This window comes from Triplophysa rosa, unplaced genomic scaffold, assembly GCF_024868665.1.
Source record: "Triplophysa rosa unplaced genomic scaffold, Trosa_1v2 scaffold22_ERROPOS151950, whole genome shotgun sequence".
NCBI lineage: Eukaryota > Metazoa > Chordata > Actinopteri > Cypriniformes > Nemacheilidae > Triplophysa > Triplophysa rosa.
This window is the reverse complement of record NW_026634246.1, coordinates 1-72,089: the sequence shown is the minus strand read 5'-3', so window position 1 is coordinate 72,089 and position 72,089 is coordinate 1. Positions and strand designations below refer to the sequence as shown.

General features: G+C 36.5%; 4 protein-coding genes across 8 annotated transcripts in view; 1 reads left to right on the top strand and 3 right to left on the bottom strand.

Annotated features, from left to right (window-relative positions):
• The window catches only part of pkd1a (polycystic kidney disease 1a), a 59,673-nt gene extending 56,048 nt beyond the window's left edge, over positions 1 to 3,625 (bottom strand). Inside the window, exon 1 of the mRNA XM_057327412.1 lies at positions 3,112 to 3,625. Within this exon, the coding sequence (XP_057183395.1) occupies positions 3,112 to 3,380 (269 nt within the window). The 5' untranslated portion in view covers positions 3,381 to 3,625. The remainder of the gene's footprint in view (positions 1 to 3,111) is intronic.
• A 5,622-nt stretch (positions 3,626 to 9,247) lies between these two features.
• Positions 9,248 to 20,170, top strand: LOC130550071 (somatostatin receptor type 5). 3 transcript variants are annotated; one of them, XM_057327418.1, is made up of 4 exons: positions 9,248 to 9,266; positions 11,921 to 12,002; positions 13,362 to 14,481; positions 16,658 to 20,170. In XM_057327418.1, exons 3-4 carry the CDS (start codon positions 13,369 to 13,371, stop codon positions 16,778 to 16,780), a joined length of 1,236 nt encoding a protein of 411 aa, XP_057183401.1. In that variant the 5' UTR covers positions 9,248 to 9,266; positions 11,921 to 12,002; positions 13,362 to 13,368; the 3' UTR covers positions 16,781 to 20,170. The 3 variants fall into 3 exon arrangements, with proteins under 3 accessions (XP_057183401.1, XP_057183400.1, XP_057183402.1); XM_057327417.1 differs by lacking the exon at positions 9,248 to 9,266 and having other exon boundaries at positions 11,874 to 12,002; XM_057327419.1 differs by lacking the exon at positions 9,248 to 9,266 and having other exon boundaries at positions 11,874 to 12,002; positions 16,486 to 16,774.
• A 14,098-nt stretch (positions 20,171 to 34,268) lies between these two features.
• Positions 34,269 to 36,350, bottom strand: wu:fj19g03 (uncharacterized). The gene is made up of 5 exons (XM_057327420.1): positions 36,110 to 36,350; positions 35,045 to 35,539; positions 34,681 to 34,750; positions 34,557 to 34,595; positions 34,269 to 34,433 (listed from the first exon to the last, which is right to left on the bottom strand). Exons 1-5 carry the CDS (start codon positions 36,279 to 36,281, stop codon positions 34,364 to 34,366), a joined length of 846 nt encoding a protein of 281 aa, XP_057183403.1. The 5' UTR covers positions 36,282 to 36,350; the 3' UTR covers positions 34,269 to 34,363.
• Positions 36,351 to 46,817: 10,467 nt separating this feature from the next.
• Positions 46,818 to 66,995, bottom strand: LOC130550070 (NACHT, LRR and PYD domains-containing protein 3-like). 3 transcript variants are annotated; one of them, XM_057327415.1, is made up of 11 exons: positions 66,342 to 66,990; positions 66,092 to 66,146; positions 65,784 to 65,939; positions 62,880 to 62,927; positions 60,919 to 62,728; positions 59,988 to 60,161; positions 56,791 to 56,964; positions 53,117 to 53,290; positions 50,267 to 50,440; positions 49,448 to 49,621; positions 46,818 to 47,820 (listed from the first exon to the last, which is right to left on the bottom strand). In XM_057327415.1, the coding sequence occupies exons 2-11, from the start codon at positions 66,120 to 66,122 to the stop codon at positions 47,640 to 47,642; spliced, it is 3,096 nt and encodes a 1,031-aa protein (XP_057183398.1). In that variant the 5' UTR covers positions 66,123 to 66,146; positions 66,342 to 66,990; the 3' UTR covers positions 46,818 to 47,639. The 3 variants fall into 3 exon arrangements, with proteins under 3 accessions (XP_057183398.1, XP_057183397.1, XP_057183399.1); XM_057327414.1 differs by having other exon boundaries at positions 66,092 to 66,180; positions 66,342 to 66,989; XM_057327416.1 differs by lacking the exon at positions 50,267 to 50,440 and having other exon boundaries at positions 66,092 to 66,180; positions 66,342 to 66,995.
• Positions 66,996 to 72,089: the final 5,094 nt, after the last annotated feature.

The following is a 72,089-nucleotide window of genomic DNA, read 5'->3' as shown; positions in this document are numbered from 1 at the left end:
CAAGTATAGATCATTGAAGTACACTACAAACTAGTATGGATTATTAAAGTACAATATAGACGAGTATAAATCAATGAAGTACAACATACACCAGTATAGATTTTTGAAACACAACATAGACCAATGAAAGTACACTATAGACCAGTATATATTATTAAAGTAGAATTAGAATTTTAAAGTTTTACTTAACTTATTTATCATCATTACATATAGGAATTTATAGTCTTTAATATTTGACCTGTGTTTCGCTCTCCTTTATCTTAAATGTGTGCTTCTCTGTGATAACCACTGTGTGTGCTCGTGTGTGTGTTAGTATGTGTGGATTTTGTGTGTGTGGAGTTGTGAGTCCGTGTTTTGTATGTGGGTGTGTTTCAACCTGTGTGTGCATGTCTGTCTTCTGTGTTTTCACCGTTTTTTTGTTTTTAATTGTATAACTTTAAATGTTTTGCTTATAGTCAAAATGTTTCATGTACAGTTGCTTTGTAACAATGAAAATGTTAAAAAGCGCTATATAAATAAAGTTGAGTTGAGTTAAAGTACACTATAGACCAGTATATATTTTTAAAGTACACTATAGACCAGTTTGTATTATTAAACTACACTATAGACCAGTATAAATGATTAAAGTACACTATAGACCACTATAGATGTGACCATAAATCATTGAAGTACACTATAGAGCAGTAAACAGGGCAGAATCCCTCAGTCTGACAGTCTGAAGTCAGCGATGGGCTCCTGGTCCCTTTGCCAATGATTACAAAGAGCCAGAAGTGCTGGAAGAAGATCAAATGACTGAGACAGAAATGGCAGTTTCAATTTTAACACAACAAGCTCTGCCAACAGACTAATGAATGAAGTCATTGTCAAGTATCAAACTATCTGTCTGTCTTTCTACAAAGCCATAATTTAATTTTAAAAAAAAATTCCTGTTATGTTTTAGAGATAAACTGGAAATATACAATAACAATACAGAAATTTCTATAATATTTTAATTATTTTATTAAGGTTTAAAATTTCCTGATATTTTTCCAGAACTGTGGGAACCCTGTCACACATTATAAGTGGTTAAAATTTCTTACTAAAGTTCACACTCTTGTAGAGCTTTTAGTGCATTTGAGAGGAGAGAACTATTTGGAGACAGATAGTAAAGTAACAAAAGGTGTTGATATTAAAGTCTGAGCTTCTTTTTTTAGAGAGATGAAACTCTCAAAAGAGAGTTTGAAAGAAAAGCATGTGATCCTGCGTGCGGCAGCTGTGAACTTGAGAGGCGAGGCGTACTGCCAAATAACACTCCGTCTAAATATTCTGTGTTTGACTGAACTTCCTCAGGTGTGTGTCGCTGCTGCATGGTTGCCACGACGACAGGTTTTTAAATGTTACATTTTTTAGGACATTGTACATCAATTCACTTTAACAACAAAGAAAAGGTTGCATTTACTTTTTATCTTAAGAGATTTATTCATTTTGTGTGTTTATTGCTTATTTCTAAGACCTTATGCATATTGTCTCTATATATCTCCACCTGATCTCGCGCTCAAAAAAATCCCTCACATATTACATATTACTTCCCTTACGAAAATTAACCATGGTTTTTTTGAGGTACAAGTGTAGTAACCATGTTTTTTTGGTGCATTGATTACTTAGGGCAAAACCAATAACCATAGAACAGTAACCATCGTTTACTATGGTTTTTACAAAAAACATGGTTTTCAAAACCATGGTTATTTTGTGATAACCATTGTTTTACTACAGTAACCATGGATTTTCAATTTTAACTGTAGTAAAACCATGGTAAATTTTCGTAAGGGTTCTCACAGGGTCGGTTGTTTAGCCATTACCAATATGACGAAGTCATTTACATGTCTTCGGCCTATAATTGGTGAGGTTAGAACATACAGCAAAACAAATGATGTATTAGAGGCAAAACGTAAGGTCGTTGTTAGTGCATGATGTTATCAAAACCCCCCAAAAATTACATAAAGGAAGCAAAATAGATAAAAAGCAAGATTTTAATTTTTTTGTGGTTGAATGGAAAGAAAATGAAGAAAAATTGTACTAAAGGAAATAATTACCCAATTACTTAGATATATTATAAATATAATATATAAATATATATATTATAAACGAACAATAGAACAACCAAAAAGTTTTGCATAACGACTCCAATAAACTTTAATGCACAGTCAAAATCTGCGCAAAGTGTGTAATCTCTCATACTCGTGCAGTAGAGATCGCGCACATGAAGAAAAACAGGCTCGCGCTCGCCTGAGCTCGAGAGCAACATAGAACACAGTGTTCTCAGCGCGAGGATGCTGAAGGGCGACGCGACGCGACTCTACACGCGCGTTTTTACGCACAGAACAACATACATATTCTGACTATGTGCTGTCTGGATCTTTATAGTGGTAATCAACTTTATTTGTAGCCTATGTTTATTATTCATATCATAAAATCACCACTTACTAAAACAGGAAATAATATTCCCTCATGATATGGACGTTGCATTTCCACCAAAATATAGACTACAATGTTACCCCGATGAGAAAATCAATACAAACCATCACAGAAGTAAATTTAACGGTTATAGGAATCACGTTGGTCTGATTGGTCTCTGTTGGTTTCTACTGGTATTGTGTTGAGTTCTGGCATATGAGAACCAATACAAAAGCATTAAATCCTACTGGAATAAGGCCCAAAACAAACTATGTAAAGGACTTTTCTTTTGTAATGTTTTTAGCGGTGAAAACGGTAACAATAAATAAATAAACTGTGGTTCATAACGGTATTCGTATCGTTTTTGTCAGCAGAAACATTCAGCTGTAAAAACAAAAACAAATAAATTAATTCTTATATAAATAAGATATAAAATGACTATTTGGAAAATCAGTACCCTAAACAGATTTCCTATTTTTTCACCTACTTCAAATTGGTCTATAGATGGGACACTCTGCTCATCTCACAGGCAGATGTAGTAGCCCATGTAACGGTAGAGTTTCATGATAGACTTCACAAGAACCTTCCCCAATCCGTTTAATACATGCATGCATCAAACGGATCACAACAAACACCCGTATTGTAAAATCCGGGTGTTTCAATGCATTGGTAACTTACAGTGTGTGTGTGTCGCTCGGTAGATCGGACTCCGCTGGGGCCTGATCCAGTCCGATGTTGGAACAATTAACCACGCACAAGTTTTGCGGTCCCACCGCCGCGCACGTGCAGTTACCCGGACACGGGCTGCACTCTCGCCCGTCCGCCGCGACGCCCGAGAGCGCCGCGAGGCAGCAGAGCGCACAAAGCATACTGGAAAATAATCCAAATTTTGGCAGACAGACGCCATGTTTTCTCTTAAATACAGTCTGTCCATTTCCACAAGGCATAGCTCACTCGCATCTCATCGCCCCTTCTGTTGGTGAAGTTTTCCTCGGGACGCGGGGGAGGAAAGTTCACTCTTTTTCCAGCTTTTCCATAAGAGAAACGACGCAGAAAGCAGAGCAACTCGGGAATCGCGTTTTGCCCCAGGTTCGATGACGTCCCCCCTCAATTCCTCCGCTAACGGAACTGGATTCACTTCTTCTCCAGATGAGGAAAAAAACTTTCTGAAGTCCAAAAGTTCCTCAAGAACTTCCTCTTTTTCTCCCATCCTGCAGTGCCGCTGCTCACCACTAAGGCGAACACAGCTGTTTTATTATACTATAGGAAAAGCGTTGCAGTGTGGAAATGCTTATATTATAGCTCCAGTTTGTCAGATTGCTTGTTGTGTTCAACATTTATGAGATGCTTTGGAAAAAGTGTCTGGTCAATGACCAGTTTCATTATAAATGTCAATTTACACCATTATTCTAAAGTTAAGGATCACGTCACTGACAAGGAAATTCCTTAAAAACCTTTTGATCAGAAAGCATATGTGTACATGTTTAATATTAGTTATGCAGTTAAAAAAAGGTTGGGCCTACTTATTTATTTATTTTATTACAAAACAGTTTGTATTTAAACAAGTTTAAAAAAGAATAACTTGGTAATAGCACAGGTAGGCCTACATCTGTATGATGTCTGCTAAAGATTTGGAGATCTGGAAAACATCTGCGGTGTAGAAACATCCGGTGTAGTAAGGGTAGTTTACATACATTTTAAATGATAAACATCTTCCAGACGTCTTTTAGATGTCTATATGACATCTGATAGGAAACATCTCAGAGACTTATTGCAGAGTTGAGCAAACAATAAAAAAATGTCTTGCTGATGTAAACGCAGACATCAAATAGACGTCTCCCAGATGTATGTGTGCTATCAGGGGTGTGACCCTAAACTTCTGAACAGTAGTGTCCTCAATGTGCAGTAGGCCTACTTCATAACAGTAATAATAACCATAAAGTAGCTGCACTCTTATAATAGGAATAAATGATTGCCTTTGCCTAAGGACATCTCTCAAAATCTCAAATCAATTAATGCTTTGTTTTGTTTCACTCTTACTAGAACAACAATGATCTCTGATGGTATGTGTTTGAATAATTCATGGCATGAAGTGGTAAGTTGTGTTTTTAAACTCCAGGGGGAGCTCTGCATTTCCAGAAGTATGTCCGTTTAAACACTTCTGATGATTTTTCTGAAGTAATGCTTGTGGGAGCATTACTAGTTTTGTCAAGTTTGATTGTTTAGCTTTAAGGTATGAATGAAGTTAATAGGTTTCTGTACTGTGGCTGTGTCTCAGTCGGTAGAACATTGTGTTTGCGATGCAGAAGTCAGGGGGTTGATTCAGGGAACACAGATACTGAGAAATGTATAGATTGAATGAACTGCAGGTTGTTTAAAAGCATTGACTAAACAATTAAAATGTTGACTGTAACTTTGAAAATTAAATTTCAAAGTTAGTCCTCGAGAAACAAGAACACTACCAGCCAGACAACTTGTTGCCAAGATTTTGTACCCAAGCATGCTACGCGTTTCAGTCAGAGACCTGACAAACCTGTAGGGCTGTCACGATTATGAATTTTGGCTGACGATTAGTTGCCTTTGAAAAAATTGCGATTGTGGCGATTCATTGTCTGTTTTAAGGCTTTGACAATATAACGATTAAGCACAGTTCATTTATTTAATTAAGAAAAATATATACTTTAGAAATGTAAAGATTTTGTGAATAACTAATACTACTTACTGTAGAGTGACCTTAAAGTCCCCGTGATCCGGAAGTTGCGATCGTTTTTACTTCCGTATTCTGACACATTTCCGAGTGAAAAGGAATTTCAAAAGAGAAAATTAGTGGGCGTGGCTTGCGTTTTTTTGTAAAAACAGCTGTTGCATTGATTTTTAAATGAAACCGGCAGCAGACTGACAGTTGGAGGGGAGGAGTTAACTGATGCTCCGGCCAAGCCGTCTAGTTTATTTGAGATGGATAGTCATTTCAGGGCGGAAGTGCATTTTCAGATTGAGGGTACATGAATTTTAAAAAGAAAATTACCCACATTGATAAGCTACTTACTATAAACGCTGCAATATTTCATGAAAAAATAAGAATTGTCATTTTTTTATTTCACTGGGACTTTAACAGAGAAGACTTGAGTCTTGAGCACTAAAACTAGATATGAGGGTCTAGCTGTGTAGATGCAGCAAGTCTGGAAACAAAACAAATCAACAACAAAAAAATACAAAGCTAATACAACTCAAACGATGGAGAAATGACATTTGATTGTAACAGTGATCGCAGATCAAGGATGGTGGATGTAAAATTCAGCAGATACTGCAGATCACCCTTGTTTTCAAAGGATTCACAATAATTGCGGTTATCTGAAATAATTGCGATGGCCTCAAATAATTGCGATGATGAGACGATTATTTAATAATTGTGACAGCCCTACAAACCAGCGGTGAGTGAGTCGTGCCCACAGGATATCATTAAAACATCACAGATATCTGTGTTTCTGCCTCAAAATAAAAGAACAGAAGAGATAAACAAAGAGAGAGAACACTTGAAGCACAGATGCTCAGAACAGAGACGTTTGCCGAAAGGGAAACGGGAAACATGCGAGGTGATGCAAGGAGAGAGATTACAGAAGAGGCGAGTGCTCGTGGTAATTGACATTTTTCAGTCCGGACAGTCGGGATGAATAAAAATAATTAAATGCAAGCGTGGGCCAAGTTGACCCAGACCTCAGTAATGTCTTTTAAGAATCCATTACATTTTTTCTACAAGTTTTTAGGTAAATATGTGAAATTACATTTGTATGTTATGTAGAAAATGTGAGTGATGTTTGCCCTTGCACGATGCTGTGGTTGGTTGCAAGGGCATCGCCATGCGGTTACTAGGGTGGTTGCTAGGGCGTTGCCAACTCATTGGTGAACATTCTAATTCCTATCATTTAGATGTTCGCTCAAATCAATAACCCAGCATGAGCTAACACTGCAACTTACCTTTGAAACACCACAAACTGTATAACACGAACGTGTAGCAAACGTTTCCTAAATGGAAAGGTCACGTACAGTATGATGTAGAGGTCCAAATGTTTTGCTCAGATTTGATTACAGGTGGCCAACATGAAATCTGAAGGTGGATTTTATAGATGGAACCCATGATGTTTCCATTCAATTATCTGTCTCCTCACCCACCCATACTGTTTATTAAATTAACCTTTTATTCTTGAATTGATTCATTTATTTAGCATCTGTATGCTCTTTCCGTCTCCATGTCGACAGAAAGCATACGTGAATGTGTTTTTATGTTAACATGAGCCTGTTTTTTAATGATGTACTTGTTTAAGAAGACTGTGCCTAAAATCTAGTGATCTGCCGGTACTTTAAGTATAATGTAAAAAATACCTGCATGTAAAAAGTCTGTAAGTTCGTTTTGTTAAGCTGAGCTTGACTAAATGTGTTATTATTTGCGGGCTATCAGCATGCTTTTCTTTCTTCCGGTACAGTTGAATGGATCATCTGCATTAGTGCATATGCGAACAATACTCTGATTCACAATCAGCACCAATCACATCAGACCTGTCGCTCATCTCTAATAACCCATCATCACTATTCTCAGGTTAGCACAATTTACATGCATGTAAGGTGGACAATGAGGCAGGTGTTGAAAAGACGTGGTTCTCATGACGATAGGATGTGTGATGCATTGCAAGCGCGTTCTATCGAATTGATACAGTTAAAGTTATAGGTTGCCCAAAAATCATTTACTCACCCTCATGTCACTCCAAACCGTATGAATCATTTTTTTCCACAAAAGAAGATATTTTGAAGAACATTGTTAACCAAACAACATGCGACCCCATTGAGTTCCATTGTATGGACACAAAACCACTGAGACATTTCTCAAAATATCTAGAGTCATGTTTTGAACCCCATGAGGGGGAATAAATGACCAAATTTGAATTTTTGGTTGAACTGTCCCTTCAAATGATCACTACTGTGTGGCTGTCTCTAAAAATAAACATTCGTGTACTTTATGTAGTCATTAAATGTATGTATGTTTTTTATCATTTAGTTAAAAAGTTCTTCTCCGTGCAGGGCTTGTGTCGGTTCGTCTCAAGGTTTCTTCTTTATCTACTTAAATATCACTTCTGTCCGCTGCATTTGTAAGGCCCTATTCTTTTTGTGACTGCTTCGGAACAGCGTGTGTCGTAAAAAGCACTGTACAAATAAAATTGAATTCAACCGAATTAAAAATGCAGACGGCAAATCATGACAGATGGATGAAACCCCTCACAATCCCACTCTCTCTGTCCTAACATGTTAACCCTCTACAACTCTAATCACATCATGTAAATAAATCACCATAGTAACCGTAACCAAGCATAATGCACACATGGTTGAAATAATACATGACAACCGTGACTCCCAAAGCCTGAATGTTAATTGAATGACATCATATTAACACAGAGCATCTGCTATTGACCACCATGGGTATTATAAGCATATCTTATATTTAAGCAAGGCATTATTATTATTATTGGATGGTTTTATGAGGACTTAAGTGCCCATTTTAATGTATGAATGGGCTAAAGCTGCTAGCTTTATATTAGAATTTGTCAAACATTTGACAAAATGGTTTTATTTAAAAAAGTGATAAGATCAACATTAGAAGGAAACAAGCCACTTAAGATTTAAAGGTGTTTAAAGGAGAACTGTGTAAATAATGATATTATATTATATTAAAGCCTATTGTTTTCTGGCCCCTGGTGAACCTGTTATTTTTTCCTGTGTGCAGCTGGTGAAAGTTCCACGCTTGTAATTTAACCACATTACACTGCCAGAGACACAGAAAGAGATAGATACTAATCTTGTGGAAGATACCACCTGCCTCTTCTGTCACACTCTGTAGACAATATCATTTTCCTCGCAAAGGTCACTGTTTAACATGATTCAGGGCGCCATAACAAGGCTCGAAACATTGATCCTTCACGACGTTCATCATTGACAATTTCTATTCTCTTCACAGCGTAATGTCATTATGAACCACGCATTGAATGTTTTGCATTAATGACAATAAATATGTAATCGTCTTGAAGCGGAGAAAAGCTGTTTTCGGATCAAATGATAAAAATGACACAAAAGTGTCGTTTGTGTTTCGGCCAGTAGAGGGTGCGCTCGGCAGTTCAATTTGTGGTAGCGCTGACGGAAGTAATTCTTGAAAATGTCTCAATAATTAAGTTGTTTTAAACAAGGGAAAAAAAGTTAAAATGCTAATCAGATACAGTTTAAAATCCACAATTTTTTTTAAACATTCCAACAACAAGATTTTTGTGAATGGGTAAATAAAAACAGTTTGATTGATGTAATCGTGACATGACGTGGCATTTTTTTTTAAAGCAGAACGCTTCCGCTAAATCGGGTGTTTATTGATGTTAATCGATATCTGTGTCTAATCAATAATTATTCCACGGTGTCTCTGTCAATCTGCTTTATGTATGAATGAACTCCTGCGTGTGAATCTTTTGTCTCGTCTCTGCTAACATGTCTTAACATCGAGATTGCGCGTGAGTGTTCTTGTTTGTCTAACCACAAGAATTTTTATTCATTGTAAAAGGTTCATGTTTTGCTTCAGAGTTTTGGGGCATCACAGATCGGTTGAGACATCTCAAAAGACACCCAATAGCTATTTCGGTGATATCTATCAGGTGCATATCAAAAAAGCTTAAATTCACCTTCAATTCTCCTCGGTTTATAACGAAAGACGCCATCTGCTGCCGTGAGATTAATTGGTTACAGCAGGAGTCCTTTTGCTATATGTGTTTGTCACATAATCACGATTATCCAATCAGACACAGGTGAGATATGGGTACAGGAATTCTGCCTCCCACTGAGAACTGATTTATGTGACGTGGTGCTAGTCAAACCGATTTAAGTGAATATGTCAGGTGGATATGTAGAGACGTCTGACATTCTTAACACTAAAGGCTACTGAAATATAAAACTGACCACATTTATAAATGCCCCCATAACGCCCCTTGTGGTAATACTGAGTAGACATTGTTGTGTTGTACATTGAGCTCTGTCACACACCGTGCTTGTAATATGTTTCTTATAGATTATATAATTATGCTACAACGGAATTATATTGTAATATAACGAATATATTAATTATAACAAAAATATATAGTGTATTGCTATTTTGAAGGCAGAAATACACCCTGCATTATAGGGGTGGGTGAAAAAATCGATTCACATATGAATCGCGATTCAGTCCTCTAGCGATTCTTATCGATTCACAGATTTACAAAAATCGATTTTCTAGTTAAAATAACAACTGGTGATGTTGTCGGAACAAAAAAGGCGGAACTTTTTTGCGAGAGCGGTGCTGCACCCGGACAGTCGAGCGACCGCACACCTTAACTTAAGCAACGGCTCTCACTAAATCCTTGGTGTTTCGAGTCTGACATCATCACCCAAACGTGTTTTTTCGTCAATTTTAACAATAGTTTAGATGGTTAGAGTAAGGTTAGAGTTCAATAGGCCCTTTTCACAATGACGTCACTTAACTTCCGCCTTTTCGCAAAGCAGTGTATCACAACATCCGTCTTGCAACAAACAAGGCGCTATATAGCGGAAATAGCTTCTTCTTCTTGAGTTTTACTGGCGGTTGGCAAACCAGCTTATAGGTGCATTACCGCCACCTTATGAACTGGAGTGCTAGCGGAAGTAACGATACACTGCTTCGCGGCAGAACGGAAGATGCGTGACGTCATGGGAAAAGGGCGTATGGCGGTGCTAAAAGAAATACACCCCGTCCCATTTTTAGCGAGGACAAGTTTTTGGAAATACTTCGGATTTTATCAACTCTGTGGTAAGAAGGAGCTTGACAAGACGTATGCAATATGCAAGCTTTGTAAAGCGAAGGTGAAGTTATTTGAGAACACTAAACGTAAAGACTCACATCGAATGCCATCATTCCAGCAAAATGGAATAAAATCTAACCTCTTCACTGGCGCAGCCGTTTTTGAGCCCACACGTGAAAACCCACTGTTGAAACTAAAATGGCTGTAACTCGTGAATTCTTTTTTGAAAGAAGAAAATTAGCAGATTATTGCTAAAAAAAAAAGAAATCACAAAAACAATGTAAGTGATTTTGCTATGTTTATTGTAATAAAAAAAACTAGAAAAGCTTTGTTTTTCTTTGATAAAAAAAATACATTTAAAATAATTACGGATCAGCCCCAAAATTCCATAAGTCAAATCTCAAGGATCACCAATTGTTGTATCAAGTTTGGTCTTGATGCATCAAATTTTGGCGTGTCTGTGAGTTTTTTAGCTCCAATATTGCAAAAGTCCACTAGGGGGTCCATATGCTTTCCATTGGTTTTAACACTTGATCTGAAATTTGACCACAACTTTTATCGAGATGCTTTTTTACTTTTCCAATTAACAGACACAATGAAAAAATACACAAGCACAGAAACTAATAAAAACACTAAATTTGTATGAAACTATACTGTGAGAAGTGAAAGGACATAAACATTTTTAAGCACACTCTTTAAAAAAAACAATTACTCTTCCTACACACATTATTCTATAATACGGTCATGAAATATGTTTTCTAGAGACTTTCCAATGATATAATGTTTGTCACAATAGGATAAGAATTCAAATGCGAAATCTTTAAGTAAATCAGCCGAATACGGGACGGCGCCAGTTAAGCGGCTAAACATATATCACATCTAATTTTGAGAAAGAATCGTTGTTAAAAATCGTGAATCGGTTTTTAATCGAATTGTGACCCCAAGAATCGATATGAATCGAATCGTGAGGTACCAAAATATTTCCACCCTTGCGGACAGGGGCTCGTAAAACCGACTGAGCACGATGATGTTGTGCGTCTTGGTGACGTACCGTAGCAGTGCAATGCCTTTAAAACACTTTTGCTGTGTATTCACGGTTTTTGCTGTATTATAACGTACGTCCATGGTTTTGACAATTACAAACGCCTCATAAAGTTATGAAACAGAATTGCTCTTATCTTTTATGCTTATAGTTTCAGACTTAAGGTAGTTTCATTTCCACAAATATTTGGGAATGTTGCAATCTACAGCATTACCCCTATGGTCTTGTTCAAGCTGTTAAAATTGAATAACATGTTCCCAACTTAAATTAAAATGTATAGATAATGCTTTGGTTAGCAAATTATGTATTTTTTTCTGCGCATAAAAAGTTGGAAATCGTCAATATCAAACTGTTTTTTAAACTTACCAGACCACCACCCCTACAATTGCGCGCGTCCGATTTAGACGCTATAACATTCTTTGATTATATTATGGTTATCGTGTTATGGTTATATATGATCTGGATGATATGTTTAGTTCAAAGAATAATTGGTGCTATGGGGGAGGAACACTTTTACTGTATGGGCAAGGCTTGACTGCCTAAATCTCTCTCTCTCTCTCTCTCTCTCTCTCGGTTTAACGGGGCTGTGTATCGCGGGTATCAGACTGGAGCAGTGAGCAGATGCCATCACCTGTCGCGATGCTGAACACTGGTGCCATGTAGAGTGCGAGCGCGCGCGTAAAGAGGTTGGTGTAATTTAATAGATAATGTTGCATGGTTTTATAAAATGTCCACAGACAGTTAAGCTTTTTTATGATCATGTCTGTCAAGGGTTGCGCAATTTTGATACATTCAGGTAGCGAATGAGGACTTTTATGTGTTGCTTTATGGTTGAGGTTTTGACGTTCAGGGCGTTTAACGGGGACATTGTTTTATGACATTTGGGATTGCGTGGTCATACTTTTCATACGCCCTGTTTTTGACAGTATATTAAAGTTTAAATACATCGAACACCAACAACGACAGAATAGGCTATACATTGTTTGTTTCAATGCGGTTTGCAAAGTGTATTTAACCGTAAATAAAGTCTCTTAAAATTGGATTGGATCTGGGATTATTTGATACTTTAAAAGCTTGCATAGTTGAAAAAAAGTCTCAAAAGGTGAAGTTAACAAAATTCGAACGAATGATTTGACATGTTTCTCCAACATGTTTTTTTTCACAGCATTGCCATTTATAGAAACCTTTTTTTTTGGTTTCAAAAAAATCAATTTACTCAAAGAACCATTTCATTTATTTTTATGATCTGAAGAACCTTTTGTAAAACAGAAAGGTTCTTCGGATGTTCAAGGTTATTTTTTTAAGATGAAAGTGTATTATGAGTTTAAATAAAGATGAAATGGAAACCATCGGTAAAGTATCTTGAGAAAAAGACCTCAGTGGTCTCAATGTTTTCAACTGGTCAAAAGTCTCATGTAGGCTCAAACATATCTCATTAAAATCTCCCAAGACCACATGATCTAAATTGTGTTAACTTCATACATTTTATCGTAATCTTATTGCATGAATGATAGTATTGTATCGTGTGTCTTTTTATAACCTTAAGGAAAACATCAGAGAAAATTCTGATGTTGTAAATGCAAGATAACTTCACTCCCTACTGAGCAATGAAAGCGCAATACAATATCAATATAGTTTCCATATGGACATTTTTGTGTTTTAAGGGTCCTACAATGGTGAGAAAAGTTTGTGTTGTGCAATTCATAGAGATAGAAAGCAGATTTCTGCTAAGCAAGAGAGATGCACGTATGCATTATGTCTTGTCATGTTGCTTGGACAGGTTTACTGTTTTGGCTCTGTGTGTATGGTGGAGGTGTAGTCGTCTTCTGATCCGGTACAGATTCAGCCTCTTTGATCTGTCATTGTAAAACACATTGAAGGACATTCCGTGAACACAAGAAATATGTCTACCTCCACTGAGGACTAATACGGTCAAAGCTGCAGAATTATATTGTCTCTTTATTTCTTGTCTGTGTTTGCTTTCATACGAGCCACTCGTCCCACCTCAACACTAGATTTTGACCTTTTTTTAATCTCTGTTTTAGATCCAGAATGGAGTCACTCAACCGATCCGGGTGGACGGGGCCCATCCCAGGGGATTACAACTCCTCCACCGGATTTGGATTTTCAGGAATGTCTGCCCCAATCGGGAATTACAGTACCAATGTGTCAAATCAAAGCATCCCGTTTCAAGGAAGCAGCACCATGATGACCGCCATCATATCATTAACCGTGTTTATCGTTGGACTGACCGGCAACACATTAGCGATTTACGTGGTTTTACGTTATGCTAAAATGAAAACAGTTACTAACATCTATATTTTGAACTTGGCCGTCGCTGATGAACTCTATATTTTAGGTCTGCCGTTCCTTACGACTCAAAACGTACTCTCCTACTGGCCGTTCGGCTCCTTTCTGTGTCGCGCTGTCATGACGGCAGACTCGCTGAACCAGTTTACAAGCATCTTCTGCTTGACGGTCATGAGCATTGACCGTTATTTAGCGGTTGTACATCCTATTCGCTCCACTAGGTGGCGCCGGCCGCGAGTGGCTAAAGCCGTCAGCGCCGCGGTGTGGGCGTTTTCGTTCGTTGTCGTTCTTCCCGTGGTCATATACTCTGACGTCCAAGACAAATTTAACTCATGCAACCTAATTTGGCCGGAGCCGAGCGATGTGTGGTCCACCGCGTTCATCCTGTACACTGCCACCATCGGGTTCTTCGGCCCCCTGCTGGTCATCTGCTTGTGTTACCTCCTCATTGTAGTCAAGGTGAAGTCATCCGGCGCTCGGGCGGGATTTACGAAGCGCAGGCGTTCGGAACGTAAGGTGACGCGCATGGTGGTGGTGATCGTGGTGGTGTTTGTTCTCTGCTGGCTGCCGTTCTACATCATCAACATCGTGAACCTGGTCTTCATCCTTCCGGAGAACAGCGTGATGGCGGGGGTGTATTTTTTCGCCGTTCTCCTGTCGTACGCCAACAGCTGCGCCAACCCGCTTCTCTACGGGTTTTTGTCCGACAACTTCAAGCAGAGTTTCCGGAAGGTCCTGTGCGTCCGGAAGGCGAATGGCGTGGAGGACGGGGACCCCAGTGTTCCACGGACGGAGAAAACCACGACCCAGGACACCACGTTCCTTACACCGCGGAACAACGACTTTAATGGACATGTAGGTATATCCACACAGAAAACAGATGTTATATCACGCCGGCAGTCAAATGCCTTTTTATACTGTTAATGTTTTTGAATGCGTTTCATGAATGTGCTGAGTGTTTATTTTTCTCTCGCCTTCATGTCATTTCAAACCTGTATGATGACTTTCTTTCTTCTGCAGACGCAAAGAATGATACGCAAAAGATATTTTGAAGAATGTTGGTAAGCTAACAAAACATCGAAATGGCGCTACCCATTCACTTCTATTGTATGGACACAAAACCAATGCAAGTCAATGGGTACCGCTTTTTTTCGGTTACCAACATCCTTTAAAATATCTTCATTTGTGTTCTGCAGAAGAAAGAAAGTCATACAGGTTTGAAATGACAAGAGGGTGATTAAATGATGACGACATACTCATTTTTGGGTGAACTGTCCCTTTAATACAGTATGAGTTTGGAAATGAGTAAATGGTGAAATGTTCCTTTAAGATGCTTACTGATGTTTTGTAGTATTACACTGTAAACCCGGATAAATTGGCAATACTCAAAAAAATGAAGGCAACTCGTTGCCTCAATTTCTTTGAATTTTACAGGTTCTTGGTTTAAGTAAGCAGCACTTTCAAATTTGGATTACTGTTAAATTAAAGTTTACATTACTTAATCTGTTTGATTATTTTGAGCATTTGGTTTTACAGTGCAGTTAGTACACAAAAGAAAGAAAGAGCAGTTTACATCAGTTATTCTTTGGCCATTCACTTCTGTATCGAGTTAATTCTCTGGAGGTTACAAACATTTCGAGAATTTCACATTGGATACAGCTGGCAACATGCTAATCCGTTCTCACTCCCCAGAGAGACTCTAACTGCAACTGATTTACTGAGAAACAAAATAGACAGCGAGTGTGTGTGTTTGTCTTCCTGTCCATCAGTCAGAACCTCTTAAGTGCCCTCAGGGAGAAAACCACTCGTATGTTCCCAATAAACATTCCCAATGTCCCCATACATGAGCATCTGTGTCTGTGTGAGCGAGAGAGAGAGGTTGGGCAATAGTTACCACCAAAATCTTATATCGACATATGAGTAATATTATATCATTGTATTGGTATGACAATATAATTATGTATCGACAAGTTTATCAACCGTATACTTTTTACTATATAGTGTGTGTGTTTAGTGCGTGTGCGATTCTAAGCAAAGCAGGACTGTTGTTTTTGAAGTGAAATGTGGTAGTAATTCTAGGGCCCCCCTCAGATCCAGGCGCCATCCATCCTGAAACCGAGGTCACTTGCATGCTTTCCTCCTTCCGACAGAGACTGTGACACAAAACTTGATCAGTCTCATGACTGAATTGCTATACAATTCGTATTATTTGTTTATATGGATCATATAAACATCATGATCATGGACCAGCACCATTTCAGTGGAATCTGTCTTTTTCAGTTTTGTCAGAGTAACAGCGATAACACAATGCGAAACATGACGAGAGAAAAAAGGCTGTAAAGATGCGAGAAAGAATGTGTGGAAAACATAGGTGTGGAGAAGGAAGGATTGTGCGTGTGTTTGTTGCTTCTACTTTTGTTTATAATTTAAAAGAACCGTTCGCCTAGAAGTTATGAATATTGTGTCATTATTTACTCACCCTCATGTTGCTCCAAACCTGTAAAATTGTTTTTTACTCTGTGTAAACACAAAAGGAAGAAACAATTCTGCTTTTTATGTAATAATTTGGGATTTATGATTTTCGTATTTTGTCAATTTTGACAAAAATTGACGTCATATCATTTCAATGTTTTTCCATCGAGTGGTTTTTATGCACAGCTACTGATCATTTCATCTGCTAACCCACACACAAACCTTTTTGCATTTTTATTAATACATTATTCATTTGACTGAATGATTCCGTTTGAATGACAAAGACTAAATGTCAGGTTTTCCTACATTTTCTTTTGTGTCACAATACAAATCAAAGTACATTTTGTACAGATGTGCCACTGTCTGTCCTGTTTTGTGTTTCTGCAGGGATTGCAGTTAGAGCCTTGCATGAGCTCATCTGAGAAGCCACAGACCGCAAAACCACGGATCATTGCCCAGTCCACTCTTTAAGCTCTCTCTCTCTCTGTCTGCCCTTTCCCTCTTTATTTTAATTTCCTTCTATGTTCTTTTTTTTGTCATCATTGGCTTCCTGTGGAAGGTGTGGCCACAGCCTCAAGACACGCCTCTGAATGTGCCAGTGACCCCGCCCTCCCACACAGCAGAACTCAGCATCCACCCGGTGCCCTCAGTCACAACGCCTAATCCCAGCCATGACCTGTGACCCTGCCAGGCCGTGAGAGCCCATCTGAACAATGCCAGGATATTCTGCTGTCGGAGACAGTATGTGAAAACATAAAAGGAAAAAGAAGGGAAAACGGAGGAAAGAAGGAACTTTAATGAGAGCATTATAGGCACAAGGGGATTTAGAGATTTATATTGCTGTCACAACTCACACACAGTTGTGAACATCATGTGTCCAGGTCACATTTCACCTTAAAAAAATAAACAATAATAATTTGCATAAAGATTTTTTTTTCTTTTTGGACAATTTTGTCCTGAATAGTTTTTGCGGTAACGTCTCTAGACATTATCCCTATAGATTTGCATTTTAGGACAATTTATATTTTTACATACAAATATACAGTATATAAAATATCCATGTATATATTTTATTATCTTTTATTATATATCTTTTATTTCAATTTAATAAAAAATCATTATTTGTTTTATTTTAATTAGTATTGTAGAAATTAAGACAAATATACTGTAACACATTTTTTTATGTCTATTAATTTATGACAAATTAAAGAGAGCAACAACATGTTCTACCATTTACATTTTACATTTTACATATCATATATGTACAAATACTGAATACTTAGATGCTATTTCTGTTTTAAATAGCCTACTGAATTATTATTTATGTTCACAGTGCAGGAATGAGAATGAAAAAATGGTGAAGAATGTGAAGTACATGGTTATGTGCTATTTAAATAACAGCAAAAATCTGTAATAGTCTAGTTTTTCTTGATTTTGGGGTAACAAATGACCTGGACATATTTGCATTTTTATCTTTTTGTTTTAAACAGAATTTTCATCGTTTTTAGAATCAAATAATGACCTTGCTCTCATTCTCCTTAAATGTGACATCAAGTGGAAAAGATTGAGATCTCATTGAGCCGTCATTGAAATTTCACAGAGAACTGCAATGAAAGGACACTTAAATCGGACTTAAGCACTTATACGCACTACTCAAATGCTTAGTGTATGATGAACTAAACTGAATCGAGTAAACTTAAACAACCATTTCCAAATAATGTCCTGTCCTGTTCCTAGTTTCTACAACGCTACTTTAATACAACTAAAGTCATTTATGTATCTCAACCAGTGTTGGGTAAATTACTCTGAAAAAGTAATTAATTACTAGTTACTAATTGCATATTCAATAGTGTAATTATATTACTGTACAAATTACTCTCTCCAAAAGTATTGTTACTTATTACTAATTACTTTCTATATCAACCTTGATTAGTTAAGTGATTCAAGGATAGACATGAAAGGGCTCTTTTAATTCATTCAAATAGATAATATTAAACTACATAAAGTACTCTTATTAACTGACCAAAGTATTACAAATGTGAGAATTATATACATTAAAGCACAGATTTTAAAGTTAGACTTTGAATTTTGATGTTAATTCCACATATATTACACAAAGTATTAATTTTAATTACATCAAAAGTAACTGTAATTAAATTACAGAAAAAATAAGAGTAATCCCTTACTTTACCTTTTCAAGGGAAAAGTAATTCAATTACAGTAACTAATTACTTAGTAACTAGTTACACCCAACACTGATCTCAACTCAAATGGATTAAGTAAAGTGGTTCAAAATAATTGTGTTGATTGAACAAGCATCAAATGGTTTTTGATCTACTTGATTGAAACATGTTCTTTTAAAATGTAAACATTTAGTTAAGCCAAAGCATAACTGTTTTAAGTCCGTTTGACACTATGCAATTGTGTTTGAACATAAAACCTAATACAATTGTGTTAAAACAAAATGAATTGTTTAAATAAAGTGAACAGTATATCGTAAAAAATTTTTTTGAGGGTATGGCACGATGAGAAAACCTGTTTGGCAAACATAAATGCATAGGGAGTGTGTAAAATATAAATAAATCATCTCTATAACTGTACACTTGCAAAATAAAACGCTAGCTTTGCTTAGCGGCAGTTTCTACAGCAAGCGGACAAAGGTGGGCGACGTAAACGGTGGGCTATTATTGCCATTTTGTTTCCTTTTGTCATTGGACTTTGAATCACTGCAGTTGTTTTGAAAAGAGACATATTGACCTCCCTTACCTAAACTCTTTTAGTAACAGGTTAGAAAAAGACTGTGGAACTATGACATCTCTTGTGAATGTCTTAGTATGATCGTCAATTGAAACTCTTGGGAGTGTGCTAAGTGTTCTCCAGTATAAGGTTCAAGACTGCTTTTTCTGATCCGTATTGATGTATTTAAGCCGTCTTCATGTTCTCTGCCAAACGTAGCAAAGTGCCTTTTCATGTTCTGGATGACACCATCAGCACTCGTTTAATAACATGAGGCTTTACACACACAACCTGGTGTGTTAGTTACTTTTTTCACCTTGTGTTGTTTATTGATTCACCATTAAATGTTTATGAATGTTCATATGATAGATTTAAGAAGATGTTTTAAACAGTCATTTGCAATGTATTGATTTCATCGCTTGATAAGAACTCTGTCTGGCAACTTTCTATCACCACCAGTGTCATTTTAACCACAGCAACAGTCTTTCTTAAGCTCACATTTGCATTGATATACACATGTGAAAAATGTTTTATTTACCAAAAAAGACAAAAGAGGTTGCTGAATATGTCAAGTGCGCATCTTTTGTGCGCGTCTCAGATCTTCAATGTGGTAGGTCGGTGACCTTTCTTGTGAGGGAGTTACTGTGTTTGTTTGCTTTGTGCGTATACACGTGTGTATTTAGCTGTTTATAAGAATGTGTATTGTGTTTTTAGTGCTGATTGTGCCTGCAAAATATACTTTAAAGACACCTGTAATCCAGCAGGCTTGTTTTAAGCCCCATCCTGTCTCTCCGAATGCCTTTTTACAAGATAGCCTAATATATTTATTTATTTAGTGTAGAAGAGTTGCTTAAAAACATTTCATGTGCACAATTATTATTTTTAGCATTATTACTATTGCCATTAATTATGTAAAGGATCACGCTTTATCTTGCATTTAGTTGTTATACTGTAGGTCATTCTTAGGAAACTTTGCCATGTGTGCTATAAAATCACACGTTTTTTTATTGCATTCATTTTTTCAATTTGAAAAAGTATCTTTACCGCATATTGAAATTGTGATGGGGCCCATATAGCGCACAAATGGCCCAATTTTCTGAAAATGACACTTCTAATCACACTTATGAAACGCATTTACACTAGGAAATAGATTGAAGTCATCTTAAATTGCTGAAATGTTCTAGGGAGTGTGTGTAAAGAGCAGACCCTCATGAGAAATGCACACACGTGGCTGCCGTCGTAAAACACGTGAAATCAAGCACCAGACCTTGTTAAGTGAAAATAAAATATTTGAGTTGTATATTAAATGTTTTTATCTTAATAAAAATGTATTCATCAGCCATCTGGTCTCGACATCTCTTCTGTTGTCTTTGCTTATTTTATTCAAACCTCTGTGAATTTCGTCATTTGCCCCTTTTTTAGCAGATGTGTGCATGTTATTTTCAGCTCGAAAAATAATCACTTCTATTGGATGTTTTGTATTTTTAATAACTTTGAGGTGTACAGGATACTGTACATGTGTGACAGAAAAAAGACATTCATGTCAAAAACATAATTGTGTCATTATGTCACAATTCATAGTACATACGTCATCTATGTATTATGTTGCAATTATCTCATAATTATATAATATTATGTTTATTATTGACATATAGCAGGTATTACGCAGACTGTGATGTAGACAGAATTCATGCTTTTGTACAATGTCGTCTGAAGACAAGCAAATATATCTTTTGTTCTTATTATGTAGACCATTTAAAGGAATGTTCAAATGTATGTTTAATATTGATTATTGTGTGTGTCAATCTGTCTCTCTCTCTCCTAGGTCAGACTGACAGTGTGGTTTTCAATCTCTCTCTTTTTTTGCTTACTCCATTACGCTGTTTCTTCCTCAATCTCAATCAGGCTTCCACCCTGTGATTCTGGTACCTCCCTCCCGTCTTTGTCCATTCCTCAATCAACTCCTGCTTTATATTCATCTGTCCAGCTTCAGTTGTCTTGTATGGGAGGATGAATGGACCTGCACCTTCGTTTTCCTTTGTCACGTCCCACTGTCGCTGTTGTGAGATATTTCAGCGCTCTTCAGACGCACTCACCGAGCAACATCCTCTTATCTGAAGAGTGTGTAGCCGAGGCCACAGAAGCTCAAGAAGAATCATTGTGGCCTCAGATCATCAATGCAGTTGAGGAAAACAAATGTGCGAGGAAATAAAGCATCATTCCTACCAGACAGCCCAAACACTTTCTGCCATGATGGCAGACAGATAGAATTTGTGACAAATAGCTCAGCATCATGACCGAACAGAATTCCTTCCCCGCTACTCTGTTGTGTCTCACGAGGACGTACACACTGTCAAATGGCAAATTTGTACCTTTAGGGGTACAATGCAGTACCCTCAAAGGTACACATATTCAATCCTGGCCGCAGTGACAAGCCATTGTACCCCTAAAGGACAGTGCACAAGACACTCATCCAAAGCAAGTGTCCACTTGTTCGATCATCAGAGTAACATTTCCTAAATATTTGAATCCTTAACAGGGGAATTGTGAGTACTGATAGCATCTTTTATTCACTGCTTTTAATGAAGTTTCCAAGGTCGTCCTCGTTGGGTTTCTAGCTTGGGCGCTTTGTGAATTCTCAAATTCCGTTTCGTCGGTTCCAGTGAGTCTGGATTCTGATGCGCTGACCTTCAGAACGGCCGCAAAAGGGGAGGTGTAAAAATATCTTCCTGAAGTGGTACTTCTGTGGTGTCAGGTGCGATTCATAGAGTGGCCGGCAGCAACTCCACTTTCCTTACCAAAAGCAGTCCAAACGGTGACTGATCAGTCGTTTCTCTTGGCAGAATTGAAGATCTATCAAAACTGAGACTCATTAAACCGGAACATCAGTGAGAACTGTCCTCATTTATTCCAAAACGTGCTGGATATCTGCAAACTGTTGGCGGCTTATCACAAACGCTGGAAATCTTTTCTCTCTTTAGCAGATACACTCGAGGATTGTGTGCAAAGCGGATGCAAGGTTGTCGAGCAAGTCTCTTGAAATCTGGCAGAAGAATGTCATCGCGGTAAATCATATCGACACAGGGATTGTTTGAATTACATCCACTTGTAGAAACAATGTCCCTCAGAGATCGGTTTCCTCGCACGTTACCTCAGTTCTCATCACTTGCGGGTTCTCTAGGGTGTCGAAGGCCTTCTTGTTCCAGGAGTTGAAGAAGCGTATCCAACAACATTCCAAGTTTCTCATTAAAGCCTGAAGAAAAATGTTCAGATATTGCTCAAGAGCAAGTGTTTAGACAAGGTCTCAAAGTCATAGCAGACATCTGTAAAAAAACATTTCAAGTGCAGTATTTGTATGCATGTGTACGCATGTATATGTGTATGTATGAATGTGTGTATGTTTATATGTGTGTGTGTGTTTATACAGCCACGAAACCAGAAGAAACCATTTCTAATTTTCATTTCATCATCATTTCTAGATGTATTGTGTCCATTCCAGTCCTTTCCAGTCCATTTCAACAAAATCAAACCTCAGGAGTGACATAAACACTCTGAAAAAAAGCCGTAAAAATAGGGCACAATATACTGTATGAATATTCCGTGATCATTTTTACAGTTGTTTTACCTATATTTTACATTTTGCACTGCATTCATTTGCATTTTAGCATTAACGGAAATGTCCGTAAAATAAAGGAAAATGTACTGGTAATTTTCTGCCAGTACTTTATCTGTTTTTTTACAGGATTTTTTTACAGTGAAGATATCCAACAGAAATGCACGAAGACTGACGGATAAAAATCGAGGTTATAACATTAACAATAATTTTAAACTTTTCCTAAATACATGTACAAATATGACTCTTGCAAAAATACAGAGCATCTTTCCTGTTATTTTCGCCTGTTTCTCCAGTTTTCATTTTCTGCAAATAAATGCAAATAGAAAGAATATTTTTATTTTTCTCCATCCATCCCTTAAGCAAATGTATGTTGTATAGCTGGGAATGGCTCCCTTTGTAACCCACGTGTTTGTGCAAACTCTGACTTTTTCAAATTGTTGTTTAGAAGAGAACAGGAAATGTCTCGGAAGCAAAAATCTTCAATTGAAATCTTCATTGAGATGCAAGGAGCAGAATTATTGCTTTTAACAAGTGGGACCAGAGACATTGTTTTCGAAAAGATAACTCCAGCCCAAACACATGTGCTCATTCACACTGAGTTCAGAAGACTCTTTGTTTTCACACAAGAACAATTTTTGCAACAAGTGACATTGCCAACAGATGCTTGCGAAACTCAAGTGGCTGTAGCGGATGCAAGTCTTCTGTAGTTCATTTTTTGGTATTTTTTCAAGTGTGGGTGTGGCCCCTGTCGCCAGAATAACAAAATATCACATCATTTCTCATAATTCTCAGCACTTTTTAACTCGGAAAACTTGGGTACATTATTTGCAGATGTGAGAAAACGTACACGGTCAACACAGCGATGAATGTAACGTATAGATCTTCAACAAAGGACTTCTACACAGACCGATCATTGTTCTCCCTGCATGATACGGTCGTGTAAACCGTCCTGTCGATGGTGAGGACATTCGTTCAGTCAAGACCCCTCGCTACATGGCATTTCAGAGCACGGCGTGAGACCGTCTCCATTCTTCACTGATCCAGGACCAGTATTTAAATCAGAGCCCTGACCTAAACCATCATTAGAGGAGCCATACCCTGATCTGAAACTACACCAAGATCTAAAGGTCTCCTTTACAGCAACACCTCAAGACACTCTGTCAGGTTGCATTATGGGACGCCAGTCGAACGTCCGACTGGAGCTGCAGGAGGTTCATTATAGGCCTACGCTCCTCAAAACACACGCGTGCACATCCAACTGTGGTGTTACACAAAGCAATGTCTCTTTGTTTCAAACTGCTTCGTGATGTTTATTATTCTCTGATATTTTAAAGGTTCTCGAGTCGTCAGTCCAAACATGCAGATTTGATAGTAATGATATTCGGCATCTGAGAAAACGAGTGTGTGAGAAAGAGACCAACACAATCTCATTGCAAAGCATTCTGGGATTGCGTTCTCTGTGGATGGTACGTGCAATGCTTCTTTTCAATTTGGCTCAAATTTGATATGTCAGCTAGGAATAAAATAGAGGTGTCCACTAGATTTGTGGCAGAAGATATATTTCTTCGTTTCTATGGTGACGTGAAATAAACAGCTTCAACCTTTTCTCCCTCTTCCCTCTGCTTTCCCCACAGAGAATGAATGTGTGTGCATGATTCACAATTCTCACACATACCGGGTCAGACTGACCAGACTCCCTTGCTTTTCAATGTGCACCTCCTTCAAACCCCTGGCGCAGATAACAGTCCATCACATCTCACGTTTGGACAAAAGTTCGTCCCATTTCAACCTCAGCTCAGCATTTTGACTTCAGGGCAATGCTAACCTGCTTGACCACATCAGGGAGCTCGGCAGCCAAAGTGGAAAAGCCAGAAAATAAATGAGCACACATTTTTTTTAACGTTTAGATTTTTATAATAAAAAGAAAAAAGTTTATAATAATTAAGTTTATATAATAAAAAAACATAATATAATATTAGGAAATTGTTCTTATATTTTCATAGTCTCCATTAGGAATGATACAAATGTTCATCAATCAAAATATTGAGAAAATCGCCTTTGAAGTTGTTAATCGGAGGTGCTGTGGCAGGCCGGTGCTAAGAAGAAACGGCCTGCTTAATGCTGTAATGACGTTGTGGAGAGTAGATGAACCCAAACGCTTAAATTCTAAGCTTTACATAGATACCAAACTTGAGTGGGTAATTCCCAAAGAGTGGGCAGCCGTGAGTGAAATTTGTAGATGGGTTTCTGGCCATAGCTCAAGGGCACCTCAGTTGTTACCCGCCGGCCCTGAGGATCCAACTGGCAACCTTCTGGTCACGACTCTCTAACCACTAGGGTCACATGTAGATATCATGTCTTGTCCATTATGAAATGCATAGAATGGAAAGAGAGAATGCAATTAAGATCTGTCCTGATCCTACAGGCTCGCTGCGTGTTTGTTTCTCTCGCTCTCTCTCTCTGGTTTTCTCTGCACTTCTGTTTGGTAAAGACATTATAGCGTTTGAATTGGATTTGCTGAGGTAGATTAGAAGCAGACACAGCCAGAACCCTCATCCCTCATCGCCTGATGGAATCCTGTATAATGAATGAAAACACAGTCAACATCTGGTGAATGCAAAACATTTATTATTCGAGTTAGCTATTATTGCACGCTTTATGTAGAATAGAAACTGCATAAGCATGCCTTAACCCCCAGAACACATTTTTAACTGCCTACAGCAACCACCCAGAACACACCAGCCCAGCAACAGCTTAGCGACCGATACTTAGGACATCCTTGCATTTGTGTAGCAACCACTGAGGATCATGGTTAAGAATGTTGAATGAGAAAACCCAATTAGGACCTCTTTAATATCCCAACTGACCCTTCGTAAAGCCCGCCCCCTTTTGTTACGTCATCAACTAATCGGAAAAATCACACAACATGCTTTCTGTAGACTGAATACAGTCCATAATCACCTTTATGGTTAAAGGTATTAACATGCTCTATCAGCCAACACAGAAGAGATTAAAATACAACACACATCAGTATGTCCTGTAGGGCTAGAGTTTTGTGTACAACAAATGTTGTTTTGTAGCTCCTTACATGACGCATTAAAAGGAGTGATTTCAACAACTGAGCTCAGGTCTGGAATTAAAAGTCAATATTATTATAGAATTCAATATGAACTCAAACATTTCTCATAAAATGTATACGTGTACAAACTCTAATCATTTTACACCACACTTCAAGCAAGTGAAGCTTTTGTTTCTGTTTTCATTTCCGGAGTGTCTATTCACACTGAGTACAAATAGCCCCGCCTTGTTGGCAGAGACTATTTGCACAAGCTCCGCCCATCAATATGTGATTGGAATAGAGAAAGTGTAAGAACGACGCCATAGCATCTGTCGCTATTTTCACTTAGTGCAAATAGCCACTGCCTTTTATTAATCCTTAACAATTTTAAGAGAAACAATTCGAAGACTAAGCTGAAACACAACTGAGAACTCCATCAAATCTCCATCGCAGGGCTGGAGAGTGTACACTTGAAAAAATTCACCTATTTCAACTTAAAAAGTTTAGTTTAAACGCTGCCTTTTTTGTCTGTTAAAAAAATCTGTTAAACTTCATATAATTTCAACTTCATTTTATAAATGCAAGTGACTTATAAAGCCAAGTTGATTAATCTGAAGCAGCTTTTGAACTTGAAGTTTTTAAGTTGAAATAGGTGACATTCTTTTACAGTCTATGTGGATGAATTTAAACACTCTCTTTAAACATCTATACCTCTTAGAAACGTTTCCAGATGTTTTAGCTTTGATTTCGTCCCTGAAGTCCATCAGTGTTATTTCACAAACCACAACCATACTTTTCATGAGAATTTTCACTCTCCGTCTGATCCTAAGATCAAACAGGCTACTTTCAGACTTCAATGTTAAAACCCTGTTTAGCCTACCCTGACCCCTTTTAGGGATAAAACACGTCTTGATAAACACCCAATCAGAATGAGAGAATATCAGTTCAGTTGTAAAGGACAGAAATCTCTCGATTTCCTTCTCTAGCACATCTTCTTCTGTCTTAGCTTTTCCATCTCTCTCTCATCCTCTCTGCACCTGCAGTCTTAACCCTGATTAGTGCGGTTTACCACCATCACCTGAGTGAGTGAGAGTGTGTATGTGCAACTCTTCATCTCGCATGCACTTCATTACGAGCTCGGCATCTTCGGGTTCCTTGTGTATGTGTGTAGTTTCTCTAATTATGTTTTTTCCTCAGCATCGCCTACATCGACAGACCAGAGACAAGAGGATGTTTATTCAGACATTATTTGAATCTCCCCTTATGATGGAGGGACGCTCCAAATATCAGTCCATTACTTCCTCTGTCCTTCATTAACTGTCCGCGTTCATCTGTCTGCATCTGATAGCGCCACAATGCTAAAGCCGCGTGCCACGCGCATCACCGGAACCCCCCAGTCGCAATTACTGCGTCCGCCAACCAAACGCTGCTTTAATCATGTTGACATTTTCTGCTAAATATTTAACGCCTGCTGAATATTTCACGGTTAACCCCTTGAGTACAGTGATTTCCAAATATATTCATAGCTGTTAACGTTACCTCGTTACAGATTTGCATGTTGTTGAGTTCTGAATGTCAAGTATGCACCTTGCTGATGGCACATTTGCATTTCCTTTTCTTTGTCGAAACTTTGTCACAGAACGCATCAAATCACCTTTCAGTTTTTTTGTACTGTGCCTTTAAAAAATAAAGTACATTGGATATACATAATGTATGTATATTTATTGTACACGTGTCCGGTTCTACTCAAGGTTTTTCGCCCTCGACAAAACAGTTTTAGGGTTTTACTTCTCTCCACAGATGCTCACTGGGGTTTTCAAAGATTTTTTGTAAGGGTGTTTGTATTATAAAAGCGCTATACAGATATCATTGACGTGTTATGTACAGGGTTGGGTAAGTTACTCTGATAAACTAATTAATTACTAGTTACTAATTACATATTCAAAAGTGTAATTAGATTACTGTACAATTTACTCTCTCCAAAAAGTATTTAGTTACTTATTACTAATTACTTTCTACAATATCCTACATCAACCTTGATTAGTTAAGTGATTCAAGGATAGACATGAAACGGCTCTTTTAATTCATTCAAATATATAATATAAAACCACATAAAGTATTCTTATTAACTGACCAAAGTATTACAAATGTGAGAATTATACATTGAAGCACGGATTTTAAAGTTAGACTTTACACTAGACTGCACACACATACTGTATATTACACAAAGTATTTAGTTAAATTACATCAGAAGTAACTGTAATTAAATTACAGAAAAAAATAAGAGTAATACCTTACTTTACTTTTTCAAGGGAAAAGTAATTAAATTACAGTAACTAATTACTTAGTAACTAGTTACACCCAACACTGGTTATGTGTATGTGAATAACAATGCAAACCAATTGTTGTGAGTTGAGTTTGCTGTCAGGTCCGTTACATTACGTGAGTTACATTGTGTCAGGGACCCTGAGGCATTGAATTTAATACATTTAAAAGCACATTTTCTTTCAGAATGAAACCTTTCTTCTTTTACACAAAAATAATCGTCCATTCGTAACAAGTAAAGCCTTCTTGAGAAGTTTAGGAAGTTTATATCTGCATCTCGGTTTTATTAGATGTTTTTGAGTGACATTGATTCTAGGTCTGAGTTTGTCCACAGTTTTATATTTGTTTATATTTCTTACTATTTTCCCCTGTTGCCTATATGGTAAGATAGTTTGGAATCCTTGTTTACATCTTATAGAGGACATGCATTATGTTGCTGCCATTAAAGGGGTCATATGACACAGCTATTACAAATATTATCGTTTGTTTTAGATGAAACGCAATGATTTTACACGATTTTAGGTTAAAAAACGCTGTATTTTCCACATACCGTGCATGTTTGTATCTCCTCTTTGCCCCGCCTCTCTGAAACACGCAGATTTATTACAAAGCTCATCGCTCTGAAAAGCGAGGTGTGCTGTGATTGGTCAGTTAACCAGTGTGTAGTGATTGGTCGAATACTGCAAGCGTGTGATAGAAATGTAACGCCTCTTACCATATTTGGAACATCAGGTTCCAAAGCAATTGTACTGACAGGTACACCCACCTTACTTGCGTATACATTTGGGCGGTCTTAGTCAAGTCAAACCATGAACTGACGTAGATTTGTGGGGGTGTGGCTACACGAGGCGTTTCAGGCAGGTCTGGGTGAGCATTCGCTTTTAGATAGAACGCATCTTTTGTTTGACACTTTAGTTTTTGAATACTTGCATGGGCAACTTATAACACACCAAAGACACAGAAAAACACGTTTTCGCGCCATATGACCCCTTTAAATAAAGTTGTGGAGTTTGTCTTCATTCCCCGTCATCTAAAATGAAGTTGAGAGAAAGTCTATTATTTGACTTTTTTAAATGATTTCCCAAGAGTCTCATTTGTGTCCACGGATGTGTGTGTTAAAAGCGGTTCATATTTCGTAAAGTATTTAAATCTCAAAGCACACACACACGCACACATTTAACAAGCTTCGCAACCTGGCCCCATCCAATTTCACTGTAATCCAACTCTTACACTTGTTTTTACCTTCCATGTATTCATTTGGTAATTTCCCTGTGGACTGACTGACTAGACTGTTCTTCAACTGTTCAAGTCCTCTAAAGTTGATTAAAACCCCAAAAGGTCTGGAGGATAATAGATGAGAGACCATCACACATGCTCGTTTCTTTTTTAATTTACCGTTAAAGACAAACATGATGAGCGGAATTGTAAAACTACAGTCAACATTTGTATCTGTGAGTATACTGCAGGGGTCTTGCCCCAATGTCCGGAGAAAATGGGTTTACTGCTTTTGTAAGACACTCTTAACACTATTTTTTAATTAACATATTCATTGGAATATTCACCTAAGGATTCAGACAAGGACTTGGAAGAAGCAGAGAACAAAAGTATTTATATAGAGACTTTTAGAGTCTATAAGAAGACAAAAGGACATTGATATCCCAGACAGCAACAGGGTTTGACCCAGATCCAGCCCACACGTATGTGGATCTGGTCCAAACCCTATTGCTGTCTGGGATGCACAATAAATCTCATGCATAAGTCACATTATAAAACAGCCTTGAGTGTGACATTTCTTTTTAAGAATGCATAACAAGTGTTCTAAGGCTTTTTTATGCACTCTTTTTTTAGAGTGCTATTTGATTGAGCAAATATGTAATGGATGAAATTGAAACTAAACTGCTTCTATTAACGATTCAGGCTTTTTATGACACTTTAAATATGTTTCACAATTCATTTTGTAAAGTAAATTGTGCATATTTTAATTGTACACCATACTTGTCATTGCCCCACATCACTGTGGACAACATAACTGTTTGAAAACTATTAGTAAAAATATGACTATTATAACAAAAAATTATACAATTTATAACAAATCTAAAAATATATCAAATTTATGGCCTGTCCTAAAATGTCCTGTGCATTCGTTATGAAGATGAATAAATTATAACTTCTAATTAGGGCTGTCAAACGATTAATCGTGATTAACCGCATCCAGAATAAAAGTTTATGTTTACATAATATATGTCTGTGTTCTGTGCATATTAATTTTGTATTAATAAACACATACACATACATGCATATATTTAAGAAAGATATAAAATAAACAATATAATAAACATTTATATATAATTTAAATTATTTGTAAATATAAATAAATACATATAAATATTTCTTAAATATGTATACATGTATGTGTATTTGTTTATAAATACAACATTAATACGCACAGTACAAAGACATATATTATGTAAACAAAAATTTATTCTGGATTCGATTAATCATGATTAATCGTTTGACAGCCCTAGTTCTAATATTTGAACATTCAAACAATAAAGAATGAATAAATATATAAAATTTAAATTAATGAACAAAATAAATGAATGAATAAATAAATATGAATTTTAATATAAACAAATGATTTCATCCAAAGGTGTATGTGTATAGTTCTGTGCCAAACAAAACCAACTTAAATTGAATCGTGACTCACAATAATTTGTATGAAATTTGGTCTAATCGTCAGGGGAAATGTCATGATCGTGACAGCTCGTTTGTGTCAAAGTGGGAATTTTAAAGGGCAGCTGTTTGATTTAGGATATTACGATTTAGGATGGCATCCTTTACTGAAATGGAGATGACTTCCCTTTTATCTTCAGCAGATTCACCATCACAAATGAGACATAGAAACATTAATAGTAGAAATTGCACAATTTCTAATGGGGACAAAGAAAAGAAAGGTCTGCCTTAAAATAGGCCTTTAGTTAAGGTGTTGCCAGTATTTAACTGAAAACTGTCGCCAATTTGAAATAAATATAAGTTGATATAATAATTACAATATCATACGTTACTGAAACTCACGTGATCAATTGTCTAAAAATGTATCTAAAATTACTAGTAAAAAACATTGTGTACAACATTTTACATATGTACTGTAAAATTATTTCACAAAGCTGTAACTACATATTTAGTTTAAAATCGAATGATGGTCAACCTATGGTGATGGTTAACATCCTTGTAATTTGGCCCAAGGTGAAAAGGTGATTTCTTGAAATTTCATCAACACCCCTTTTCACCCTCTTTTTAGTATAGCATTAGCATAACTTTATTGTGACCTCATCCCAACATTTAATTTGGACTTTCTTGGTGATATTCTAGAGTAAGATTTTCCAGAAAATATAAATGGATTAAGGAAAGTTTTATATTCCGTCTCACAAAGTATTGCTTAGATTCACAAATGGTGCTGTGAAGTGATTCTGACTATACAAATACCAAAAAAGTACTTTTTTGTGAATTTATCTTCATCTTTACAGTTGTGAGGTATGTTTAGAAGGGGTTGGTTCAGGGCAGCTAACCCCCACAGTTTTGAAAATGTCAAACCTTTCAGGCTAGTCGTTCTGTTAATGCCTTCCACTATGTCAACCAATTAATTTCCTCTTTTTATTTCTTCAGCAACCTGTTTCAGGAGCTGCAACGCTGGCAAACAGATGAAATACAGATCTTTACAGGACCTGCTTCGTATATTGGGTAATGTTGAATTTACACATGTGCATTTTATAAACCATAATGTGTAACACCACGTCCTCTGTCCTAATGTTGACATAACTTTCATGAGGTTTAATTAATAACCAAACAAGACCTTTTATATTTGGGAGGAATCAAACTTTAAAGGTGTCATGAATTAAGAAATTAATTTTAACCTGAGCTTTTGTTATATAAAAGCTCATCGTATTTAAACGAACATCCTGTAAGTGTCAGAACTGAAGACGTCCTCGTTACTAAAATGACAACTTTTATTGACACCAGGCCCAGCGAACGCCAGGTCCTGGAATGTACCAACACTAGGTTTAACACTGCCTCCACAGAAGAATATCAACGACTGCTTCTCTAGCCCCACCCACTGGTTCGCGAATGAGTTTAGCCATGTAGAAATAGTACACTAGTACAATAGTAACTCCCGCATTTGTGATGATTGACAAACTGGTTACCATAGCGACATATTTTTCAGCTAACGATTTGTTTTGCCCGTCAGTTTAAACTAAACTACCGCTGATACGCGCTGTGTTGTGTTTATGCTCAGAAGACTGCACCACACAGCGCTCGTTTGCAGTGTTGCCTGGTTTGTTATTAATAAGTGCATTTATACTTTGTTGTTTGGTCTAAGATCAAAAAGCCTCGACACTTGGGTCTTAATAAATGGTGAGTTGCAGATTTTGAGATTGTTTGGTCTTATAAAATATATAAACAATTTGCATTGTTTATTTTCGTCTTGTCTGTATTTGCTTATTTTTCCGTGAAGATCTGGCAACCCTGTAATTTGCAGAGAGACTGAGATTAAAAAGCAATGTCGTGCCGTCTATATTGAATCCGACCGGAATCTTGTGTGAATAAAAATAAATGTACGATGCGTCACTATTGCTTTGTTAGAGATCACTTTATTTGTCCTGATTATGTGTAACCTACGTGACTAACAAAGTTTACAGAAGGCTCCAACTAAGCACGTAGCTTGTCTAAAAGACACACAGAAATGTACATCACAGGGTACACTGATGTCTTTTGGAACTGTTATCCAATCATAGCAGTGGGCGTTTACTTCCAAGTCTTCAATGCGGCCCGCCCTTAAAAACCGAGCGTTTCTCCAGCCGGCCTCAAAACCGGGGTAGAAAATAGCCTATTACTTGTTGATTTTGATGTTTTTGAATGTAAAAACCAAGCGAACGTCATAAGTAAACCTCAGACAACAGTATAAAATAATCAAAAAGGCCAGTTCATGACACCTTTAAATAGCACAAGATCAGGTTTACACAAAAATGAAGAATTAAATTATACTCGATATTAGATTTCAGTTTTAAGGCATTGAAATAGGACATTTTTGGTTGAAATATTAAAGTAAAAAAAGTCTTTCCAGGTTCCAAATTTCACAATCTAAAAACATATTTAATATTTCATTGATTTATTAAATTGGATTCCGCTGTTATCCAAAATAAGTGCAGAGGTGCAGAAAAGCTTAAGAAACAACCCTGAATTATTAACCTTTCATTTTGCGTTTTTTGGTCGACTGATTTTCAATTTAATCCACATTTTTTAAATAGTATCCGGGTCTAAATTTGATACATTTTCCGAATGACCTGGAAATGAGTGGTCAGCTCCCGAGGAACCACCGAGGAAATTGTGGGACTATTATGATGTCATGAAGACTAAAGGGGTTGTGTAAAGCTTCATTATTGTGTAAGGCCACCTCAAAAGATGATGTCAAACCATGCATTCTGTCTTTGCTTGAAAACAAGCAATAAGATACTAATAAGAAACTTGCAAATGCTGAAATGATTGTGCCTTACGTGTTCTGCTATTATTGCACAATGTGTCTGGGTTCAAGCCAAGTTCTTTATAAATAAAGCATCTGGTTCTGTTAAAAGTGAGGTCATATAGGATTTAAAAAGGAAAGCTTGAGCCCCGGGGTTTGTTTTGACATTATATTTAGTGGCAGGAAATAAAAAAATCGTACGGTTAAATAAGCATTGGTTACGTAGAGGAGCTATGCTGTTTTGTACAGAGTTTATATAGAAACAGTGATAAACTCTATATGCAATACATTTGTGCTAAATTCAGTCAAAATTCTGGTTTGTGATAAAAATTGTTTGATGTTTGATCCAGGTTCGTGACTAAGTGGCGCCCATATGGAAATAAACACACTACCGCTGCGGTTTTCAAAGTGACTTCCCAGTGGACATCAAATAATGTTCTTTTGGAGTACATTAGACTTCATAATTTAAAGTCCTACCATCATCATAATGAGCCTATTACAATTCGATCAATGGTCGTGCTTTAAAAGTGACAGTAACCTGTCAACCTGTGGCATTGTTAGTTAATGGCAGCTATTTTAAGAATTCAATATTTCATATGTGCTATCAAAGTAAATCTTGGCAAGCTATTTTATAAAAGCTTTATGAATTGACATCAAAGAGCAGCTTTCTTTATATTTCCAGTTGAAATAGAACATTGGAGGTCAACGTAAAAAGCCGGAGTCTTTAGTTGATGTCGACTTGTGAAGATTGATTCGCTGCTTTTAAGTGGCAAGTGGTTCATAGCAATATTCCCATTCCAGAAAGCATTTTACTGAAGCAAACATCTTCGCATGCGAACAACATGATTCAACAACACTTTCCATGCCAGCATGGATGACCTCAAAGTTAAAAACAAAGTCACAACAACATCGTTTTTATTTCATGAGGTATGTAGAGGATATACAGTACATATCATTTGAAGAGAGGCTTTTGAAAAACTGAGAAATGTGATGTTGGAGGTGTAGAGATCTTTCAGGAACATTCAGCAAAGTATTCAGAGGGAATGATAGAGCGACACTCTTTTACTGACAGCATTGCCATCCTGTAACACATATAACATACAAGTGCTCAGTGCTGTAGGTGTACCTTGAAAAAGATGTAATTAAAAAAAAATGCAATGTTAAATATGTCTGTATAATGTTTTGTGGTGTTTTGTAGTACTCACATCTTAGCATAGAATCTCTTTTTGGGACTGAAGCCACTGCTGCAAAGAAGATATTTGGTATAAATGATATAAGTGACAGTATACAGTATATAAAGTACATAGTTGTGTTTGCGTGTGAACTTACAACTTGCCACGACGTTCTACCAAAGTCTTTAAGCAGATGACATCATCAGTGATGTCGTCATCAACGAGAGCTTTCCAGAAAAAGACATGTAGATGAAAATATGAGAAGTTCTTTAAAGGGACATTTCAACCAAAATTCAAATTCTCTTATAATTTACTCATTCTCATGTCATTCCAAACCTGCATGACTTGCTTTCTTCTGCAGAACACAAGAGAAGATATTTTGAAGAACGTTGAACCCCATTTACCGCTGAGACATTTCTCAAAATATCTTCTTTTGTGGTCTGCATAAAGACTCTTATAAAAGGGATTTTGAACAACATAATTTGCAGATAGATTTTGGAATAACAAGCTCCAGTTCTCACCACTGCACTCCAGGCCACACAGGTTCAGAGTTCTGTTAGATCCGGAATCGCAAGCCACCCGATCGCTGAGCTGGAAGATGCCGAACAGGTTCTGTGAGATGACATCATCAAGCTCCTCCTCCGAGCTGTCTCCGGAGCCGCGCTCTTCAGACGACTCCTCTGAGCTGCTTCCAGAAGATTCAGCGGGGGGTTTCTTTGGGAAAATGTCACGCTGCCACATCCAGAAGAGTTCCTTTTCTCCTTGCACAGCAGAGGAAATGACCTTGTCCACAGGGATGGATCTTGCGGGTCTTCCTTTGGGACGTTTTTGTGGTTGAACAGGGATTATTTGTTCCTCTTTCATTTTCTCATCATCTTCTTCCTTTGCAGTGGGTTCTTCTGGTTGTTTTGGAGGGGGACGAGACTGGAATGGAGGTCTGAGATCCTCTAGGTTGATCTGGATGCCGGTGACGAGGCTGGTGTTGAATGCGGAAGTGTTTTCCACATTACAAACCACTGAAAAAAAAAACGCATTTGGGTTGATTCAGCATCAAAAATGACAACATGTCCAACATTTGTCATTTGACTTATTCTTAGTTTTTTGTCTATTTATGATCATTTATAACTTTAGAAGACAGAATACACAATTGATTTGGGCTATCTTTATAGTACAAATAGCTCACAAAAATATAAAGAACATTTATCTAACGTTTAAATAACGTTATGAAAACGTTATTTCTGAAGGTTTTAAAAATTCTACTAAGAATGTTAGATTATGGTTTTTATACCGCTCGTTTGATATAGTTTGAAATACAATGTTGATAAATTACTCTTTTAACTTTATTGCAAGAATGTTTTGATAACGCTTAGAGAACGCTAGACTGAACGTTCTGTTGAACTTTTCTTTTGGCCTAACTTTTCTTTAGTGTTCCTCAGAAAAAATTGAAGTGACACGACGGTGAGAAAATCATTTTGAAAATAATAACAAAATGTTCTGCTTTGGGTGAGCTGTTCCTTCAAACTATAACTGACCATAATGATGCTTTGGGAAAAATACAACTGAAAAAAAGAGCAAGATTTACTCACGTCTGGCAATGAGATGTTCAACAGTCATACTGTTTCCCATGGCCTTCATCACCTGAAACTGAGCGGCTTCCAGATATGTCTTCAGCTCACATTTACTCACAATCCGTCCCTCGTTCATACTGGACACCAGCAGAACCAGTGCCAACATCTTCAGTGAAAGAACGCTCTCCATCTCTCTCTGATCGGACAAAAAAGTAGTCTTGAATCTAATCAAATCTGTTAAAATACAAAAAATCTTACTGACTTTCTATAGTACAACTAATTGCATTCCAGTAAAACAGGTTGCAAAGAAAGAGTTAAATGCCCAAGTTGGCTTAAATTGATGCACTACTGAAAAAAAGCATCTGTCTTTGCTTTTAAACAGCTTGAGTCCAGAAATGAATATAATTGCCCTAAATGTGTACCTGAGAAGAGGTATAAAAGGAAAACGAGACTAAACGTAGACGTGAGACACATTTATAAAGTGACAGCAAAACACGACAGCTGTTTCACACAGACTTAAGAGCTCAAATGGTTCTGACAGCTTTAAAGGGACAGTTCACCTAAAAATAAAGAGACATTTTGAGAAACGGTTTTGTGTTCACATTGGAAGTCAATGGGGGCCAATGTTGTTCCGTTACCGGCGTTCTTCAAAATATCTTAATTTGTGTTCTGCAGAAAAACTTGCGTTCTACAGGTTTGGAATGACATGAGAACGGATTAATGATGACAGACTTTTCTTTTTAACTGGCAAAACCACATCAAATCTGATATCAGATGCCATTTGGATTACTATCAAGTACTTACAAGTAAGATTTGTTCAGTGTGCAAAATTAAAATATGAGAAGCATTTAAAATGTCTTACCAGAGGATCTGCTGATGCTTGATGGAGATACAGATGAGAGTCTCAAGCTTCTCTTTAAGGTTCTGTTATATATGTAACCATGACCCGTCATTACCTCAGTAATGTTCAGCAGTCACACCAAAACCAATATTTAAGACAGGCAGGTCAAGCTCTGTGACAAAAGCTTCATTCTTTCATAGTTTTTCTTTAAAACACTCAGTGTACTTAAAGGGTGTTTGAATACTGCACATTTTAAAACTCCATCTGATAAGAAATACAAAGTTTCACAGTGGATTGGTTTTGGAAACAAAAGAGTCTTTCAACACACTGTAATATACTTCTTTAACATGTCTGATAACGTGAATTTAAACTTCACATATAAAGTGTGTGTGATGTGTCATGTGACTAATTTAAAAAAGTCCATTTATGACACAGCTAATGTATAACTTTAGAAGACTTAATATACTGCACACAGTATATTTGGGATATTTTTTATAGCATTTATTGGTGATATTTTAAGTCACAACAGCCAATAAAAATATGAGAACGTTTAGCTAATGTTATGAAAACGCTATTTCTGAATATTTTTAAACATAAGAATGTTAGAATATGGTCTTTATACCACTGTTTTGAAATATAATGTTGATAAAATGCTGTTTTACAGGAAGAATGTATTTTGATAATATTTAGAAAACAAATGTACTTCTTCAACGTGTATGATAATGTGAATTTAAACTTCACATATAAACTGTATAACTATGCCTGACACTCTTGGAATGTTTGGTTCAACATTTGGTTTTATTGCCTTGAACATTTACAAATGCCTCCCTATGACAACAGTAGAACATTAAAGAGCCTTTTACTCAGATTTTGTTTTTCTTTGCCAGGTGACGTGTACCAGGAAAATCTTTAAAAGGCATTTAAATGTTGAAATACCACGATAACTGATGTACATTTTGTACAGAACAGCCCATGTTTTCCTTTGCTATTTATGTTTAGTTTCAGTTCACGATTACACAACATCATCACATGGACAACTGTCAATAATCTCCATCATTTTTACGGCTCACCTTAGAACGTTTTCTCAACAAGACTTTTTGAGGTACCGCTCACGTCCATGGCACAGACAGTGTGGGACAAGTTGACAAGCCAGATGACAAACATCTAATGTTGAATCAACGTCGAAAATAACCAAGTTAAAACATCAATTCAATATTAAAACAATTATATTTGCCATCTAGGAAGTAACTCTAAACATAATTCAATGCGATTTGTTTTAGTTTGAACTCAAATTCTCAGTTCTCTACTCTTAAAAATAAAGGGGCTTCACGATGCCATAGAAGAACTTTTTGTCTGAATGGTTCCTTAAAGAACCTTTAACATCCCAAGAACCTTTCTGTCTCATAAAAGGTTCTTTGTGGTGAAAAAAACGTCTTTAGATTATAAAAAGGCAAGAAAGAGATGTTTTTATAATGAATCTTTGACTTGGTTCTTTGTGGAACCAAAAATGGTTCTTCTATGGCATCGCTGTGAAGATCCTTTTAAGCACCTTTATTTTTAAGAGTGTAGTTCTGCACGATGCTAATCTCAAGATGAAAACATCTCCCGCAACAACACATCACAAATTTGTTAATCTCCAAAAAACCATACAGCCAAAAAAGGCCCAAGCAGCTATTTTAAGAAGAACCTTATTAAGAGCATCTGCACCACTACACAAAAAATGGTGGTAAGAAACAGCCAATCACATTTGAGGTTTTCGATGAGCTCATCACCCTGAGCAGGAAAGAAGCTCTCTTATATACACGAGAGTGAAGTAAAATGTTTGAAACGCTCAGCTGACTGACCTGACAGATCAACCCATCGGAGCCGGGGGTGAAAGTCTTTTAAGATGATTGGAATTGTTTTATACGCTGTGCCCCCCCACCTGAGTGATTCCAGGCAGTCGATCAGATGTGTGATTGCTGGAGCTGAACATTAAAGAGACGATCGTTCACTCAAAAATGAAACTTCGGTGTCTCACAAAAAGACATTATGGACATGTCCAGCTCTTTTCCAGAAGAAGATGTTTCTCACCGAACCGTGGCATATAGCTCTGGACAAATGCCATTTCTCTCTCTCGCTGTGCCAAGGTGGCGTGCTGCTTTATCAAAAGATTGTGACACGATAAGAGATAAAAGTCATTTTATTGACTGTAGACCGTAGCAGAGACGGATGAATATCTCCATTTTCTCTTTGAAACCTCTTTGGAAAGAGAATCGTGCAGCAATAATATAGACAATTTTCACTCCCCTCAAATCTCACAAAAGTGTTTGTGTATGTGAAAATATGGCTTGTTAATGATAGTGGGCGACCATTAACGTCAAATCTGATGAATGCAGATTATTTTCCTTCAAGATAATTTAATGCAAATGTCAGATTTAACAGTCTTCATGCTGCGTGTCAAGTATATGTTGGAGTATTACCCTATTATAGAAATTCTGAGGTGTTTTAGCTGATCAGAGAGGAGAGAAAATCAGTAGATGATTTGTCACTTTTAAAAGTGTTTTCATAAATTATAGGAGGAAAGTGTCAACATTTGAGCATTCCGTATTTTTATATTTTATAAGCACAGGGTCATTTTCATGCAGTTTATGACTGAGAATCACTCTGTGATCTCTGGACATCTCATAAATAAATCATTGTCAAGAAATCCTGTGATGGAAATAAAAATTAAGTGAATTGTCGTATAAAAGCATAGCATAACCAGTACAGTTATAAGAAGTATGTATTGAACCAGAGCTCATCAAATAAATCAGGAAATGGCTATAAAAATTAATTATTTGTTTTTAAACATTACATTACACTGACTTCAATACATTTAAAAATGGGGAAATCTTGGGAAATTGGGGGGATTTACAATCAAATCAAGTGCAATGAGTGTGTGTGTGTCTGTGTGTGTATGTGTGTGTTTTTATTTTCAACTTGTGCAACTCTTTCTAACATTGTCTCTAAGAATTGTGAGGTTTAGGAGAAGGGTTTTGCTTGAAGATTGAGCAGGTTACGAAACTGAGAGCCTCCTTTAAAGCAATTTTTTTAGCCCTCTCATTAAAATGCTGATAAATTGGAAAAATAAAGTTTTGCAGTAAATTGAACATTAAAAAAATAATTTATTCTAATTAATGAAATGAATATATTTAACTTCATTCATTACATTTTATTATACAGATTTTGCTTTGGCTTTTTATAAACAGAATAATGAATAAAAAGTGATTATTTTAGTTTCATATAATTCAAACTTTGAACACATTTCAATTATAATAATAAATTAAAAATTAAAATAAATTAATCTTAAAATAAAAAATGAAACACTAAATGATAAAATGAAAAAAAAAAACATATAACAAAAATGGCAAAAAAAATGTAACTAAAAGTAACATAAAAATATAAAAGATATATTTTAAAATATTAATAAATAAAATATAAATAAATAATAATAAATAAATAAAACTAAAACAAATCTACAATCATTCTGTTTATCACTAGAAATATTCATTCAGGCACAGAACCAGAAATATAAACTTTCTAAGACTCATCTTTGCTAACTGTTTGACTCATGAACAACAATTTTTATTGTGTGTTTCTGTTTGGTTAGCATTGACTGTCAGTCTACACTCAATGACACAAAAGATCAAACAGCACAGAACGATCTCTTTATATCTCGTGCACTTGCACTTTCAAAAATAAGAAAGCAAAAATCATTCTGATTGTTACTGTTCTGATACGCACACAATGTTCATTTTGAAAACAGGACATGTTGAACAATGTCTGAATGTCCTTGAATTACAGTAGATAATCTGCAAACAAATGTGATGTTGGTGATGTTTTCCCAACTTTTTCTTTTTCATGATGTTCGTGATGTTCTCAGGAGGCCTCGTGAGGGTGACCTCGCACTTGAAGTCGAGATAAAGCGCCGTGATTTTAATGCCCTGCGACTGAACTTTTGAATAATGAAGATACGCTCATGTAATGTGGGATTATTATGTGGGATGTGAAGGTCATAACTGTGATGTCTTCAGAAGATGACGCACCTGTTTCAAACACCTTGAACCTCTGCATCGCTCCACTCCGTGAGTGATCGACCCTCTTCTGCTTTCTTTCATCAGCTCATGTGCTCAGCGCTGAAACGCACCTGTCGTCACAAACAGGAAATCAGAAATTGCTTTGACATTACCAAGTATGAGCTTTGGTGACTTTTTGCACAATTTCCTCTTAAAGTCTGCACCTGTGTGGAGGAACAGTTTGTATGATCTTCTCTCCATATGTGTCCGTCACAGTGACGGTGTGAAAGATCTCGCTGATGGTTCCTGGAAGAGTTCAGTCCACATATAACATCAGAAGAAGTAATAACCTTCACGAAGACCAACTCAAAATACACTTCAATAATCCTCCACAACATCACACGAATACTTTAAGTTTTACCTGTTGACAGCAGCACCAAATAATGGCTCTCTGTGCATTTATTTCTTATTTATATATTTCTTATTTATGTTTATTAAATACAATGGGTGTTTTAAAATAAAAACAAGTTGTGTGAGTGAGACATAGGGGTTCAGAAGTACTTAAATGACATAATTAACATTGAATTATTCACACAGAACACATGAAAATAACACATCACCTCTCCTGCTGAATCTCATCTGAAAAGCCTGATTTATCACCACTGTTTTCTGCCGTGACATCTGCTGGGGTTTGTTCTGACGGGTTCTGTGCGTCACAGATGTTCAAGCCCGAATAGTAGTTTTGACTGAGCTAAAATGTTCTGACAATGACTTAAATGATGCTTTAAAAAACAATTATTCGAGTAATTACTCATCTCTCTTGTTTAAACACATGCAGTGTTTCTGGACGTGATGGGATCTGAGCAGAAACAAACCCATGACTTCAGAATAATGATAAAGATACATAAATCATAATTCTGTCATGTTGTATTAAAGCAGACATGTAACTGGCCTGCAGCTTAGATTCAATGCCTTTATTTGGGCTTTGAGCTTTAACATTTTTTTTTATTTCAAGCAATACAAGTTTTTTGTTGGACAGAGGTTTTGACCTTCTGTGGACAAATTCACTTTTTTGCATGTAAATGCATTTTTTCTTGATAGTTATTCAACTCTCTCTCTCTCTCTCTCTCTCTGTGTGTGTGTAAAATCTGGCTAAATGTTTTGTGGCAATGCAAGAAACAAGAATGTTCTTTTTATAAGCGCCCCTATTTTTTTTAGCATTTTATTGATTGCAGAAACAAGTTCAGCACATAAACGTCGACATTTTATCTTTCAAATTATGCATATAGTTTGTGATATTTCATTGAATTATAATGTAAAACAAAGGTTATAAAAATACAGACACAATATATAATATCTTTTCTTGGGCCCAAATCTGTCTTAATTTAAGAAATTGTTTAGGATCACCCTATAATAATTACTACAAATTCATATGAAAAATGCCGATTATCATAAAGTTATAAATATAAAAAAATATTTAAAGCGAGCATTTAAAGCTCTTAAAGGGATAGTTCACCCCAAAATGAATATTCTGCCATCATTTATTCACCCTCATGCAATATCAAACCTGTATGACTTTCTTCAGAACACAAAAGAAGATATTTTAAAGAATGTTGGTAAACAAAAACCATTGGTCCCCATTGACTTCCATTGGTTTTGTGCCCATACAATAGAAGTCAATGGGACCAGTGGTTTTTGTTTACCAACATTCTTTAAAATATATTGTTTTGTGTCATGCAGAAGAAAGAAAGTCATACTAGTTTAAAACGACAAAGTAAATCATGACAACTAAGTAATGAGTTTCAACAGATTAAACTCACCTTTCACACATCGAAATCGCTTTTTCTCATAACGTTCTGTGAAAGAGAGAGAACTTAGCATGTGCTAAATAAGTGTCATCCCTCTTGCTATGAGAGACTTTTATTGGGCTACAAAAGTCCCTGGTCTGGCCTGTGTGCGTGTGAGAAAGGCCATTGTTTATTATTACTTGCACACCCCCATATAAAGCTAAATGACTTTCTTGAAACTTAAAACAATAACACGGCTCTTTCTGCAAACATGAAGTGAAAAATGAAGGCAAGTCTCACGCTTCATTAGTGGTATGTGGCATATGGTCCGTTTGTGCTGTCTGAATCTTTCTGCAGATCCTAACGATCCTAATAGTGATTATAACACAGAATAACAATCATGTACATTCCAGTCATGCATACGAAATAAACATATCTTCTGAGACTCAAAATACGTCTCCGCCATTACAAAAAAGTGACATGGCTAAGGGGCGATTCACAACCGCGCGGAAAACGCGAGGCGCACTGCTTTCTCATGCGGTGCGCGTGCGGCATTCTGAAAAGTTGAACTGTTTTCATCTCGACGCGGAACCGACGCGCCTAGAAAAACGGGAGCGTCGCACCGCATGCGTAGCTCCTTATTTGTCTACATTTAAAATAATGAACTTGCGCGCGCAAAAGACGCGAAATGTGAATCTGGCTTAAATGTGCCACATAAGAGATCAAATCAAATCAAATCTCTTTATTGTCACGCATCATGTACACAAGTGTACTGATGATGAAATTATCAGGTACAAGACTCTGTGCCATGGCAGTACAAGCAACAAGATATGGAAAATGTACAATATACACACTTTACACAATATACAACAAATAATAGACAATTGTACACAATATACAGTACACACATTTTCGTAATCGTACACTGTATTGTAAAGAGACTTATGGATGTATGTATAGCTTTTATAAATAACTTTCAGTGATGTATACTGTTAGTGTTTTCTGTGTTTCTTGGAGCTGCATGTGTTCGAATGGGTTTAATGGAGTCCCGTATAAACCGGTGAGGCACTGACCTTCACTATAAATCTAAAACACATTTATTGATAAAACCGAGAGTCTGAATCTGTAAAATATCAACAGACCTCGGTCCAGATTTACAGAGCGATTGTCTTTATTTATGGAGTTTCTCTCACGCTACAATAAAACACCACCTGATCCCCGCCATGAGATCACATGACTCACCACAGCGTACTGACATCTTCAGTCACCATTGTGTGGTAAAAAGAACATCAACATTTTAAAAAATTCTCATCGTGTATAGAAATAAAACCGGACACATGAGTATGCTTTCACTCTTTCACTGTACAGTATTTTATTGATTTCTATAATGTCATAAACAGTGTTGGGTAAGTTGCTCTGAAAAAGTAATTAATTACTAGTTACTAATTACATATCCAATAGTGTAATTAGATTACTGTACAAATTACTCTCTCCAAAAAGTATTTAGTTACTTATTACTAGTTACTTTCTATATCCTACATCAACCTTGATTAGTTAAGTGATTGAAGGATAGACATGAATTTAATTCATTCAAATAAATAATATTAAACTACATAAAGTACTCTTATTAACTGACCAAAGTATTACAAATGTGAGAATTATACATTGAAGCACGGATTTTAAAGTTAGACTTTGAATTTTGATGTCAATTCCACTATTGCACATACACATTACACAAAGTATTTAGTTTAATTACATCAGAAGTAACTGTAATTAAATTACAGAAAAAATAACAGTAATCCCTTACTTTACCTTTTCAAGGGGAAAGTAATTAAATTACAGTAACTAATTACTTAGTAACTAGTTACACCCAACACTGGTCATAAAGAGAAAGCCCTTCAAAGACATTTCCGTCTTTGTGTGTCTGTCATGTTTTTCTCGCCGTGGTCCTGTCATGTGTCATTAATAGTTATTATAAATACTGTTATTTTTTATACTCACAGAAACAAAATGGAACTGTATTCTGATGTTTAAATGTAAATATAAGATACATGAACCTCACAGGCTGGATGATCAATCAAAATCAGTCAACAATCACATAACAAACCGTTTATCTTCTTGTCTGGAAAGCCCATGAGCGTCATTCATTAGCCTCATTCACAAATTTACATATCATTATCAGAGCTGAGGACAGATTCATTACATGCAAAAGAAGCACATGTGTCACACAGTTCTCACGAGCTCATGTTTATGACATACTAAAGTAAAAAAACGGTTTAGTTAAAGTTCTGCTTTAATCTAATACCTCTCCTTTTGCCTCAGGATTATATCATTAAAAGACCTAAAAGAAACTCATGATTATAATATGAATTCACAGTATTTATTGTAAACTGTACAGTAGCTATTTTTAAAGTACTGTAGTTTAATTTAATTTAATCAAGCTATTTTATAAAGCTACTCTTTTAGATATAATAGTTAAAACTGTGACAATACAATACTTGGCGGAAATGATGTTTTACTTTGAATCCCCTGCTGTCCACATGTTTGTATGAGGGCTTGCATTAGTCAAAATGGGTGCTGCAATCCCCTTTGTGTTCCCCCAGATGGCGCCAAGAGGCCACAGTTGTATAACATTTCATGACAGAATACACTCACCTAAAGGATTATTAGGAACACCATACTAATACGGTGTTTGACCCCCTTTCGCCTTCAGAACTGCCTTAATTCTACGTGGCATTGATTCAACAAGGTGCTGAAAGCATTCTTTAGAAATGTTGGCCCATATTGATAGGATAGCATCTTGCAGTTGATGGAGATTTGTGGGATGCACATCCAGGGCACGAAGCTCCCGTTCCACCACATCCCAAAGATGTTCTATCGGGTTGAGATCTGGTGACTGTGGGGGCCATTCTAGTACAGTGAACTCATTGTCATGTTCAAGAAACCAATTTGAAATGATTCGAGCTTTGTGACATGGTGCATTATCCTGCTGGAAGTAGCCATTAGAGGATGGGTACATGGTGGTCATAAAGAGAAAGCCCTTCAAAGACATTTCCGTCTTTGTGTGTCTGTCATGTTTCTCTCGCCGTGGTCCTGTCATGTGTCATTAATAGTTATTATAAATACTGTTATTTTTTATACTCACAGAAACAAAATGGAACTGTATTCTGATGTTTAAATGTAAATATAAGATACATGAACCTCACAGGCTGGATGATCAATCAAAATCAGTCAACAATCACATAACAAACCGTTTATCTTCTTGTCTGGAAAGCCCATGAGCGTCATTCATTAGCCTCATTCACAAACTTACATATCATTATCAGAGCTGAGGACAGATTCATTACATGCAAAAGAAGCACATGTGTCACACAGTTCTCACGAGCTCATGTTTATGACATACTAAAGTAAAAAAACGGTTTAGTTAAAGTTCTGCTTTAATCTAATACCTCTCCTTTTGCCTCAGGATTATATCATTAAAAGACCTAAAAGAAACTCATGATTATAATATGAATTCACAGTATTTATTGTAAACTGTACAGTAGCTATTTTTAAAGTACTGTAGTTTAATTTAATTTAATCAAGCTATTTTATAAAGCTACTCTTTTAGATATAATAGTTAAAACTGTGACAATACAATACTTGGCGGAAATGATGTTTTACTTTGAATCCCCTGCTGTCCACATGTTTGTATGAGGGCTTGCATTAGTCAAAATGGGTGCTGCAATCCCCTTTGTGTTCCCCCAGATGGCGCCAAGAGGCCACAGTTGTATAACATTTCATGACAGAATATATCACACGAGGAGCACTATAGGAGGAAAATGTTTGGAAACTGCTGGTTTAAGGGACATTAAATATTATTAGTCTCAATGACAGCAGGTGTTTTACACTTTAAACACAATAAACTTGACTGAGGATTACCGGATTTCAACATTAATTGCAGTTGTGGAGACATTTTAAAATGCTGGAAAAAGTTTTCTGTTTGGGTTAGGATATTGCATGTTAAACTAGAAGTGTTTTGGTGTCTCAAACATCCTACAGAATAAAAACTTACATCCGTCTAAATAAGTTATTTATATATTTTTATAGTAATTAAGTTTTTAATAAAATATAAACATAATGCCAAAAGAAACAAGATAGGGGTCAACATTACTTAACAAACAACAGTAGGTGGCAACTATACACCACAATATAAACACAATGGATATTTGGAGCAATTATTCGTCATTACCTTTCACTTAATAATTATTTAATGTTAAGGAAATCATATTCTCTCTGTGTTAGGTATTCTCTCAAAATAACTAATGTAAGTACCGGGCCAAATGATCTTTCTGTTGAAAATGTTACATTAAGTGTGTTACCTGTCTGCTGTTTTTGGAAAAGAGTGTTCAGTCATTGTTCATTGTTTCTGTTTATCATGTCACCTGAATTCCATGTTTGCTCACATTAAGCTTTGATGCGAGATCCACACAATCCACCTACTGTATATCTTCATACATGGTTTGCATTTTTTATATATCATATAGGCCTTCCTATACACTGTACATGTAGACATATATGTGTGAAGATTAACACATCTCACTTTGTTACTTTGGTGTTGAGAGAGAGAGATCTGCTTGAAAACAAGTCGCTTCTCAGAGCATCTTCCTGCACAACAGACAAGCGTTTGGTCCAGAGACTTGGTTCGAGCTCTGAGCTAAAGCCCTCCACAATACACAACTGAATGACACGAGGTCAGTTCGATTAGGGGAGGAGTGGAATGAGGAGAAATGACATCAGAATTGTGGCAGAAGGAAGGTAATAAATACCTGAAATAATCGGGCAAGTTCCTTCATGATCATTTCAGAATCTAAAAAGACCTCCCACATGTCAGGAATTTACCCCTATAAACTGAGTTTCTCCAGTCTGCAGTGTTGATCTTTCAGTAGATCAGAGAGCAGCTTCTTTCCTTCATTTCCTGGATGATTGTTGCTCAGATCCAGTTCTCTTATGTGTGAGGGGTTTGACTTCACAGCTGACGCCAGACAACAATAGCCTTCCTCTGTCACCTTACAGTGAGGTAATCTACAAACACACACATGAACAGTGAAGGTGAGATGATCTGATGACCTAAACGTCTTTTAGTGCCCTAAATTGTGACCCCACCTGTGATTTGCAGCTAAAGTCACAAAATGTATTTTCAAGAAACTACATAAAAATGACAATAAATGTGCATTTTGTATTTATTGCTGTAAATGACTCATCACAACCCAACCTTCAAGATATAGTATTCAAAATGTTATTTATTTTTTATATTTACATGATAAATTCTGAAATTAATGATTTTATTGACACTACACTGGAAAAAGCGTAATTTTACCAAATTTTTCTATTATTATTCTTTCGAGATTTTCCATCTAAAAAAACAAAACAGAATTTTATTTTTTTAACAGATTTCTAATGTATTTTTGACATACCGCAAATTTACAAGAAAAACTTGTCATTTTACTGAGAAAAAATTCACAGTTTATTTCTGGCTTCCCAGAAAATTTCAGTTTTTTCTTTCAAGCTTTATTTTCCACATTAATTTAAAAAAAATTTCAATAACTGTAAAATTACCGAAAAAGACAGCAAATTTCCAAGAAAAACGGGGAAAACAATTTATTATATATCATTATATCCTATAATTTATTTTACAGTATATTTCTGTCGCTCCAGCTGACAGAAAACTTCCGTTTTTTTACGGTTTTATTTTTACAGTGATAGACAAAAAAATACGGGAACCGGGCTTCCCAAACATTGATTTTGATTGTCTCTTTGTTTACTTTAGGCCCAAAAACACCTGATGATTCTCGTATCGTTAGTTTCAGAAACTACTTTTTTACCATTATAAAATTAAAACAGACCAAAATATTAAATCGCACAAGCAAAATTCAGGTCAGTGTGGTGCAAGGCATGAAACTTGTGCCTTTAGCCGCGTTCTTCTGTCTGTGTGAATATTTTTCAAAATAATCAGCCAAAATATCAGAAACGGCTGGTCGCTAAGACTGAAATAGCTGCAAGTAAGTGTTGCGAACTCGGCTACCGAGTGGCATGACTTCCGTAAATGGACTTCGACTCGGCATGAAGCGAGAGGAGCACATGATGATAAACAAGACTTTTTCTTGGACGAGTCTGACAGGGAATTTTATTTTTATATTTTATATTACTAATAAAATTATACAAATCATTTTTGTTAATTGAGCTAAAATCAAGCTCTTGTGGTATCCCCCATTTGTTTTAATGTTTTAATGCTTTCTGTACATGCACATAATAATAAATAGACCTATTTTACAACACTAAGTATCTCAGCTTTAATGTGATTTATTTTTTTTTGATAATTATGGTTCAAGTGTGTTTCAGCTTTAAATATGTGCTTGTCTTTAAATTGGATTTTCTCAAAAACATGATTTTCTGAGACCAAAATGTAAGAAATCTTTGACATGGCCGTACTCAGTCATGTTCTTTATTCTGTCTATGATGATTTTATGTAGAAAATAGCAAACACACACAAATGTCTTCGCTGGGTTTTCACAGGCAGGGTCACGATTAGATAGATTTGACTGCTATATTTTGTGTTTACTATTTTTAGACATTTTTGTATACAAATCAGTAATACTAATTTTTACTCAAAACTGTTGTTTTACTCTTAACACACAAATCAGTTAAATACCTCAATATCTCCAGTTTACAGTTTGGGCTCTTCAGTCCATCAGAGATCAGCTTCACTCCTGAATCCTGTAGGTCATTTTCACTCATGTCCAGTTCTGTCAGAGGAGAGTTTGATGACTGTAGAGCTGATGATACACTTCCACAGCACTCAGCAGTAAGATCACAGACACTCAATCTAAACAGAGGACAGAAACAAAGTGTCAGTGTGAGGACAATATTCTCTTTTGGGCATGGGTTCTAGTTGTCTGTTTTTCATTTGATGGTGAGAATTGTCACATTTGTATTAGAGAAGATCTCAACAATCTCACAAACTGAGCTCAGATTAACTTGAGTTGCTTGAAAAACAAAGTAACTCGAGTATTGATATGTAAATGTATAAAGTAACTGCGTTACATTACTTGTTACTTAAAAGTACTCTTATTATGTAACGCGTTACCCCCAACACTGCTGATATTTACTTGTTTATTTCACTGTCACTTTGTCTTTTTGACAGCAGTATGTTGACGGCTTGTTTTATGGTTTTGACTATATGTGATTCCTCAGATGTAATCAGAAAAAGACCATAATAAATCAATATGAATACATGACATTACACAGATGATCAGTTTGTTTGTTTGTTTCATTCATTCTTAACGCCATTCCAGCATCTCAGGCTATATTCATGGCAACACAGATCATCAAACGTTTCCAGATTCAAAGCAGTTAACTTTACAATTCTTAGAAACTGTTTTAAGAAACTATAAACCTTCATACTTGTGACCTCTATTTTATTGCAGTTGGAGATGTGCATTACATGTTTACACACAGATCAGTTAAATACCTCAGTGTCTTCAGTTTACAGTTTGGGCTCTTCAGTCCATCAGAGATCAGCTTCACTCCTGAATCCTGTAGGTTATTGTTACTCATGTCCAGTTCTGTCAGAGGAGAGTTTGATGACTGTAGAGCTGATGATACACTTCCACAGCACTCAGCAGTGAGATCACAGCCGTACAATCTAAACAGAGGACAGAAGCACAACTTCAGTGTGAGGACAATATTCTCTTTCTGAGTGTGGTTCATATTTTAGTTGTTTGCGATCTAAATATTCTATATATCTAAATATTAATATAACATTTTCTGAGACTGAAACAAAAGGTCAAAAGTGGACAACTGCTTTCATTTGAAAACATTGACTGCAGAAAACAAGGTAACCATTAGTTCTCTTTCCCTGAAAATCATGTACCAAGCTTACTTTATACTAGTTAAAGATACTTTAAAATGTAAACGTTTTTGGTATAATGTTTATTTAATAAACAAATTGTAGATGTTCTTCCAGAGCAACCCAGAAAAGTGTTGTTAATAGTCTAACAGGTCTCAAGACAGAAAGCATTCAGACAGCAAACAATATGCTGGCTGGCTTTTGTTCCTATAATTTACACATTCATAAATATTTACATGCTGTACCTACATCACCAATGTTTTGATAATAACAGTAAGTGAATGATCATGACAGAAAGACAGCACTGCACTTGATTTTAACTGTGAGCAGCCTGCAGCTGACGTGGTTTAACCAGAGGAAATGATTTATAAATCGGCTACTACGATAACATTAAAAATGACCATTTATCGCCCGATGATTTATCATGCATCCCTATCACAGTTAACTCTTTAGTGTTTATAAGAAGGGGCACGTCAGTTGGAAATAATGTTCGGGAAAAATACAATCATATATTACAATATGCACCCAGGGACAATAAATTTTACTTTTATTTTAATCTGCTGCCAGGATCTTATGGAGTTGTTTTATCTTTTTAGTTTTAATCTTTTCTATTTAGTCTTTGGCTTTTATGTATATCTGACCTGTCTTTATTCATGTACCAATCTTCCTAAATGTATATTTTAATCTGTTTTGAGTTTTTAAACAGTTTCATCCGCATTGTGAACCTGTAAAAATGTATTGTGTTAAAATGTAACCATTAAAACATAAATTAAACATAAAATAAAACGCCTGACCTTACAGTACATGTGTATGCACACAGTACTAATCACTGATTCATTGAAACGAACTCTGCAACTCTGATCTCGCTTCGTGCAACAGGCCACAGAACAAACAGCCATGAAAAAATGAATAGACCCTTTCAGAGACCTTTTTCCTGATTTTAAATCGTACTATTTATAGGTATGTGTTTATGTAAAGTGATCATTTTTGTTTCATTCTGTGAACTACAGACATTTTTTCTACCAAATTATATAAATATACAAAAAATATATAATATTGTTTCTATTTGCATTTATTTGCAGAAAATGAAAACTAGAGAAACAGGTGAAAATAACAGAAAAGATGCTTTTTATTCAGACCTCAAATACTGCAAAGAAAACAAGTTCATATTCACTTTTAGGCAACACAACAGTCATATTTCTACGTATATTTAGGAAAAATTCTAAATGTATTTTTATGTGATGATCTGGATGTTAATCACAGTTTTCCTGTGTCATGCTGTCATTCTTTCACATTGCTGCTGGATGACTTTACAGTGTCACTCCTGAGGTTTGATTTAATTGAAATTCAACAAAAACTAGAATGACCATAAATCTTGAAATGCTGATTTGAAATGAAAATTAGGAATGGTCTCTTCATTTTTTTCTGCAGCTGTATAAATATAGAAATAATGACCTCTATTTTATTGCAATTGGAGTTGTGCATTACATTTTTATACATAGATCTGTTAAATAAATATATCAGTATCTTCAGCTTACAGTTTGGGCTCTTCAGGCCATCCCAATAGTCCAGTTAGAGAACATATCTTGCCTCAATACTATTTTTAAAACTACTAGATAATAATCATTTAGGTTTTTTTTACAAACGGGAATACAACACGTTCATTACCAAAAACTACCAATAAAGTTACTTTATTTACTGCATGTAAAGAAGGAATGCGATAAAGCATACCATTTCAAAAAGTCCCTTTCTCTTGGCACTTTTCTGTCTTTCTTTATCCTCCTGACGTGCGCACTGGCTTTCAATGCAGAGAATGACACGTTCCGAAAGTCTGCGCCTTGCTTGCTATAGGCCTATGCGGTGATTTTGGTTGTAGGTTATTACTTTATTATTATTTTAGTACCATACTGCGCAAACCTCAGTTTAACGAACTACGTGCATTGCAGACAAAGTGTTAATTCATATTTATACGCCCAAATATTCAGTAAGTGACAAATGTTTGGAAACAGTGTTTTGAGCCTTTCATTTGCGGGTACAAATTAATTTGATTTCTCATCAAATTAATACAAAAATCTGATAATTTATCATCTACATTAATTTTATAGTTTAACAATAGCTTCGCATCTGTTTCTATTTCTCGTATGCAATTTAGGAGAAACGTCTGAGACAAAATACAACTTTATGAAGAACATTATATTTTTAATGTTTAAAATATAAAAGTGCAGAGTACTTGTGTAGATATTTTCTTTATGCTTATTGTGTTTTGGCACTGCTCCTCTGCACGGATGAATGTGATCCAATGGGTTGACTGTGATCACTGCACCATGATCACACACATCAACATGACAGTAAGAAGTACGTCCTACAAGTTATACACATTTTTAAGAAACTATAAACCTTCATACTTGTGACCTCTATTTTATTGCAGTTGGAGATGTGCATTACATTTTTACACACAGATCAGTTAAATACCTCAGTGTCTCCAGTTTACAGTTTGGGCTCTTCAGTCCATCAGAGATCAGCTTCACTCCTGAATCCTGTAGGTTATTGTCACTCATGTCCAGTTCTGTCAGATGAGAGTTTGATGACTGTAGAGCTGATGATACACTTCCACAGCACTCAGCAGTGAGATCACAGTTTAACAATCTAAACCGAGAACAGAAACAAAGTGTCTGTGTGAGGAAAATATTCTCTTTTGGGCATGGGTTCTAGTTGTCTGTTTTTCATTTGATGGTGAGAATTGTCACATTTGTATTAGAGAAGATCTCAACAATCTCACAAACTGAGCTCAGATCAAGTCTACAATCACAAATCAACACTATTGAAGATTTTAATAGGAACTCAAAGATTTCTCATCAAATTAATCAGAAACAGATTATTTCAGCTAATCTACATTCATTTTAAACAGATCCTTCATACAATTGATTGTTTGTATCTGTTTCTATTTCTATTGCAGAGTACTTGTGTAGATATTTTCTTTATGCTTATTGTGTTTTGGCACTGCTCCTCTGCACGGATGAATCTGATCCAATGGGTTGACTGTGATCACTGCACCATGATCACACACATCAACATGACAGTAAGAAGTACGTCCTACAAGTTATACAATGTTTATAAAGGTCTTTTACTTTTACATTTGGCAGACGCTTTTCTCCAAAGCAACTTGCATTGTATTGTACTATAGATTTGTTTCTGACTATGTGCAATCCCCTGAGGTCGAACCCATGACCTTGACATCGCTAGCGCCATTCTCTAACCACTGAGCCACAGGAAAGCTCATTTGAACAAGTAATAGACCTGCTGCTTTTGATGTGACCCAATGAAAATACAAAAGTTTTTAAATAAATCACACAACACGTGTTTTTTAACCTGTTCAGAAGAAAACACATCTCAGTGTCAGTCTTCAGTCCTTTTGGACTTATCGCCACCTCTCAAAATCCCTGCTGATATTCAGTGTTGGGGAAAGTTACTTTTAAAAGGTAACTAAATACGTTACTTGGGTACTTTTTGTGGAAAGTAACTGAAAGTACTTTTGCGTTACTTTTGCACTACTTTTTCTCACCTAACTGATGCTCAACGCTTTTACAGACTTTGCTGTTCTCTAGTGTTTAACACTGTAATGCATTTAACAATCCTATATAGCCTGGAACACCTTTATTTGTTTTACAAAACACATTTCAAATATTTCCTGACCAGTAGTCCTCCACCTCATCAGAGCTCTGCCTACTGCTGACACTGATAACTTCGGCGTCACTCTCCATATTTATTGTGTTTTGACAGCGCAGCTAGTTGCACAAGATGGCGCCGGTGAGCTTTTGGGACGGCAGAGTAGTTTCCAGTCGTATAACAGTGTGTGGGAAAAGGAGGATTTTTGGCCGGCAAATATGGGTGGTTTTTTTTTTTTAAAGTAATATATAAGGGTTATGACAGATCCTCTTGGCATTGCTGAGCACTTCGTTGAGCCAAAACAACTCGATAGTGTTATACGAAATTATGATTAATCTAATATATAATATATTACTAATATTATATAATATTATTTTGCGGGGAAAATGACATTTAACATATTATGTTGTATATATGCTGGTATTTGGTGAAGAGACTAACAGATGAGTTGTATCCTCTCTTTCTCCCGTGCTCCGCCCACTCCACAACCCTTCTTCTAACAGTGACCACGCCCATTTACATCTGCAGATCTGTCTGTGCGTGCAGCGCCACAAGCACTCGAACACAGCTTATGTTTACATTCATGAGGCATGAGACCATTGATTGCTGTTGCGTGTCATGACTTGTCATGGTAATTTCGCGATCTGAAAGTTATCTTCCAAACATGACCGGCATTTGGAGGACAATTGATTGCTGTTGCGACTCGTGACTCGTGCTAATCTCACGATCTGAAAGTTGTCTATTGAGCATGACCGGTGTCGTGCCGAAAACACACTCCCTGCCAGATTATGCACCCCCCCTCCCCACAATGGTTAGGGTGAGGATTAGGTGTTAGGGGAGGGGTTAGGATTAGGATTGGGTGTGGGGAGGGGTTAGAATTAGCCAATCGGAGAGCGTGTTATTGAAGGGGGTGCAGAATCTGGCGGGGAGTGTGTTTTCGGCACAACACCGGCATTTGCAGGCATTTTGTCCAGTGTTCCCAGATAGAGTTGAAGGTTTCCATCCCCAAAACTATGGCTAGCGACATACACCAGCAGCAACGGAACCACGGTAACAAAATGACAACATAAGACGTTCAGATCTATGGCCCATGGCCCCGCCTCACACCACACACAATGCACTTTTACAGTGTAGATTTAGTTTAAAGATCATTTACATACCCAATTCGTTAATAACGAGTTCAACAATATGTATTGAAATTATACTTTATACTTCAAATATTAATATTTTAACTATTATTATTACTACATTTGACTCATTATAAACAGGTGTGTAAGTAAGAGCGAGACAGACAGACAGAGAGAGGGAGATCTTAAGCCTACCTTTAAATGCAGAACAGTAACAGGGTGTCGGTTGTAACTTGACAGGATGCTGAAGGACACAGCTGAACGCAACTTTTCAGAATCATATTGACTGTTTATATTTCCCGCTGAGTGCTGGCTGCTGCTTCTTTTTTGGCGGTTGCAAAACTGTCTTTGGCGGTGGCAAACTATCACTCGTGATTGGCTAAAAGCCGCGGGCTGGCCTGCGAGCTGCCTGCCACCTCTTCAGTGGGCGTGTTTAGTAACGTCACGATTACTAATTGGATGGAGTACACTCACACTTGGGTTTTGTTAAATAATAAGCCTATACAATGTACATGTTTCAAACCCGCCAAACTGATTCCAAATCCACCCAAATTTTGTCCACCCGCCCAATCCAATTATTACCCGCACAATCAAATTCAAAACCGCCCAATCTGGCAACACTGATTTTGTCCATGGTGGCGAGTGTGGCCACACTATAGGTCCGCATCTGAGCTCTGGCCTCCCATCGCTGTGTCAACGGTTGCCAGATTTGCTTAACAAAAACAAAGCCGGAGCACTGCAGACACGTCTGACTAGCGACTGTTTCTGCGCAATCATGAGCGATCATGTCTACACTACTTTTAATTCAGAATTTCACTTCTGCAGTTAAAAAAATGTTCATATAAATCAATGATTAAACTGAAAATTAACTCGAGTATTGATATGTAAATTTATAAAGTAACTGCGTTACATTACTCGTTACTTAAAAGTACTCTTATTACTTAACGCACGTTACTTGTAACGCGTTACCCCCAACACTGCTGATATTTACTTGTTTATTTCACTGTCACTTTGTCTTTTTGACAGCAGGATGTTGACGGTTTGTTTTATGGTTTTGACTATATGTGATTCCTCAGATGTAATCAGAAAAAGACCATAATAAATCAATATGAATACATGACATTACACAGATGATCAGTTTGTTTGTTTGTTTCATTCATTCTTAACGCCATTCCAGCATCTCAGGCTATATTCATGGCAACACAGATCATCAAACGTTTCCAGATTCAAAGCAGTTAACTTTACAATTCTTAGAAACTGTTTTAAGAAACTATAAACCTTCATACTTGTGACCTCTATTTTATTGCAGTTGGAGATGTGCATTACATTTTTACACACAGATCAGTTAAATACCTCAGTGTCTCCAGTTTACAGTTTGGGCTCTTCAGTCCATCAGAGATCAGCTTCACTCCTGAATCCTGTAGGTTATTGTCACTCATGTCCAGTTCTGTCAGATGAGAGTTTGATGACTGTAGAGCTGATGATACACTTCCACAGCACTCAGCAGTGAGATCACAGTTTAACAATCTAAACCGAGAACAGAAACAAAGTGTCTGTGTGAGGAAAATATTCTCTTTTGGGCATGGGTTCTAGTTGTCTGTTTTTCATTTGATGGTGAGAATTGTCACATTTGTATTAGAGAAGATCTCAACAATCTCACAAACTGAGCTCAGATCAAGTCTACAATCACAAATCAACACTATTGAAGATTTTAATAGGAACTCAAAGATTTCTCATCAAATTAATCAAAAACAGATTATTTCAGCTAATCTACATTCATTTTAAACAGATCCTTCATACAATTGATTGTTTGTATCTGTTTCTATTTCTATCACAGAGTACTTGTGTAGATATTTTCTTTATGCTTATTGTGTTTTGGCACTGCTCCTCTGCACGGATGAATCTGATCGTATCGGTTGTCTGCAAGGGTGTAAGTTTGATTTTGACATTGTTGGGGACATGAATAAAATTGGTCTGCAAAGCAGCAAGTTTAGTGCCGTTTACTTATTTAAACAATATATTATTTTAACAATACTTAAAACTGTTTTATTTCAAATAGTTTTCTACAATGTTCTTCATTGTTGTCACTCTCATTGCTACACTGTCTATTGCTGTCTACAGCAGCATCAGCTTCCTAGAAATACACCGCAATATGCAATTAGCTACTCAGTATTAACTACTGTATGTGCAACTGCATCTACAGTCTGGACAAAAACTACTTTTTATATACATACATATTTAAAAAACTATCTTTGAGAAATATGGAGTGTCCATCTGTACGCTGATGATACTCAGTTATACTCTTACTGTCCAACATACTTGAGTTTCTGCAGTCTGCAGTGTGAATCTTTCAATAGATCAGAGATCAGCTTCACTCCGTTAGCTCCTGGGTGATTGTTGCTCAGATCCAGTTCTCTTATGCACTCAAAAAATGATTCTTTGATGCTGTTCAACTTACATGAACAAATCATTTTCTTTTAACACGATTGTATAGGTTTCTAGCTCAAACAAAAGAAGCTCTCTTTGGTTGAACATGATTCAATCATGGACAGTGGTTCCACATGTTTGAGTCGTGTTTTCTCAACATGAAATTAACATGTAGAGAGAACATGATTGAATCAAGTAAACCCAACAAGATACTCTTCTGCACAACTCTTAAAACAGACGTCACATAAACTGTTTAAAATGCCAACACAACAGAATACTAAACTCTAATAGCCTGATACCAAGCAACCATTAAATCAATGTTAAAAATGATTGATTTGTCAATGTTAATGGCATTGAATCAAAATAACTTTGCACCCGCAATTAATGTTGAAAAAATGAAATTTCATCAAACCATTATTGTGATCAGTGTTTGCTTTAGTTGGGACCGTGATTCTTGACATTGTTAAGTCAGTTTCTCCATCTCTCCTGTTCTCTTTCAATGCTTGTGAATGTGTTTCATGAAAGCACATGTAAAGCATAAAGAAAGTAAACAGGACAGTTATAGTTGTTTGTCTTTTTCTTGGTGTGTTATATAAAAAAAAGCGGCATTAAATTTATAGTAATGTGGAGAAATGTAGAGAATAGGTGTTAATCTGTTTAAATGCGAACAAAGAGTAGGTGTTAATCTGTTTAAATGCGCACAAAGAGTTAACCCCCCCAAATATTTATTTTGGCAATGTTTGTTTAACTTGTAGTTTGATTGTTGATGTTTGATAATTCGGGACAAGCACACATTCATAATGGGGCCTACAAAGATGTAATGAATGTCCACTAGGTGGCAACAGCAAGACAGAGACTCCTGGAGTAGACCAGAGGAGAAGAAGAGTTAGCTGACGAGTGTATAGAGAGAGGCACGAGTCGGTTGTTGTGAGAGATAACGCTGTAACGAGATCTCTAGAATGCTCGTGAATGTGCTGGCGAAATAAAGAACCCACCTGAATCACACGCTTGTGGTAATCTTTTTCAAGTGTGTTACAGTAATATTGATCATTGATTGATATGTTCTGCACAAATGCAACATTTCTGGGGCAAAATAAACGAAGTTTCATCAACACGTTTAAACATCAACAAACCTCAACAATGGTGACAATCAAAGTAATTCAGATAAACAGATCAACTGCAATGCATGCTGGGAGTCATGAATGAGTTTTGTACTATGACGTTACCCAGAATGCATTGCAGCATGAAGCTTTCTTTTGTTGATTGTCACAATTGTTGAGTTTCATACACAGATTCTTCATGTCTAATTGATTCAGCTATATATTTCTCCTCTGGAACATCACATAATGTTAACAATAACACAACAACCTCATGAACAGCATATCAACCCCAGTAACTTCACAATGACTACACTGGATCTTGCTGGACCCTCGTTGTCTTTGCCGCAACAAATATATAACAAGACGATTTCAATAGGCACAGAACATCAGACATTAAAAGAGGAATCAAGAGCCCAACTAAAGCAAACACTGATCACAATAATGGTGATTTGTTCTTCTACATGTTAATTTCATGTTGAGGTTACTTGATTCATTTATGTTCTTGCTACATGTTCATTTCATGTTGAGAAAACACGACTCAAACAAGTGGAACCACTGTCCATGATTGAATCATGTTCAACCAAAGAATCATTTTTTGAGTGCATCTGAAAGACTGTATTATTTTGTTTTATTGTTTTATTTGATATTTTATTATTTAATTTGATGTTTTATTTGATTTTGGTGTTCAGTTCCATTTTAGCACCTCAGAACAAACATCTAGATGTATAAATATAGACACTGATCATGGAATGCACATTGTTGCCTAAGAATTATAAGGTTCTATCCTCATTCTTAGAGGTTTTGCGATAAAGAGCTTCAAAGTTTTTTTGCATTCCATTTGACTTTGTAGATAAAACCTTTTTGTTTTCTTAATTAAGTCTCAATGTACAATGTAAGAAACAATATTACATGATGAAAATAAGTCACGTGAATATCTCAATTTTGACAATGTCAGATACAACCTTATAATTCCAAGGAGACAAAATGTAGATTGTATCTATGACACGTAGATATGTTAAATACCTCAGTGTCTCCAGTTTACAGTTTGTGCTCTTCAGTCCATCAGAGATCAGCTTCACTCCTGAATCCTGTAGATGATTGTCACTCATGTCCAGTTCTGTCAGAGGAGAGTTTGATGACTGTAGAGCTGATGATACACTTTCACAGCACTCAGCAGTGAGATCACAGTCTCTCAATCTAAACAGAGGACAGAAACAAAGTGTGTGTCAGATGGTCAGCAGCACGGAGTATGTAGGATTTCCTTTTTATGTGTGGGAATATTGTCCAGTTGTGACCAAGAACCAAAAAACGTAAATGAAAATCCCTGATGATCGACTTCCTCTCTTCAGCTGAAGTCATTTCAGCCATGACAGTCAAGGTACATTTTAGCAAGGTGGAAACAGACCTGATGCTGCTTCAGAGCAATTATGACGCTTTGCTACTGCTAATACACATGTGAGTTACAAAGTCATAATCTGTCACAAAAGCCATTTTGTCATCATTTGCTCACCCTCCAGTTGTTACAAACCTGTAGACATTTCTTTGTTGTGCTGAACGCAGATGAAGATATTTTCATGAAAGTTTGTAACTAAGCTGTTTTGTGTCACCATTGCCTCCCATTGGACATTGGCAAATTATGACAACATTTTAATTTTTGAGTGAACTATTCCTTTAAAGCCTAAAGCCACAGACCGGATTTAATCAAATGACCGCCCTAAACAGTCAGTAGGCAAATTCTGTCATGATCTCTGCACATAGATGTGCTGAACACTTACCAGAAACGAATGAGCGAGATGCAGGTGTGCAGACACCCACAAGTCAGAATTCTGATGACAACGCCCTCGTGTTGAGAGGTGTGGAGGCAGATATATAACACACGTTTGCTACTGGTTGGTATGAATTAAACATCTCAATTATTAAAAATCCATTATATGGTTAATTAAAAAATACTCACATGGCTTTTCTGCAGCATCTCACAGCTGGGATTAGTCTCGTGTAGTTTGCAGGTGATGTTTTGTACATATTCAGGTTTAACTCATCCATCACCTCCTCTGACATCAGCAGTATGTAAGTCAACACTGAACACATTGAAGCTGAGAGTTCTCTTCCTGAATCTCTGCCTGAACTCCGGTACCGCTGGATTTCCTCGTGTAATGATTTATCTTTTAGCTCTAGTAGGCAGTAGTACAGGTTGACTGAAGCCTCAGCTGAGATGTTGTGGTTTTGTAATTGTTTAATGTGTTCTTTAACTTTTCTGATGCTCTCTGTGCTGTTCTCAGGCCTAAACAAGCCATTCAACAGTTTCTGATTGGATTCCAGTGAAATGCCCAGAAGAAACCTCAAAAAAAGGTCTAAATGTCCTCTCTCACTCTGCATTGCTTTAGCAACAGCATTGTTTAGTAGCTCATGCAAAGTAACGTTTCGCAGGATTTTTTTTAAGCAGAACCTAAATTTGTGGTTTAAGAAAAATTTAAGCTCCTTCAGGTTCTTGTTCAGGTAATTGAAGAACACATGTAGCGCAGCGAGGAACTCTTGAACGCTCAGATGCACAAAGCAGAAAGTCTTCACCTCATGAAGTCCAGCTTCTTTCTTAAAGATCTCGGTGAGCATTCCTGTGGACTCAGTCAAGTCTTCACTCACATCAATACCGCACTTCTTCAGCTCTTCCTCATAGAACATTGTGTTTTCTTCCTTTAGTTGTTCAAAAGCTAGCTTGGCCAATTTTAAAACCATTGATTTATTTGAACCCAACAGCTTAGTATGGTTTCTTTCGACTTTTGTATCATGTTTCCTGTTCTTCATGTTCATCTGTATTAGTATGAAGTGGATGTACATTTCAGTGAGTGTTGTGGGAATGTCCTCTGTGTTGTTCTCAATGAGAGTTTCCAGAAGAACAATAGCCGTGATCCAACAGAACACAGGAATGTGGCACATGATGTAGAGACTACGAGATGTCTTGATGTGTGAGATAATTCTAGAGGCCTGAGACTCATCTTTGATTCTCTTTCTGAAGTACTCTTCCTTCTGTTGGTCAGTGAATCCTCGCACCTCTGTGAACAAACCTACATACTCTGAAGGGATTTGATTGGCTGCTGCTGGTCGTGAGGTCACCCAGACAAGAGCTGATGGAAGCAGATGACCTTTGATGAGACTTGTGAACAATTCATCCACAGTTGATTTTTCATCAACATCAGTCACCATTTCACTTTCAAAATCTAAAGGCAGTCGACTCTCATCAAGTCCATCAAAGATAAATGCAAGATTACACTTCTTATATACATTTGTTTTTTCAATTTCTTTCAACTCCGGATAAAATTTACTCAGAAACTGATGTAGACTGATCTTTTCTTCTTTAATCAAATTGATCGCCCGGAATGGAAGCAGGAACATGGCGTCTATATCCTGATTCTCTTTTCCTTCAGCCCAGTCCAGAATGAACTTGTGCACAGAGACCGTTTTTCCGATGCCAGCGATGCCTTTGGTCAGAACAATCTTTCTCTTTGTCGTATTTTTTCTCAATGAACTGAAGATATCATTGCAGTGGATTGGTCTGTCCTGTTGCTTTTTGCTCTTGAAAGCTTCATCCATCTGTATAATCTCATGTTCTTCATTCACTCCTTTAATATCACCCTCTGTGATAAAGAGCTCCGTGAAAACATCCTTGAGATAAGTTTCTTCTTCCTTTTTGACATCAAAAATATGCTCTGCCTTTTCCTTCATGTTGGATTTGTGACTTTTCAAAAATGTTTGCAGCAATAAATCATCTGTTTAAGGAACAGAGAAAAGATGAGGGAGCACAAACATTTTTAAAATCCGTCCTGGTTCGGGTATTTCACTGTATGATCTTTTTATTTAGTTTAATTATACCCAGTGCCAAAATGATTTGTGAAATAGCTGTAAAGATGGCTGCTGCACCTTGTTTTTCTGTGTGTTTTCCAGCTGTCTCTGAGGATTCTTGTTGCCCTGTGAAGAGAAAAGGAGAATACAGAATGAAAAACATATATAACGTAGCTTCACCCAAAAATGTCATCTGTCATCATTTACTCACCTTCAAGTTGTTCCAAATCTGCATAAATGTATTTGTTCTGATGAACACAGAGAAAAATGTTTGGAAGAATGCTTTTAACCAGACAGATTTTGCCCCCCCATTGACAACCATAGTAGGAAAAAATACATGGTTGTCAAAAGTGCCCCAGAACTGTTTGCTGTCCTACATTCTTCAAAATGTCTTCTTTTGTGTTCAACAGAACAAAACAAATGATAAAGTAATTGTTCCTACTATGGGAGGCAAGCAGAGGCGTAGCACGCCCCCCTGCACTTTTAGAAACAGGGGATTCTGTCCCCCGCACTATTTTTGACCCACCGCCTATATTTCAGCCCGTGTTCTCTGGTTTGTTACTTAGATTTGAGTGAAGTAACATTCAGCCCAGGGTTGTCACGGTACCATAAACATGTCTTATACTATACCAGCTGAAGTATCTCGATACCAAGTAGTCACGATGCTGTGTCATCAAGTATTACTTTATCATATTTAGTACCAGGGGCGGACTGGGAAGCAAAAACGGCCCCAGAGTTTTTGGCACACATTGTCCCTTCACCATTTTTGTCGACGGGGAGAAGGGTTGTTGGCCAAGTCTGATTGCGTCAGCCCGTGTTATTGCGTTAGATGATGTCTTCACGTTGCATGCATTCGTGTTAATATCGTCCTTCTTTCCCGCCCGTGCGTCCAAGACGGCACACTACATTAGCGGCCCGCCGGGAAAAGTTCCGATAATCCAGATGGCCGGACCTCCCCTGGTCACGTCGGTGGGATGGCCTTTCTGGACTTTGACAGAATGTCCTACTGGTCAGTCTGCCCCTGTTAAGTACTTAATTCATTACCGTTATGTTCTTAACTTTAACCGGCCTGTAGGAAAGGCAGGCTGTCACCTCACTGACAGAGAGAGGGGAGGACAGTAACTCGACCTCTCCAGAATGTATACAGGTGAGATTTGACTATTGACGAGGCAGTGTTTTCTTAATTGTGACTACTTGCCAATGTTTTAAGGAATTAAATATATATATACATGTATATATAATTTCATTTCATGTTCAAATTCTTTAAAAAAATGGTTTTATGGTAAAGGCAGTGTGTTCCAATTACTATGGTAGACTATTTGCTATCATGGCATTTTCCCAAAATTGCTACTAGGGTGTTCTAAAATGGCAAATGGTATTCTATATAGAATTTATTATATGAACATGTACATTATGTGCATCATTTGTTTGGCCTTTGAGATTCACATCACCTGACAGCTGACCATCCCACCCCACCCCCCACTTTTAAAATGGCTGCTACGCCCCTGGGGGCAAAATCTGTTTGGTGATAAGCATTCTTCCACATATCTTTCTCTGTGTTCATCAGAACAAATAAATTTATACAGATTTGGAACAACTTGAAGGTGAGTAAATGATGACAGAATTTTCATTTTTGGGTGAAGTATCCCATTAAAAATGTCAATTCTGCCAAGGTAGAGTAACATTGTTGACAGTATGTATTAAACATCTGTTTCTTCAAAGTTCAAAAAGTAAGTAGTTTGTGTTTGGCAGTTGAGAATTTATTTGATTTTTAAGACACCGGTAATATTTCTGCCAGTTTTCCCCTCAACTTTTTTAAATTAATATGAATGTATCTCCAATTACAGAATCACCCATAACTCTATATACGTATCTATTGTGACATTGTCTTTGTCTCGTCGGTCTTAAAACAGTTTCTGCTTTTTTACTGACATCTTACTGACTTCCATGAGAAACACATACATACATACATGTACATACACATACATAGTAACATGAAAAAGATACAAACACCATTACTGAGAATAAGTTATTGTCAGGGATGGGCATGTATTTCAAATAAAAAACACTTAACCCTTAACATGCACAGGGCCCATGGGCGGGTTAACACTTAATAATTGTTGAAACTCACCATCATGGTGATCAGTGTTTCCTTGAGTTGTGCTCTCGACTCTAGATGTTTAAAATGTTGGATTTATTGTGGCATTCTGTAACTGTGTGCTTTTAAAGTACATTTGTTTTGCCGATGACAATAAGAATCCAGTCAAATGGTGCTTGTTGTTGACGTAGCCATCATCTCATAGCTTGATTTACATATCTCATCTGGATTGTGTGGTTATCTTGAAAGAACAGTATAGCGTGGTGTAATTTTGATGTGGAGAAAGATACGTGATGCAAATAAAAACTGAAACTACAGGAGAGTTTAGAATCACACAGACATGAAGAATCAGTGTATGAATCTCAACAATGGTGACAAACAACAAAAGAAAACCTCATGCTGCAATGCATGCTGGGTAACATAATAGTACAAAACTCATTCATGCTCCCAGCATGCATTGCAGCATGAGGTTTTCTTTTGTTGTTTTTCACCATTGTTATCACAGATCTTCCTTCACATCAAGATAATACCACACTATAATGTTCTTTCAAGATAAGCACACAATACAAGAACAGAGAATCAAGCTACGAGCTGTTGGCTTTTTCAATACTTTTACTTTTACAAATACTTTATTGTTATTGTCGGGGTATTAAAAGCAGAGCTCACCCTAAAATGAACATTCTATAATCGCTACGGCAGTTTGACAGCAGACACAATGTTTGACAGGCAGACACAAATAAAGCTACATTTTTTTATTTTTGTTTGCATTATTTGTACAACATCATGGTGAGAAACTGATATCACTTTCATTTACTGGTAATAAAAGACTGTTGACTTATCTTTATGACTCAGTTAAGAGTAACAGAAACACTTCTTCACATTACCTGCAGGGTTTGAGATGTAGTTGATGTTTACTGGTCCTGATATGGTGTTTCCAGTAAGTACAGGAGCATTTAAAGTTGCACTTCTATCAGCTTTCATCTCAACATTGAGTCCTGTGTGAGAAGAAGAGCTGTCCATCTGGACTGGAGCATCTTGCACTGAAGCAGAGAGAAAATTGTATTAAATTCCAAAGAGAATAATTTACTTGAGAATCGTCTTTATGTTCCTTTTACTTGTTTTCTAACTGAAATCGGTCCATCTGGTTTTAAATGACACTTAAATCTTTTTAGATTGTGTTCTTAAAACTCACCCAGTGTTTCCTGAGACTGAGCAGATGCCATCGTCCTTCACTAGATTTGAAACAGCTGCATGTAAACATGAGGAAAACTGAAAATCATGCTTAAAGGAGAAAAATTAGTGCTTAATTTATGATTTTTCGTAAATAAGCAGAAAAATATGTGATTCATGTCTCAATATTCTCTAAAACTCTAGAAACAACCTACTTAAATATAGGTCAGTAACCTTGTTGTAATATTTAGTAACCATAAAAAATTACTTACTCCTGTCAGGTTGAACAGAGCAACTAGAATTCCTTTCACTTTGCTTTTATACACAAAGACTGTGTGTGTGTTATCTCAGAAAACAACTAAAACTGGCTTTTCAGGATCTCTGGTTCCTATACGGAATGGGCTGTCTAAACTGAAAACTGCTTGCACTGACATGTCTTAAAATAGAGCCGTGCCATTGTTTTGTCTTAAAATGCACAACTGTAATGTTTGTTTGTAAGACGTGTTTTGATATTTCACTGGCTCAAGACAAAGAGTCGAGTTAATATTTACATTTTCTCTTCTGTTAAGTTAAAAAGAGAGCAAAAAACTGTTGAAATATAGCCCTGACGTGACGTACAGTAATGTGACATTTTTGATTTCATGATGACTTCAATGTGTGATTCGGCTCAACTCAAGCTGACACAATGTCGAGTAAATCCATGGCATCAAGCTTCAAACACATCACATCCTGCACACACATCTTACCTGCATAAGACAGTGTTTGTCCCGTCTGTAGTGTGGATCTTCCAAAAGAGCAAAAAGCATCTTCTTTCTTGCGACTCTTGTGAGATTATAACTCAAATCTCTTAGATGTGAGGGGTTTGACCTCAGAGCTGAAGCCAGGTAAGAAAAGCCTTCCGCTGTTACCTTACAGCCATATATACACTGTAAAACTGGAGTTTTGCAGCAGGTTTGCCAGTAACCTAATGCACATTTAATTACTTTCCTATTAGTACTGTTTTCAATTTGAGTAAAACTTTACTTTAATCAAAGTTAAAACACTTTGACTTTTGAGATTCAAAATGAGCAAGAAGAGACTTCTTCCTGAGCATTTTTCTCTTGTTTTCTAGAAACAAATAATTAAAATTTATATAACAAGAAAAGTGACCTAAGATATTTAGTCTTGTTTTATGGAAAAAAAAGAACTATTGTTTATGAGCTGTGAATGGATTGATGCTAAATACCAAACACACTACTCATTTGCAGAAACAGTCACAGAGAGAAACAGCAGACAAGCAACACACTTGAAACATTTTAACCCGGACAAGTTGAGTATACTTAAACATTTTGAGGTAACCGATTACCTTAAAAAAGTTAAGTAATGTGTATTTGATACTTGAGTAAAGAGAACTTAAAATGTTCAGCTCATCCAACATATAAAAGGGCATTGCATTAAATTCTAAGTAGACTGAACTTTAATTAGTAACATCAACTGCTCTGTCAAACTGTGAAATGTAATAAAAAATGTTGCCTTTACTTACTTTAAAAAAATGAGGAGACCGATTACATCACTATTTTTAAGTAAAGTAGTGTTTTAATTTTAAGTTAGTAGAACTCAATAATAATTGTTGTTACTGATCAAATATAATTAAGTACTTCTGACTCAAAATCATTACTTAAGTTAGCTTATTATAATAGTGTTCACTTTACTAAAACAATATTAGCAAGTGATTAAACTACCATTATGGTGATGAGTGTTTGCTTTAGTTGGGCTCTTGACTCTTGGCTTCTTTTAAGTTAACTTCTCTGTCAGTGCTTGTGTGTGTTTCAGAAATAACACTTGCGCATTGACTAAAAAGAGATCTTTAAAAGGTCAGTTTGGAGTTGGTTTTATTAATAGGTGTCAGTTAATTATAAAGTACAGAAGCTGTTGTAAATAAGAACGAGTTTGATCCTTTTCTTACTGATGAGAATGTTTCAATTCATAAATGCACAAGGATTGTGTCAAAATAAAGAATGTTTTACTGACACCCTTAGACATCAACACTCATCATACAAACCTCAACAATGGTGACAATCATCAAACATATTCAGATAAACAGATCAACTGCAGTGCATGCTGGGAATCATGAATGAGTTTTGTACTATGACGTTACCCAGCATGCATTGCAGCATGAAGTTTTATTTTGTTGATTGTCACCATTGTTGAGATTCATACGCTGATTATTCATGTCTAATTTATTTATTAGTGAAAAGGTTTAAGCATATTTAATTTGTCTCTGAGGATATGACAGACATAACACTAATCTGTAATATAAATCAGTTCACAAAGTAATAACTGTCATGAACTGGCAGAAAGAACCCAATAGCAGGCAGGCAGTGAAGGGGTTAACAGATAATATTTATTAAATGAACAAAACAAAGGAAAAACCCACGAGGGGGTATCAAACAGGAACTAAACTAAGAAACAAACAGAAAACAAAAGACTTCCCACGAGGGGGCAAAATGAAAACAAGAACAGTAAAACTAAACTAAAAGACACGACCAAACGTCTTAAATAATACTATGAACAAAACTCACAAAACACGAACAGGACAAGGAACAGGACCATGGGTAGCAACACCAGCAAGAACACGCGAGACCACAGTACACCGTACGTACACAACGACCGAACACAACGACCGAACACAGGACAAAGAAACATGAGGGTATATATAGGTAAGACAAACAAGGGATAACGACATGGGGCAGGTGTGGGTAATGAAACACTCAGGGAAGGATAACGAGGAAACGAGAGGAATGGGGTCAATGACAAGACACTGGAGAGAACGTACATTATTGTCAAATGGACAACAATATGTTTCTCTCCACACATAACCAAAGACTTTGTCATGGCTCTGCTACAGGACCAAGAAAAACATGACTAAGGAAGCAGAGCCATGACAATAACACAACACCCTCTTTATCACTCTTTATATATATATATATATAATATATATAAGGGTTAGATGGTTATGATATGTCATGATTTGGACTAATGACATGGAGTAAAATTAATTGTTTACTTCTACATGTTGTCATGTGTGTTTTTTTCAGATCTTGAAAAAACAGTTTCTGCCTAAACTGGAATGTTTCATAAGAAACACGTACATACCAAGGATGCAAACTCAGTGGTGACAAGACACGCAAAAGGTGACAAGGCACGTGCACACAAGACCACCACTCCAACCCCCCCACCCCCAAACGCATGAATTTAGTATGCGGGTTAAATCTTTGCAGAGTACATAAACTTAGCATGCAAAGATCTTTCTTCTGTCTTGTTGAACAGATCAGTCAAAATTCCATTCATTCTTGTATTTCCATATAAAGACTGTTGTTGTGTTTCTTATGAAAAATAACTCCGCACACCTCAGGAAAACTACTAAAAACAGGTTTTTCAGGAAATAGACAAAGATAAACAACAACAGATTTTGCCTGTATGTGAGAATCTGTTTGTGTGTCGTCTTTAATCACTTCACTTACACACACAAAAAACTCTTGGGTAGTTTGACAGTGGCAAACTGATAAAAATAAAAAAGTGGATATGGTAAAATAATCGGAATATCAATAAATAAATGTGTACAATACAGTGGATTATTTGCAATTTACACTGTAGGCTTTATGCCGAACGTCACATGCAAAAGCTGGAAAACTCAAGTCTCATCAATCCCGTTCCGGTCTTTCGTATGTGGTTTGATACATACAAAGCTCACGACATTATTGAAAATAAAAAACACAAATGTAACAAGCCCAATAAATCAAAGCTTGTGACTGGTATCTGCAGAGCCTCATGTTGGGTCTGAAGGTCTTGTAATGCAGTCTGGACTGGATTACATCTTTATCACCATCAGTTTGCTGCAAGAATGTGATATTCTCCTTCTTATCTGTAATAAACACACTTCAATATAAACAAAGTGCTAGATAGTTGTCATNTTCACAAGCTAATGTCTCTCAATCCTTTGAGTAATACTTTGACACTGAAAGGATTTTCCATTAGTTTTCTTCCTCAGAGCTTGGGGCTTTGTTTACACTTTTACAAGTACATGAAAATTGTACTCATTTTGTTCTTGAGGAAAAGTAAGAAAGTAGACTTTTAATGTACAAAGTACTTAAGTATTAAAGGTAGAACAACACATAAAAATGTATTGATGAAATGTAGTGGAGTAAAAAGTATACAGTAATATGCACTGTAAAACTTTGCTGTAATTTCGCAGCAGGTTTGCCAGTAACTTACTGTAAATTTAATGTACAATTTTGTTTTAAGCATAAACTTACCTAGTTTATATATTTTTATTTCATAAAACAAGACTAAATATCTTGGGTCAATTTTCTTGTTATTTAAATGTATCATAATTTAAGAAGTTTTTAATATTTTTACAGAAAACAAAGTGTTTTAATTTTGATTAAAGTAATTAAAAACAGTAGTAATTGGAAAGTATATTAAGTAGTAATTAAATCTACAGTAAGTTACTGGCAAACCTGCTTCAAAAACTACAGCAAAGTTTTACAGTGTGCTATTTATAACATAGTGAAATATCTTTTTCCAAAAAGTCAGTTACTCAGGTACTTCCCACCTCTGATATTCCTTATATATTTCAGAGAGGAAAAGCCATGCAATACTCTATCCAAACAAAATAATTCCCACCTGCACAGTTTTGGAAAAGAAACACCATTTCAGCACACATTAGATATTAGTGTTGGGGTAAACTACCAACGTGATGAGTTTCGGGTTATCAGACTGTGTTTTCCCTTTCTATCATTCACTATCCATTCAGTATATCTCATCATTTTGTTAAAAAAAAGACTCATTCATATCGATCTGACTGAGACAGGTTATGAGAAAGTGCAGCTTGTGATGTTTTGAGGTCTGAAACAGAGGGGCCCTATGCATTAGAGCAATAATGTTCACCCTGGGGGTTTCAAACCTCCATGTAGGCTACGGAAAGGGGGAGGCCGGAGAGGAAGAAAAACGTGGAGGAGAGAGAGGGGAGAAGAGGACTTGTAGGAGTAACAATTCTCAGGAGGAACCTCCAAGAACCTCCTGATTGGGTCCAGCGGAGCTTTCATTGTTTGCCTTTGTCTTTGACATCTGAAATTCATTATGTCCAGAGGCTGAGGTTTGTCCGAGGGATCAAACTAAGAACATATGTAGAAGAGGGGGAGACATTCCCCTTCTCTTTAAAAGCAATGGAAGCATTTATTTTCCTTTGTGGTGTTTCCTGATCTCATATCAAAAGCTGTATTGTTTCTTTGCTCACAGGGGTCCCTAACGTTTTGGCAGCTTGTAATTCGGTTGCACTGCGAGAGTCCACTGATGCCGCTTAAAGCAAACAGTGCACTCACCAACAGTGTCCATCTACACTGGCAAGTTTCTCAGAACCTAAAACTCTGGGACATTTTCGTTCTGTAAACTAAATGAGAAACAGATGCACAATATGAAGGTATATTATTTCAATTAGAATTTTTTACAGGGGAAATTAATGTGAAAAGGTTTGGTTTAAGTGATACAGTAGACCACGATCTATGAATCTGTAAGTAGAGAAATTCTGTATGTTCCGGTAGTGAGATCTACAATTACGATGTCATCGTTTTTTTAAAGGCTGTAAGCTGAAGTTTGCAATGTTTGTGGGAACCATCATGAACATGCTGTATGCTACACACAAGCCATTAAAACAGATTTTATATAGTTATTATACATGTAGTTTTTATAGTGTTCATATAGAATTCTTTAAGTCCAAGACCTAATTACACTAAGTACACAGAATACGTGAGGTTTCAACATATTCAGTTTCAGCATTTTATTGGTTTCTAATGCTGTTGTTTTCATATAACAGTAATGCTTTTTAGCGTGCAATACATGTGCAACCTCATAAAATTCTAATTGGGTTCCACTGAATAATAAAATCTAACACTGAGGCACTGTAAACTGTTGTCACTGTTTCACAAGCTAATGTCTCTCAATCCTTTGAGTAATACTTTGACACTGAAAGGATTTTCCAT

Bases quoted from the DNA above. Each gene is read 5' to 3' on its own strand.
- LOC130550071 (XM_057327418.1), top strand. From the start codon at position 13,369: ATGGAGTCACTCAACCGATCCGGGTGGACGGGGCCCATCCCAGGGGAT. The intron at 14,482-16,657 runs GTAGGTATATCC...TTCCTGTGGAAG, and splicing joins ACAACGACTTTAATGGACAT to GTGTGGCCACAGCCTCAAGA.
- wu:fj19g03 (XM_057327420.1), bottom strand. From the start codon at position 36,281: ATGGAGAGCGTTCTTTCACTGAAGATGTTGGCACTGGTTCTGCTGGTG. The intron at 35,540-36,109 runs GTGAGTAAATCT...TTTTTTTTTCAG, and splicing joins TGAACATCTCATTGCCAGAC to TGGTTTGTAATGTGGAAAAC. The intron at 34,596-34,680 runs GTAAGTTCACAC...TCTTCTTTGCAG, and splicing joins GTAGAACGTCGTGGCAAGTT to CAGTGGCTTCAGTCCCAAAA.
- LOC130550070 (XM_057327415.1), bottom strand. From the start codon at position 66,122: ATGGCATCTGCTCAGTCTCAGGAAACACTGG. The intron at 65,940-66,091 runs GTGAGTTTTAAG...TCTCTGCTTCAG, and splicing joins TCAGTCTCAGGAAACACTGG to TGCAAGATGCTCCAGTCCAG. The intron at 60,162-60,918 runs GTGAGTATTTTT...TCCTCTGTTTAG, and splicing joins AGATGCTGCAGAAAAGCCAT to ATTGAGAGACTGTGATCTCA.